The sequence below is a fragment of the Colossoma macropomum genome, unplaced genomic scaffold (genome assembly GCF_904425465.1).
Source record: "Colossoma macropomum unplaced genomic scaffold, Colossoma_macropomum, whole genome shotgun sequence".
Classification (NCBI taxonomy): domain Eukaryota; kingdom Metazoa; phylum Chordata; class Actinopteri; order Characiformes; family Serrasalmidae; genus Colossoma; species Colossoma macropomum.
Window position 1 is genome coordinate 41,502 of NW_023495530.1, and position 72,089 is coordinate 113,590.

The following is a 72,089-nucleotide window of genomic DNA, read 5'->3' on the forward strand; positions in this document are numbered from 1 at the left end:
TATAATCAGATTTCTGCAGTTATCTGATTATTCAAATGGTCATGTAAACAGCATACTCGATTTCTTAGATCAAAGTAAGGTCTAGAATTCTGATGAAGAAATCTGATAAAGAGAGCTGGATTTTAGCTCAGTAATCAGATTTTTTTAGTGCATATAAACACTCACTCTGATTTCTTTCTGATTTCTCAGTCTGCGCATCTGCGAAAAACAGGCGGCGGTACCGGAAATAAGCAAGCAGCGTTACCAGCAAAACACTTTTAGAGTGACCGTGAATCCGACTATATGCTTGACGAAATGACAGATTTAAATATTATTCATTTTCTAGATGATGTTTGTTCATATTTTCAGGTAAATTGACGATGTTTAAAAAAAAGCTGCGGCATGAAGTTTGAGTTTTACGTTACATTTACGTCACATCTTCTTCTGTGAGTTTATTGACCGATTCCAAAGCAGAAATCTGATTACTGCCTGACACATGTAGACCTGGAGTTTCCCATTATCTGATTACTCAAGTGCATGTAAACGTGTTGATCGGATTGCTGACAAAATCTGATTTTCTTCAGTTATCGGATTATTAAGTGCATGTAAACGCACTCATTGACATGGAGAAACATTAAAACTTTGGTAGACTTTACTGCAAATGGCTTGCCTTATTGCTGTTTATTGAAATCAATCTCAATCCTAATTCAGGCCTTAACAAAAGACCGAATCAAGCTGATTTCAATCTAGAAGTTAGTTTGCGATAACCCTATTTTTTGGAAAATTTAAGTTGAGTTGTGTCCAGACCTATTGCAGAAGTCATTGTAAATATCATTTGTGCCTTTATTTTTCGACTTGTGGCTTCTTTCAATACAGTACGAAGCTTTGTGGAGTTTGTCATCCTGCCATTGTACAAATGTAAGATTATAACTTTCAAATGAGATTTTGTGATTGTGGTTTTGCTGCAACATTTGTATTGCCGCTGGTTTATTATGTGTCTGTAAATGTATATTTTATAAATCTTGCCATTGAACAACAACGCTTTTTATCAACGAGCCTCCCAACTCTCCGTGTCTTTATTCAGCTTTTCCTTGTCGGCCTCAGGCTGGACGCTGTGTGTGTTGAATGTGTCCACCAGGGGGCACAAAGTCTTAGTGTTTCCCATGTGGTTCACACCTCCATCATCCTACCTATGGGTTAAGATGAGCCAGACTGTAGTCCATCTGTTTCTCTACATACTATGTTACCCTGTTCTTTAATGGTCAGGACCCCCACAGAGCAGGCATTATTTGGGGGGTGGATCATTCTCAGCACTGCAGTAACACTGACATGGTGGTGGTGTGTTAGTGTGTGTTGTGCTGGTCTGAGTGGATCAGACACAGCAGTGCTGCTGGAGTTTTTAAACACTGTGTCCACTCACTGTCCACTCTATCAGACACTCCTACCTTGTCAGTCCACCTTGTAGATGTAAAGTCAGAGACGACAGCTCATCTGCTGCTGCACAGTTTGTGTTGGTCATCCTCTAGTCCTTCATCAGTGGTCACAGGACGCTGCCCACAGGACGCTGTTGGCTGGATGTTTTTGGTTGGTGGACTATTCTCAGTCCAGCAGTGACACTGAGGTGTTTAAAAACTCCAGCAGCACTGCTGTGTCTGATCCACTCGTACCAGCGCAACACACACTAACACACCACCACCACGTCAGTGTCACTGCAGTGCTGAGAATGAGAAACAGATGGACTACAATCTGAAATTGTAGAACTACAAAGTGCACCTATATGGTCAGTGGAGCTGATGTATAAGTAATTTTGGACTATTTTGATTGGTCGGCCTACATTCACCCAGTAATATTCACAATGCTAATGAAGGCCTCAAGCTTCTGTTACTCGTTAGCTTCATTAGCCTCAGAGATGTAATGCAAAATTACAGTATTAAAAATATGGCTTAGCTTATTCATCACATTTGGAATAAGTAAAAACAAACTGTAAATATTTTTTGCCAAACTACTGCTGTAAGTTTTGTCTTAAATAGCCTTAAATAAGCTATTCTCAGATCAGGATGCTCTGTGAAAGTTTATAAAGAGAACTACATCCCCAAAAACAAAGTCCAGATCAAACAGAACTGAATGAGTATCTGTCAGGATGGTGAGATGTTGGTGTTGCTGAATTGCAGGATTTTTTTTAATGGTAAAATCTATCAAGCATAAGCAGCAAATATTGACAGCTCCAACACAGCCTGCAAAAACTGTGCTGTTGTTTTATTTGTACTTGAGTGCAGCTCTCTCTCTCTCTCTCTCTCTCTCTCTCTCTCTCTCTCTCTCTCTCTCCCTCTCTCACATATCAATTCTGTAAAAAAGAAAAAAGTAAAAAGTGAAAAAAGAGAAGACAAAAGGAAAACAGTTGAGTCCTGCAGTGCTGCATTAACATGAATGAGACTATATTATCAAACAATTAACACTTTACAATTAACATGAGCCTGAATATATAGTAAACAGGAAAATATAAAATATAGAAATAGAGTTTAATTATTTATGAAATATTTTTATGGAAAATATATATATATATATATATATATATTTTTTTTTTTCTCTCCTCTCTCTTTCTCTCACCCCTCTATGTCTCTCTCTCTTACCTCTCTCTTTCTCCTTTGTCTCTCTCTCACTCTCTTACCCCCACCTCTCTCCTTTATGTCTCCCTCTCTCACTCTCTTACCCCTTTTCTCTCTCTCTCTCTCTCTCTCTCTCTCTCTCTCTCCTTTAAGTCTCTCTCTCTCTCTCTCTCCCCGTGTTCGAGTCCTCTCGCGCTCGGAATGCGGACGCTGACGCTGTTTTTTTCCCCCTCTGGCACGCGGCAGAGTGCTGCGCGCGCTACCGGGCGACTCGACCGAGGGGCGACGACACGGCCACGCGCTGAATGAACAAGGGGGCGTGGATTAAGCACGAGCCCGCAGGACGACGGATGGATCCGCTAGGGGACTAGCGTGCGAGGACGGGCAACGGCGCGAACCCCCGTTACCGCAACCCACGTGAGTACACACACACACACACACACACACGGTTCCGTAACGGACCCACAACACACTCACAGCTGACGAACTTTTTGCGTCACGCCGTCGTTATCCCGCCGTCACTGCGCCGGTAGACGCTGCCGCATTCCGGTACCGTACTGTACCGGCCCGGAGCCCGGACGGAGACCGTTCAACCACGCAGAGCACGGAACGAATCAGTAACGGCTTCTATAACGGTCTTCTGAGGCTCGTCTCGAGCGCAGCGCGCGGCTTTGGTAGGGATCAGCGTTTCTGCCCGGTTAAGTCGCGAGAAGCGGATTAGTTAGAGGGGAGGGGGCGCGAGCAGGTGCAGCTCGTCGCCCTCGCGCCGTTGCCAGTGGAGACCCGCAGTAGCCAGGGAGACCGGACGCACGCGCACGCTTGAAACTCAAATTTGAACTTCTGTTTTTCGGGAAAAATAACGGCTTCAACGGCTTTAACGGCTGAGAGATGAACGAGAGGGATTCGGGCTGCGAGGTGAGCCGGTTTAACGTCGATTAACCGACAGTTTCTTCTCTAATGTTCGATTTGTGTGTGAAACTGAGTGAAAACTGTGAGCGAATCGACTCTCCTGTCTGTTAGTTTAGCGCGTGGGGTTTTACTCGGTGAACGACTCTCGGCGCGCAGTCAGAGTTCAGTTTGTATTTCTGTTAGTGTTTCTTTTTTTGACACGCCTTTCTGTAGCCACGTGACACAGCGGGATAAACACACACACACACACACACACACACACACACACACACACGTTTGTCTGCTAGTGAGGACTTCCACTGATTTGTATTGATTTTGTATTACTGTAGCCAAATAATACTAAACCTAGACCTAAACCTAATCTAATCCCAGCCTCCGTAACTTGTGGTGAAACTAGCACGTGCTAAAATTAGGACCAGCAAAATGTCCTCACTTGTGCAAAAGTGTTATGTTGTCCTGTCATTTTGAGGACTTGTGGTCCTCACAAGGATAACAAGACAAACACACACACACACACACACGTTTGTCTGCTACTGAGGACGTCCACTGATTTGTATTGATTTTCATATTACTGTAGCCAAGTAATACTAAACCTAAACCTAAACCTAACCTAATCATGACCTCCGTATTCGAAAGGCAACCTTCCCGCTCTTTAAGTTTTTCCAAAAAGAATGAATTTGCGCTTAAACCAGCACATGCTAAAATGAGGACCAGCAAAATGTCTTCACTTTGTGCGAAACGGTCATGTTGTCCTATCATTGTGAGGACTTGTGGTCCGCACAAGGATAGCAAGACAAACTCACATTTGTCTGCTGGTGAGGACTTCCATGATTTGTATTGATTACTTTACTTTAATTATTACTTTAGCCAAGTAATACTTAACCTAATCCTAACATAATTCAAAAGGCAACCTTCCTGCTCTTTAGGTTTTTCCAAAAAAATGAATGTGGTGAAACCAGTACTTGCTAATATGGGGACCAGCAAAATGTACAAACGTGTGAAATTGTCACATTGTCCTACCATTGTGGGGACTCAGGGTCCTCACAAGGAAAGCAAGACAAACACACATTTGTCTGCTAGTGAGGACTTCCATTGATTTGTATTGATTTTTGTATTACTGTCACCAAGTAATACTAAACTTGAACCTAAACCTGAACCTAACCCAACCCTAACCTCCGTATTCGAAAGGCAACCTTCCTGCTCTTTATGTTTTTCCAAAAAGAATGAATTTGCACTTAAACCAGCACATGCTAAAATGAGGACCAGCAAAATGTCTTCACTTTGTGCAAAACGGTCATGTTGTCCTATCATTTGAGGACTTGTGGTCCTCACAAGGACAGCAAGACAAACTCACATTTGTCTGCTAGTGAGGACTTCCATGATTTGTATTGATTACTTTAATTATTACTTTAGCCAAGTAATACTTAACCTAATCCTAACATAATTCAAAAGGCAACCTTCCTGCTCTTTAGGTTTTTCCAAAAAAAAATGAATGTGGTGAAACCAGTACTTGCTAATATGGGGACCAGCAAAATGGACACACGTGTGTGAAATTGTCACGTTGTCCTATCATTGTGGGGACTTAGAGTCCTCACAAGGATAGCAAGACAAACACACACACATACACACACGTTTGTCTCCTAGTGAGGACCTCCATTGATTTGTATTGAGTTTTGTATTACTCCAGTCAAGTAAAACTAAATTTGAACCTAAACCTAGACCTAAACCTCCGTATTCAAAAGGCAACCTTCCTGCTCTTTAGGTTTTTCCAAAAAAATGAGTTTATGGTGTGTTAAAGATGAGAACTAGCAAAATGTCCTCACTTGTGCTAAACTGTCATGTTATTCTATCATTGTGAGGACTTGTGGTCCTCACAAGGATAGCAAGACAAACTCACACACACACACACACTGGTTAGGCCGTGCTGTGGCGGCATTAGCACGGAGTGAGTGGGGCGCAGTGTGAAGACTGGCCATGTGTGAAAAGGCTCACAGTGGAGAGTTTCTACACACGAGCAGATGGTCACACTCAGCCGAGAGGGGCAGGTTTTAGCTGATGAAGTCAGTCTCTCTTTCTCTCTCTCTCTCTCTCTCTCTCTCTCTCTCTCTCTCTCTCTCTCTCTCTCTCAGTCTCTCTCTCTCTCTCTGACTCTCTCTCGGTTCATTCCTTTCATAAATGCAATGTCAATGCAGTATTTCTTCATTATTTATAGCTGGTAATACACTTAAAAATATGGCTGTTCTATGCGGTTTAGGACCATGAGTTCTATATAGATCCAAAAATGGCTCTTTGCTTGAATGGTTCCTCAGATTGACGGCGAGTGTGAGAACCATATACAACACATTCTCCAGCTGTTTCACCATGCAAAGAGCCACTTAAGCAATGAACATCGCTGTGAGGATTTGATTGCATTCAGCCACAAGTGCGTTAGTGAGGACAGGTACTGATATTGGACCACAAACACTGTGCTAACTCATCCCAAAGGTATTGGATGGAGCTTATGTATATATATATATATATACTGTCCAATGTATTATATATCTTTGTATCTATCTATATGTCTGTCTGTCTGTCTGTCTATCTGTCCGTGGTGTCCTCATGCCGTTCATGTTTTTGTGACCAGCCGTGTGTTCGACAGAGTTTAGACTTTTAAATGCTACTGGTTTTAGACAAGCTGTTGGTTTTGTAGACACCTAGATATTCAGCATCTCATCTGAAATCTGTCTGCCTGTCTGTCTGTCTGTCTGTGTTTTGTCAGAAAACATTAATGTTATTGTGAGCTGCTGTGTGTTAGACTGAGTTCAGGTTTTAAATACTGTTAGATGAGCTGTTGAAAGGAGTGTTTGTTATAGATCCCAGCAGTGTCTGTCTACAGCGATAAGAGCATGACTATCTCTTTATCATCTCTGCTCAGCCCTGTTATTCACATACTGCTGAATATGCCACAGTTTCCATCAGCAGCTTTTCCATTAGATACTTGGCCACGTCACTGTTTGCTTTTCTCTGACTTCAGCCAGGCCCATCCTGTCTCCCACTGTGTCTGTGTGTGTGTGTTGAACATGAATGTCCCTTCACCAAGTTAAACATCATCAAATGAGCCTCTGTGCATGGGCATTGCAAAAGGACTGTGCAGGTATTTATATCAGCACAAGAAACTAGACCTCTTGTGTGGTTTAGTATGATAATATACACTGATCAAGCATAACATTATGACCACCTCCTTGTTTCTACGCTCATTGTCCATTTTATCAGCTCCACTTACTATATACAAGTGGATCAGACACAGCAGTGCTGCTGGAGTTTTTAAACACCTCACTGTCACTGCTGGACTGAGAATAGTCCACCAACCAAAAATATCCAGCCAACAGCGTCCTGTGAGCAGCGTCCTGTGACCACTGATGAAGGACTAGAGGATGACCAACACAAACTGTGCAGCAGCAGATGAGCTATCGTCTCTGACTTTACACCTACAAGGTGGACTGACAAGGTAGGAGTGTCTAATAGAGTGGACAGTGAGTGGACACAGTGTTTAAAAACTCCAGCAGCACTGCTGTGTCTGATCCACTCGTACCAGCACAACATACACTAACACACCACCACCACATCAGTGTTACTGCAGTGCTGAGAATGATCCACCACCCAAATAGTACCTGCTCTGTGAGGTACTATAGATTATATAGATTAAATAGATTTTTGCATTCTTAATGACTGTTAAGGTATAAAGATGCTCCAGTGCTATTGGGAATGAGAATTTAAAAAAAATGGTATTTTTTATTTAACATAGATTTTTGTGGGTTAAATAATGACTTTATGTCTTTACTTCACTGTAACATGTTCAGATTTGACTTAGGAGGGTGGTTCCCTATCCCAGTGTTGGAGATGTCATGGGCCACACATTTTTCCTAACCTACACACACCTAATTCAACTCCTCAGCTGGCTATTAAGATTTAAGATGTGTAAGAGCAAGGCAATAGCAAAAAGTGACAAAATGACAGCACTCAGTCCCTAAAGCTGGGATTCGGAACCCCTCTGCAGTATCAACCCAGTCCTTGGGGCCCACCAGACAATCCACAGTTTTGTTCTATCCCAGATTCTAACACACCCAAACTCAGTCGTTGAGGATACCAAACACAGGTGTACTGAGAGCTAGAGAGCAAAAAATGTGAACCACCTGATATGCCCCAAGGTCTGGTTTAGGAAACACTGTCCCAGATTGCTGTGCTCTTTTTGTTGACACCTCATGGTTCTCTCAGTTCTAGTTCCTTCAACCAGAGCGTCCTGGCACCATGTTCTACGGCTCCTCATCTGCCAGCATGTCACTGCCCTCTAAGAACCGCCTGAAGCGCCAGAGTCGTACCTTCACACAGGTTCTGTACCGGACGCTGAGCTACCGGGACCGCCGCTCCGTCACTGACCTTCCCGAGCAGGTCCGAGACGACCCCGCCGAGCTCTCCACTCAAACTTCTGCACCTGGCGTATTAAAGATCTTCGGAGATGAAATTAGCGCCGGTGCCAATTATAAGAGCGTTTTGGCCACACCCCGTTCCAGCGCTCAAGAACTTATTAAGGAGGCGCTCGAACGCTATTCACTCAACAAAGCTTCTGCCAGCAACTACGTGCTGTGTGACGTCATCGGGCGATTCGAGGGTGCAGATCGCCGATGGCGGACTGAATGTTTGCGAGCGTTGGGCAACAACGAAAAGCCCCTCCTCCTGCAGGATCTGTGGAAGCCGAAGGAGGGGTTTGCCCGGCGCTTTGAACTAAGGCGAAGGGTGGAGGTGGAGGAACTGGCTGCCAAAGAGAAAGACACCGTGACCGCAGGTAACACATATATACACTTAAACACAACAAAGGGAAGCTAGTGGGCACAATTAACATAATTAGCATGGCACAGTTAGTTCATCATGGCATCCTAGTCCTCAGAGCTCATCAATGTCTGAATACAGTTGCTCTAATCTAGCTCCCAGTACACCTGTACCAGTTATTCAGTTGTTGATTGCTTGGTTCAGGTGTGTTGGAAGCTGGGATAGAGGAAAAATGTGGATTGTCTGATGGGCACTAAGGACTGGGCTGAAAAACACTGCACTGTATAACTTACTCTTCCAGACAGAGGCACAGGTACTACAAGTTTTGGCCCCAGATGCTCCACCCAGAAAGGGTTGACAGTCTGGTCCATATTATCAGATGACCACAACTATCAGAATCCTGCTTGTTACACACTGATGGGCTATCTGCACTTAGGATACAATGGGAAACCGCATCTCTTTTTGGGGTTACCAACACAGCATATCTCGGTATGATCCTGTGTTACACACTGGGTCAATTTTGTCGTAGCACCATTTCAACAATCACCGGCCTTACATGTCACACACACAAAGAAAACATAGCCGCATTAGGCAACGAAACCCACCAGATTCATCGGCGACAGCTGGCTTGTGTCACTATGGTACTTCCAACTGTCTGGCCCTCACTTTGTCCATTGGTGTGCTGAGTACAGCACTTGTCTTTTCAGTGGGAAATCCCAAGTGAGCATGAGGTTGAATCTTACCCGTTAGTGCTGTGACCTGAATGTGTCTCTACAAGGTCAGAAAGGGAGGTGGATGTAGTGTGGAGCACTGTATAACCCACTGCCCAGGACAAACAGAGTGTCACCATTCACTGCCCAATCAGCAAATTGCTGCGAGTTCAAGTTCCACCACCAGTTTCAGCACGAGTTAGTATCGGATGAAGGTTTCTTTCACAAACTGTAGTATGGGGCTTGTGTCATTTCTGAGCATAACGGATACATAAAACCAGTTATGAATACATTGATCAACAAATGATGTATAAACATGATATATTGGCTACTGATTTTTTGAAGGATACTTTGTATCATACTCCAAATCCGACGTCAAAGCATTGTGCTTTTGCATATGAATATGTACAACTTTATAAGAGTCACTCATAATAGTCTGTAGCTGAACATTTTTGCTCTCTCCTCTCTTTCTGTTCCCGTCTCCTCTGCTATACTGTCTACCTCAGCATTCGCTAAAGACAGTGTGAATCCCATGAGCCTTGTTTACAGACGAGCAGGAAGGAGGCAGGATAGCAGCACATGAGCCGTTCTTCTACTATCGTAACACTTTTTGCAGCAATCAGATACCTGGATTATTAATGCTTTCGTCTTATAATACAAGTTGAGTAATACTAACAACCTTGTGTGATATTTTCATAATAGACTAGATTTATGTTACTGAACACTCATTGAGTTTTTGGGTGTAACTTAGGCCTAATATGGCTGTTGCTCCTGAAGAAAATCACCTCTTATAATAACTACAACAACTCTCTTTCTGTACACAATCAAGATCCAAAAAGACTTCGTGGCACATTGTAAAACAGATATAGTTCCAGTTCTAATATTTGGATTGGTTGAGCCACATTCTAAGTCTCTTCTAACCATATCTTCATAGAGTTTGCTGGAACAGTAAAGGCCCTCCCCCAAAGTTAGAAGCATAAAACTGTCTAAAATGTCTTCGTATGGTGTAGAAGAAGAAGAAATGGGATTGGGCCTAAGATTAGGCACAGGTTAAAGAAAAATGTGATTTGTTAGACGGCTCATTTGCATACTGCAGCCTTCTGCAATATCTGTATTGCGATAAAAGTTAACAAGCAATATAGTGCGATTCCCTAGATGGAGCTGCTACTGAATAATTCAGAAATAGGAGAGAAAACAGAGCGTAAACTACTCCATCACTCACTATACTGCATACACTCTGACGCTGGGCAGTAATAAGCTGAGAAGCATCTCTCTTTCTTTTTCTATCTCGCTCCCTCTTTGTTTGTTGTAGTGCTAAATTACAAATTTAACAAGGTGGCCGTTCAGCCAAAACACAGAGTGGAGGTTAAATCAATATCAGCAGCAGCATTACTCTGGATAATTTATCCTCGGCCTGATCTGCCTTTCTCTTGGCCCCGCAAAGGCTGTGTGTGTGTGTGTGTGTGTGTGGCTATGTTACGCAACTGACACTGTAGAAGAACGCAGGTGAGAAAGCTACACTGGCTTCGTGTAACTAGACCCTGTTAAACTGAGCTATTGGAAACAATTCCGTCACTCAGCCTGTGCTGAAGTTGGACCTCTTAGTTTAGTGTCCTTTCGATGCTTGGCTTTATACACCGATCAGACATAACATTATGACCACCTCCTTGTTTCTATGCTCATTGTCCATTTTATCAGCTCTATTTACTATATAGGTGCACTTTGTAGTTCTACAGTTACAGACTGTAGTCCATCTGTTTCTCTGCATCGTTTGTTAGCCCCCTTTTACCCTGTTCTTCAGTGGGCAGGACCCCCATGGACCCTCACAGAGCAGGTACTATTTGGGTGGTGGATCATTCTCAGCACTGCAGTAACACTGACGTGGTGGTGGTGTGTTAGTGTGTGTTGTGCTGGTACGAGTGGATCAGACACAGCAGTGCTGCTGGAGTTTTTAAACACTGTGTCCACTCACTGTCCACTCTATTAGACACCCCTACCTTGTCAGTCCACCTTGTAGATGTAAAGTCAGAGACGATAGCTCATCTGCTGCTGCACAGTTTGTGTTGGTCATCCTCTAGTCCTTCATCAGTGGTCACAGGACGCTGCCCACAGGACGCTGTTGGCTGGATATTTTTGGTTGGTGGACTTTTCTCAGTCCAGCAGTGACACTGAGGTGTTTAAAAACTCCAGCAGCACTGCTATGTCTGATCCACTCGTACCAGCGCAACGCACACTAACACACCACCACCACATCAGTGTTACTGCGGTGCTGAGAATGATCCACCACCCAAACAGTACCTGCTCTGTGAGGGTCCATGGGGGTCCTGACCACTGAAGAACAGGGTAAAAGGGGGCTAACAAAGTATGCAGAGAAACAGATGGACTACAGTCTGTAACTGTAGAACTACAAAGTGCACTATACAGTAAGTGGAGCTGATAAAATGGACAATGAGCTTAGAAACAAGGAGGTGGTCATAATGTTACGACTCTTCTAAAATCTTAAAGACTTTACAGGCCATTTTATTTCTAGAAGAATGTCTTTCTCGATCTTTCTTGCTCATTATTATTTGCGTGTTTGGTGAATAGCTCCACTTTGCTGAGTGATTTGTGATCGCTCTCCTTCATCTGAGGGATTTACCCTGAAAACGATTGTGCCTAGCCGTCGGATTTAGACAGATAAACAAAGGTGGATGGATGGGGAGATTACACTTGCTCACCGTTGGTAATCCGCACACCAACACACACACACACACACATACACACACACCTTCTTAATGCGTGACAGATGCCAGGTGGCATGGGGCATGGACTGTGCTGAGATATTTACCAACACACACTGACACCACCCACCACAAAGTAATCAATAATGCATAAATGGAATATTCAATAAGGCAATAGCAAACAAGCCAAACAACCAGCCTTCCCATCCAAGCTCCTTGGTTTGGAGTAGCTGCATTCTTTTAATTTAACAGCGAGTCAATTTAATCTTTAGGTGTAGATGAATCACTGACTAGTTAGTTTTGTCATTTTGTGTTCTAGCTAACAGCAAAGTGGCTATGTTAATACATGTGTTATAATGTTCTGTCTATCTATATGAATGTCAGATACAATCCTTCTGTTTATGTACTTTCCAGTTACAGCAGCAATCAAATAAACTCACCTTAGCTGCATCTAAAATGACTGGAAAAGTAAAGGGAAAGTAAAAGAAAAACATGAAAAATAAGTGGAAAACATTCAAAATTGGAGTTCAAAAATGTATTTAAAAATGCAAAGCAAATGGGACTCCTGACAACCATGCAACCACCAAAACTGTAACCATCAGATAAACAGCACTTAAAACTTTCATCTTTAAGAGATAGACAAGAAGACAACTCAACGCTGTGGGTCTGAAAGGATGTGTAGGTGTCAACAAGCCCTCACTGAAAACGAAAGTAAAAAACGAATAGGTTTTATGGGCTGATAAGTCTAAATTTGTATTTGGGATTTCTTGGATCATGAGAATCAGAAAATGCAACCAACTTCTAAGACTGCGGAGGTGTTGAAAAATATCCCTGAAGATTTCTTTGAAAAACTGAAAGCAAGTATCCTGAACATAATTGAAGCATAGAGGACATACTAAATACAGTAAAAAATGATATAATAGTTGATGGGGCTTCTGTTTAATTTTCTGTTGCTGTTGTGGTAAAATTCCATGATGAATTGACTGTCAGGAATGGTCCAAAATTACATGAAAAATCATTGTTACATTAACATCCGTAACAAGTTAATCATGTTTTTCTTCTCCTGTAACGTTTAGGAGATTTCCTTCCAACAACAATGTTTTCAATTGCTTTCCTGATGCGTAACGTATATTTAGTGGCTAGTTTCATAGGAAATTAAACCCCTTAAATGGCCAGGGCCCACCAGCAGGCCCAAGGTTTTATTATACACTTCAATAACCTACGAGTAGCTCAGCCAGTTTGCACTGAAGTTCCTGTAGTTACTGAATAATAAACCTTAGTATGCAATAAGCCTGGGATTTTAAGGGGTTAAATGAATGAAAGGATGGTCACTGTCTTTTGCACAGTACTGTGTCTGTTGTTGTTTTTTTGTTTTTGTATTAGTTTCACCCTTATCAGCTTCCTCAGGTCAGAAGAAATGATGTATCAAAATCACACTGACAATTGACATTAAATGTACTTGATTTTACTAAAACAAATTACATCAACACAATTATCGCCAAACTGAAATACATAGAAATACACATTTCAATCAAGTAAATATAATGCATTACTGGCTTGTGGCTCATTGTCTGAGACAGTGCGGTTGACTGTGCTTTCACAGGGCTGAAAGAGTGACAGAGTTCACCTCTCCAGTTAATGAAAGTGATGTAATCTGGGTGTCTGCTACAAGCATCCGAAGGTTACGGTGAGAGTCGCGAAAGTTAATTGAGCTGTCGAGTAGTGAGTTGAGCTGCTCAGTAGTGCTGTGTGGCTGATAGGGGTGAAGATTTCTGAGCTCACAACCATTCAGTTTGATTACATTTCTGTAGGAAATGATTCAGTGCATCTCACATTTCACCACAGTTCAATTCGATTCAAATATTTTGGTAGGATTAGAGGGGAATTCCACCGATTTTTGAATCATGCAATTGCTGAGGTGTAAACAAAGTGATGTGAAATGGCTCATTGTAGTGAAACTTAATGACTCGGATTTCTTTACAGTGGTGGTGATAGGAACCAGGAGTCACAGTGTCTACAAGCCTGTCTTCTGGTTTATATGTGATGTTAGTAATTAGCTATTATTGGTAAATGTGAAAAAATATGTTTTCTTTGGGAAGTATTTTACCATAAACCAGTTGCATGTACCACTTTGCCGAGATTAGCTTTTTAAAAACACATTTCTGGCCAAAGTTTCTATCACCATTACTGTGACTCTCAAGTTTTTCCAGATTTTAGCTTTTCACATCAAACCACTCTCAATGACTGGTTGAATTGTACAGAAACTTTGAAAAATCAATGGAAAAATACAGTGAATGTGACCCAAATGTGACAGGAGGAATTATTTACACAGTACTAGAATACAGAGTTTTGGTGCTTATATTATAATCAATTCAAATTTGTTGTAACATTCCCAAACCAGTGCAACTGAATCACCACCTTTGGATCGCATCACGATGCACCAATGCATTTACTCCTCTGGTGGCTGGTTCAAAAATGAATAATTAAATAGTTAAGGTCAGGAATGTATTACTTATATTAACATTTAAGTTATAAATGATCTGGTAAACAGAACTTGATGGTTCCTCCTGTCCTTACTGTTTTATTTCTTGTTATATATCGCTGCGGTCGGAAGAAAACCTCCATTTTTGTCGTTTTTCAGTTTTTGACATAATTTGAAAATGCCTGTTGCCCTTTATATTGTGTGTGTAAATTTCATGATGAATGGACCAAAAGAAATGACCCAAAATGATGTGAAAAAATGTCTGGTTCTATTGACTTACATTAACAGTAAAGTAGGTTTTTTCCTTCTAATGTAAAATGATCATTTTGGAGATACGAGGTTTTCTTCCGACAATAGCGATATGGGTCAATGGACATGCATGTGTGTTATTTCCTTACTTGTGGATGTATTCTACTCTGTTGTGCTGCGATGGTGACCTGCTCCCAGCACCTCACACGCACTCCCCTGTGTTATCGTCTACCCTGAGTAGAGGGGGGCATGGTAGATGCCACCGGAGCTCCCCCCGGGGCTGGCGTATGGTACTACCCAGCACTCCGATTGTTAAAGGTGGGGACTGTCCTCAGGTATGGTGTCAACCACCAGCCCCACTGACCATCACTGTGTCTGACATTCCACTGCATATTCCATCTTTACATTGCATATTGTAGGACTGCACAATCTTGTTTTTTTCTCATGATAGTTGACATACTTCGATTTATCACGCATGATGTTATTTAGGATAACAAACAACCTCAACATTTCTAATGCTTTTATACTATGGTTATGCATAACATAAGAAAAAGTGAATCAAAGAAGCCTGAACATTGTACCAAATGTGTCTTAGTATAGGCAATTCCTCCCACCAAAAAATTAAGTACCCATTTGCATTACAGATAGAGCCGTAACACTGTCACAATATCAGGTTCAGCTCAGTTTATAAATTTTGCCAGATTAACCTGATTGTCATTTTGTTCCAGTAAGTACATAAAGCATTTCACAGCCCATCTTGTTTGGAGAACTGTATTGTTGTATTGTGTTAATTTCTAGATATTTTCTCTTTTAGTTCCTTGTTTTGCCACGACGAGTCCCAAAGTTGAAGTGTAGCTGAAGTGTAAAGTGGGGCTAAGTTATTAATGAGTGTACTCTAGAACACTGCGATTATCATAAACAAAAAGATTTAGACCAAATATAGAAAGCCTGTAAACGAAAATAGCCAGTATATAGTAATTGTATTGTATGATTGTATGTCACTCCTTTATGTAATTATCTTAACTTTTCCTCCTGTTCCTTCTTAGATAAAGAAAAAGAAATTCAGCTAGAACCACAAAACCTGGCCGAATTGTAGAGCCTCCATGAGAGTACTGCGCTTGTGCTTTTGGGACTAATCACATGTACACTTTTCATACAGTGTTTGTTCAAATTTTTTTGTCATTAGTAAATCAATGGGGGAATGTTGAGAAACTTCAAGTCTAATTGTTACAAATGAAGTCACAAAGGACATATCTTACCCTCTCATATACATACATACATACATACATACATACTTGCATGCATACCTTAGCAACTACCTGAGATATTATAGCAATGGCCTAGCAACACCTAAGCAATGACTTGGGATACCATAGGAACAGCCTAGAAACATCTTAGCAACCACCCTGGATTCCATTGCAATGACCTAACCACACCTTAGCAACCACTTGAGATAACATAGCAACAGCCTAGCATCACTTTAGCATTCATTGCAATGACCTAGCAACATCTTAGCAACTACCCTGGATTCCATTGCAATGACCTAGCAACATCTTAGCAACCACTCAGAATAACATAGCAATGACCTAGCAACACCTTAGCATTCATTTCAGTGACCTAACAACATTTTAGCAACCACTCGGGATAACATAGCAATGGCCTAGCAACACCTTAGCAACCACCTGGGTTACCTTAGCATTGGCCTCAACTACCTGGGTTACCATAGCACTGGGTTACCATAACATCTTAGCATTCATTGCAACAGCCTAGCAACATCTTAGCAATCACCTGGAATATCATAGCAATGGCCTAGCAACACTTTAGCGACAACCTGGGATTTCTTAGCAGTGGCTTTGTCAAGCCAACTGAAAGCTTGTCACAAACTTTCTGATTCTTTTTGTTCTAGGGATTTTTCCGACTGTGGATCGTTGTGCAGCCCTAGTATACTGTCCTGCCATTTTTATCCTCATTCAATAGACCATTATTATACATAACCATGGTGATTCATATTAAGTGTATATCTGCGTCCATGGCTGGGTTTTTTAACAGTGTCTTTACACTCTTTACAATTTAATTTCCATTTGTTGTTGAATACTCAATGTCATACCAATGCATGTTTGAACAAACATATACTTTTTGTACATATATTGACTTTAACTACGTTATATACATACAATTTATACAAACCTTTGTGTTATTTTAGCTCCCAAAACTCCAAACCCAGGTAATTAAAAGCCTGGCTGTCCATGTGCCTTTCTTCAAAAATAGGCCAACTTTTACTAACCCTTAGAAGTCTAGAGTAGCTTGCAGTGCATTTTAATTCATTACTTTTTAGCATAATGAATGATATTTACATTAGACTTACATGCTGTATGGTCTGCTCTTCTGAGAAATGATAAAAAAATACTCATTAAAATAAATATCATATACTAAAAAATGACAAAAACAATTACTTCTAAGGGTTAATCACTACCCACCTCTAGAACCCATCTCTAAAGTTAGTACCATAAGCATCTGCTTCTGTTTTATATCACCAGAACATTTGAAATAATGAAAAACCTCCATGCCATCAATGCTGTCATAAGAAAACCTTGTTTTGGGGAAGTAGTTTGTATATATTTGTATGTAATGTGATTTCACCGTTTGTGTTTTAGCTTCCAGAGTGAAGGTTCTTCAAATAGTTCAAGACTGCTGGAGGTTTTCTTACAACAGTAATATAAGCATAGCAATTGTGCCTTATATTCTTACAATGAAGTAAATGTAGTACTTGCCTCATGCTTTTCTGTTTATTTTGAGAACCAGTATTGTGGGTATGTTGATGATATTCTTTCCATGTCTTTTCAGAAATCCATATATGTTATCATTATCACTTTTATGAGCATTATGCTTATTGGCCATTTTGGTATAGCAGTGTATCTTTTTGTTCTGTCTCCCTTTTGCAATGCAGCACTGCAACACTCATTCTTACTCTGTTTATTCACATACGCACGTTGTTTCTCTTGGGTCTCTTCATTCATGCATTTGGGCCTTAGGGTTCACCATTCAGCAGTTTGCATCTGTGTCAACTCCTGGTCTTTCAGGCTTGTGGCTTCTGATAGATGTCTTGTCAAGGTTGAATTAGGTTGTTCAAAGACTCAAAGTACCAAATTAAGTTGAAACTTAAATGATTGTAATTTTCCCTACAGTTGAAATGAACTTCTGTCTTAATTTAAAGATTGAAGAATTCATAAAAAGTAAAAAAAAAATGAGATGATACACAGCAGAGCGTGCCAGTACAGATGTCTTGTCAAGGTTCTCATGAGGTTGCTCAAAGATTTAAAATAAGCTGAAATTTGTTTTGATTGTAATATTCTAACAGTTGAATATTCCTATTCATTTGAAAGTGTATGAAGCTGTAACAGAATGTGGGGGTACAAGTTCACAAGAATACCCGTTTTCAAAGACCTTATAAGCATGAAGGGATTCTGTTGAAGGCCACTGGGAGTTTATTTGACCAAAGTAATGGGTCAATTTAATTGTTGGATATTTCACAGCTTTTAAAAGCCAAATGAGCTCATGTTCAGAGTTCTTTTTGAATTCTTTTTATCATTTTTTTCTTATATCACCATCACCTTAGACCAACATAGTCTTGTATCAGCACAAGCTCATTGCTATGTAATGTTTGCATATGCTCTTTTGGAGCTTTTTTGCGTTTTGGCTGCATCATCCTGAGGTTCATTCGTAACTCAGCTTGCCAATCATGTTGAGCTCTGCTTGAAGAAATTGGGATCAGATACTTTGCTTTTAACCTCTTGAACCCTACTTGTATTATTTAGTTGTTAATCTTAAGATGTTACTCAGGAACTACTATGAATTATTGGTAACATATTACTGAAGGGTGGCATTCGTAAGGATGCATGACAGCCCACAACTGACATAAGCCTACATGAGCAGTTATAAAGACTTATTCCAACAAACATCAGTTGTCGTAAAGGTTTTAGTCACCCCAGAAAGTGTTATGATGTCTAATGCCTGTTGGAACCAATTTCATTAATGCTTAAATAGGTTTATGTCAGTTGTCATGAAAGGCTTATATAGATATTATGTAGCCTTATGAATGCTGTCTTACAGTAAAATTACCTGGTAACTACTATGTTAGTCATGTAGATATGAGTGTGAAGAACTGCATTGCGGTTTAAGAGGTTGAGCACATCCTGGGAAAGCATAGCTGCTTAACTGACTATGCCTCCATGTGTCAGATATAAATGCTCAGGCGAGGAAGCTTCAGAGGAACCGCGCTAAAGGAACAATGACCCTCCAGCATGGCTCGTCCTTCTGCCGCAGCCTCAGCGAGACTAGCCTCAACTTGGTGGGCCTGCCCGGGGAGGAGCCCAAACGCTACTACTCCACTTTGCCCGGGCCGGTCCGAGCACGCTCCGCACGAGACAGTGAAGTGCGCAAGGAGCGGGACGGGGGCGGAGTCAAGCACTCCCTGTACCACTCACCTCATCTTCTGCTTCTGCAAGGCTACAATCGACAGGTGAGTAAAAAGGCTCTGTTCTTTGGTCAGCCATCACCGAATGATAACCACTTGTTTGAGTGGTCATCGGCAACTAAATTTATCACATGAGCAATTCTTATCCACTGCGATGTACCGGTGCCAGTTTGGTCTGTCCATTTGGTATCAGAGAATGTGTTAACCAGTGATTCAGCTCATGAACCTGGGTAATGTGGGGTTTGCCCAAGTTTATCTCTTGTGTTTATGACTTTACAACTTAACACCTTCCTTGTGGTAAGCCTGGAAATTCACACACACACTTTTTCTAAACCGCCTAACCTTCCGAGGCATGGGGGGAGCTGGAGCCTATCCCAGTGGTCATTGGACAGAAGGCAGGAAACACCTTGGACAGGTCACCAGTTCATCGCAGGGCAGACACACAAACACATACATTACCTGGAAATTCAGAAGTTTATAGAAGTTCGCCTGAATGAGCAATGAGTTGCTTTCCACAAATTGTCTGGGCCCAATTTCCGAAAGGCATCTTGGTGTTGAGATCATCTTAACTGGTAGAAAGAGGGTTCAGTGCGATGCCTGCTCTACCATTTAAGAATCATTTTTGTGCTAAGATGTTTTTGGGAAACCCAGCCCTGATAAGTCAAAGTCCAGTTTAACATGTGTACTGATTTGACATGCTTGCATCTGTTCAAATCATGGTGGTGTTTACCATCTGCTGTTGCAGCTGGTTAGTTGTTTCACCTTTTTTGAGCAATTGACCCACAATTTGACAATTTGACCCACAAAATGGAAAAGAACACATAATACACTCTCATAAAAAAGGTACAAAACTCTCACTGGGGTAGTACCCCTTTTGTCACTGGGAAGGTACCCTCAAGGGTACATCTCAGTACCTTTAGTCAGGAAACATAATTATACCATAATCCACTGAAATTATATTTTCTAAGTTATATTGACTCCACACATCCTGTCTCGTCTCCAGGCTTTTTATTTTATTGTTCTATTATAAAACATTAGGCTACAAGAAGGTACAAAGACATACTTTTCCACTGGGAAAAACTTAATTAAGGTACACGATTGGACCAGTGAACAGCCATTATGCCAGCATGTAACTATAGCAAGTAGACCTAGGCAACCTAGACAATGCATGTGTGGTGCTTATTGTTAACAGCTTTGGTTCAAGTGCATGATGGGTTGCGATACGACATCACCGATGAGATTAATAAGGATTAATACTATCTGACTGATGGTGTTTAAGTTAGAGAAAAATGCAAACTGAAAATGCAAACTGGTCATAGAGCCCATACACGTTGGGTTGCTTATCCTTTTTTCGCAACTGCCTGGGATACCATAGCAAGAATTTTGCAACACGTTTGCAACCACCTGGTATATCACAGCAACAGCCTAACAACAATTTAGCAACCACCTAACAACCAATAAGCAATAGCCTAACAACAAGCTGGAATAGCCATAGCAATCATTATGACTAATCTTGATTGTTTGCCTACAGGACTGCCTTGTATACCTGCTAAACAGAGAGCAGCACACAGTCGGTCAAGAGACGGCATCCGCACGACCAAACATCTGCCTGTCCTCTCCAGATATCCTGCCGCTTCACTGCCGCATCCGCCGCGCTCCGCCCAGACGCTCCTCCTCCTCCTCTTCCTCCTCTTCCTCGGACCCACGGTTACTCCTGGAGCCGGTTGCTCATGGCAACGTGTTGGTCAACTTTACTCGTATAGAGCGTCCCACGCCACTCCGGCACGGAGACTTGCTTTCCTTTGGTGCTCATTACATCTTCCTGTACAAGGACCCACTGAGTGCAAAACCACTTCCTGCCCAGACCCTTACCAGACTGCAAGCTCTCGCGAAACTCTATGACAGTGAATCAGGGGGTGAAAAAGGGGAGGCTTGTCGTTTGTGTGGGAATGTCTTGCGGGAGCCCATCGGGTCATCCCGGCGCAACTCCAAGGCTCCGCTGCGGAACACGCAGAAGCGGAAGCTGGCTCTGGAGTTTGAGCGGGCTCACGAGGATGCACTAGTCAACCGTGTGCTCACGCTGATTGAGCCAAGTGGAGATGACCACAAGCTGACTCCCGCTTACCTGCTCTGCCTATGCATCAAACACTCCGCTAATACATTCCCACCGGGCAGCTTTGGGAAGCTGCTGCTGAAAATTGCCAAGAAGATTCAGACCATTGCATGGGTTAGTGCTCTATTATTGTCTCTCTCGTAATACAATGTGCATCTTCATTATTGAACTTTGAAGTATAACAATTTAATTAAATTATTTTGTTAACCAAGCTAACCAAATTTCCCACAATCCCTTAATAATCCCATTAGTGTAGGGCTGTAAGCCTCATTGGATTCCTGTTCTTTAGAAAGAGAAAAAAGAAAAGGTTTTTGAGGTACACTATGGCCAAAAGTATGTGGACACTTCTCCTAATTACTAAATTTAGGTGATTCAGCCACACCTATTGGTAATAAGTGTATAAAATCAAGCACATAGCCATGCAGTCTCCATAGGCAAGCCTTGGCAGTATCAAACACTGGTTGTACCAAACAGCTTAATAACTTGAAATATGGCATTGTCAAAGGATGCCACCTTTGCTACAAGTCAGTTTGTGAAATTAAAATTAAAATTGCCTGTCCTCTGTCGCCTCACTCACCACCGAGTCCCAAACTGCCCCTAAAAGCAACATCAGCACAAGAACTGTACATCAAGAGTCTCATTAAAGGTTTTTGTGGCCAAGCATCCATGCACAAGCCTAAAATCTGTGTGTGCAATGCCAAGTGTTGGCTGGAGTAGTGTAAAGCACACTGCCAATAGACTCCCAACAGAGTTCCATACCTCCTTTGGAAGGAACATCAGCAGTGGAAATGGTGTTCTTTGGAGTTCTCTGCTAGTCTAATGGAAGAATCTGGGTTTGGTGGATGTCTGGAGAACGCTACCTACCAGAATACATCATGCCAATAGTAAAGTTTGCTGAATTTGGTGAGGAGAAACTCCAGTGGTCTACACAGTGCCCAGACCTCAACCCCCTGAACACCTTTGCGATGAGTTGAAACATGGAGTGCCTGACCTCACAAATGCTTTTTTGACAGAATGGACACAGATATTTTAGAATTTTTCAACTCATTCTTGGTTTTATGGTTTGGAGCCTTAAAGGTAAATTTCAGATATTTTCTATTAAGTAGCAACAGAACACAATAAGATAAAATGCGCTAATGCTCAATAAATTGACATATTTCTAGTGTATTATTAGTAATATGTGCAATAAACAGTTTTTCCCCCAAGGCTTGTATTCCAGCATAACCATTATTTCATGAATGGCACAGGGATTTTTAATTAATTGACGCATTCATTACAGAATTCTATTGATGTGTGCAGTCAGGTGTATGCATATCAAGTATTTTACAGCTGTGCTCAGCTGTCTTTTGTATAAAATGAAATTTGTTCAATAGAAAAAATGAACAGAAGGGGGGCTAAAATCTCCTCTGTGAAGGTCAAAAAGGCACCTCACATGGCCTCCTGTCTTTGTTCACCCTCAGCTTAACATTTACCTTTGCAGATAGTCTGCACGAGCAGCAGAGGAGGAGGGGTGCTGTGTAATTTGGGAATCTCCCAGTGAGCGAGCGTATATGACACCATGCTGAAGCGTTTAATGACCGCTTCAGACCTCTCCCTTAACTGATTAATTATTAAAATCCAATTACAGAAGGTCAGCCCTGCTCAGTCTGAATATTAACAGAGGAGACACGAGAACGAGATGGGCACGAAAGCAGAGAGAAGGAATTACAGAAGGGATGAGGGAGGACAGATTGTATTGAGGTATATTGTACCTTCTACATAAGGCTATTCAATTTCTGATGACACTAATTGCAGTGTGTGTGTGTGTGTGTGTGTGTGTTGCAGGAGAAGACAAAGGAATTGGCACAGAAGCAAGCTCAGCAGTGAGTATCGTATTCCACCTTGTAGCAGTACGTGTGTCTTTGTGTGGGTGTGATCACATCACATATTTCTATTTAGTTAAACTGCACTGGACCCTGAACTGTCTTGTATGATATTCTTTATCATTTCCTATGTTTATTATGCAAAAGACACTGCGAAATGTCCTACACTAACCCTGTGTGTGTGTGTGTGTCTGCTCGCATATAATGCAGTCAGGACCCAGCCTCGCTGTCTCTGCTCAGCATCTCTGACCTTGTGCCAGACCTTCAGTTCATTTTCTTCTGGATGTCAAATGCCATTGAGATCCTGTACTTCATCCAGCAGAAATCTCCTTCATACATGCAGAGCATTGAAATGATGGACAACAAAGGTACACACACACACACACGCACACACACACACACACACACAGATTTACAAGGACTATGAATGCCATTCTACACTGAAGTAATGGGCATAGTTTTAAGTTGGCTTGACAAAACCAACTTACTTCTTCTTCTTCTAATAATTATTCTCTGCTTTTATGTGCCCTTTTCACGGGGTGCAGTTTTTGAGCTAGAACCATAACCAGGGTTCTAGAACATATACAGGAATAGTGCACTTTTCCTTTTGCGATGGTGCATACACTTTTGATTCAGTGTTCACTGAAACATATTTTTTTGCTATGTTGAGAAAATTCAAACCTGTCACAAATCATGTCACAAAGGACATCCCTCACTCTGCCCCTCATGGACATTCGGACTTACATGCTTACTAACACACACACACACACTGTATGGACAAAAGTATTGGGACACGCCTCTTAATCATTGATTTCAGGTGTTTCATTCAGTCTCATTGCCACAGGTGTATAAAATTAAGCACCTAGCCATGCAGTCTGGCTTTACACACATTTCTGAAAGAATGGGTCGTTCTAAAGAGCTCACTGAATTCGAGTGTCGTGCTGTAATAGGATGCCACCGTTGCAACAAGTCAGTTTGCAAAATTTCTTCCTTCCTACAAATTCCATGATCACAAGTGAGTTAGGGCTGGGCAATTAATCTAAAAATAATCGAAACCAATATTCAGAACCTCTAACCGACATAATCTTGCCCCTGTCAATTATTTAGATTTTTTTTTTTAATTCTGTTAATCCTTTCCCCACTCTGTGTGTTCATGTACTGCCCTCTTAAAAACGTCCTACCGCGCCTGTAGTCACATGTCCAGTCTGCGACATGGAAGCTAAGGCTACATTCACACAGCAGGTAAAAGTGGCCCAAATCTGATTTTCTCACCAAATCTGATTTTTTTGTTTGGCTGTTCACAATATCTTTTAAATGTGATCTGTATGCGACAGTCTGAACAGATCAGCTCCTAAACTGCCCCGCATGCGCAAAAGAACGATGCGTCACGTTGTTTCACGTGGTTCATCCAGAGGTAAACAATCATGACTATGAATGAACACCAGTCGCTCCCGGAGGATCAGCTTCATCTTCACCAGCATCACAGGAGCCATGACGAAGCTTCACTGACTGACAGCTGGGCTCATCACCAGAATGTGTTGGAGCTCGCCATAAAAAGTGCATGTTATTTGGCCACAGTCACTTTTTTGGTTCATGTCCTCAGATTCTTTAAACTTTACTTTCAGACTTTTAACTGTTCTTTTAACCGTTCTCCTGGCTGTTTAGACGATTTACATTAAGATTTTTACAGTACAAACATTGTCAGTGAACTATGAGGGCAAAAAAAAAATAAATAATCGTTCATTAATCGTAGTCAAGGTAAAATATTCAATTTAATTCTGATACTGATTTGAGGTCATATCGTCCAGCGCAACTGTGAGTGGTGTTATTGAAAAATGGAAAAAGTGTTTAGGAACCACAGCAACTCGCCAACGCTCTAGTTACTCAATAACTGCAGAGTTCCAAACCTCCTCTGGATTGACATCAGCACAAAAACTGTGCACCTGGAGCTTCATGGCATGGGTTTCCATGGCTGAGCAGCTCCATGCAAGCCTAACATCACAAAGCACAATGTCAGGTGTTGGATGGAGTGATGTAAAGCACGCCGCTAGTGGAAACATATTCTGTGGAGTAACAAATCACGCTTCTGTATCTGTCAGTCTGATGGACGAGTCTGGGTTTGGCGAATGCCAGGAGAACGTTGCCTGCCTGGCTGCACTGTGCCAGCTGTAAAGTTTGGTTGAGGAGGGATGATGCTATGGGGTTTTTTTTTCAGGGGTTGGCCTAGAACCCTTAGTTCCAGTGAAGGGAAATCTTAATGCTTCAGCAGACAAAGACATTTTGGACAATTGTATGTTTCTAACTTTGTGGGAACAGTTTGGGGAAGAACCTTTTCTGTTCCAGCATGACTGAGACCCAGTGCACGAAGCAAGGCCCATAAAGGCCTGGCTGGGTGAGTCTGGTGTGGAAGAACTTGACTGGCCCTCACAGAGCCCTGACCTCAACCCCATCAAACACCTTCAGGATAAACTAGAACAGAGATTGCGAGCCAGGCTCTCTCGTCCAACATCAGTGTCTGACCGCACAAATGCTCTTCTGGATGAACGGACAAAAATTCCCACAGACACACTCCAAAATCTTGTAGAAAGCTTCCCAGAAGAGTGGAAGCTTTTAACTTAAGTTAACTACTAGTAACGAAGAGGAACTTGACGACCCCCAAGCTTTTGTTCTGTGGACTGATGAGTGAAGAGTGGAACTTTTTGGAAGACAAGGCTCCTGTTACATCTGTCATAAAGCTAACATGGCATTCCACAATAAGAACGTCATACCAACAGTGAAACATGGTGGTGGTAGTGTGATGCTGTGGGGATGCTTTGCTGCTTCGGGGGCTGGGCGAATTTCCAAAATTAACAAAACTATGAATTCTGCTCTCTACCAGAAAGTCCTGCGGGGAATGTCCAGTCATCAGTATACAGTCTGAAGCTTAAGCTCAATTGGATTATGCAGCAAGAAAATGATCCGAAGCACAGTCCACATCAGGATGGCTTGAAAGAAACAATGAAGGTTTTGGAGTGGCCGAGTCAAAGTCCTGACTAGAGCCTCTTGTAGTAGAATCTTAAACAGGCAGTTTATGCTGGAAAGCCCTCCAGTCAGCTGAATTAAAGCAATTCTACAAAGAAGAATGGTCCAAAATCCCTCCACAGTGACGTTAAAGACTGATCTCCAGTCATAGGAGGTGTTTATTTGCAGCTGTTGCTGCTGAAGGTGGCACAACCATTTATTAAGGTTAAGGGGCAATTCATTTTTTTTAATTCAGGTGATATAAGTGTTGTAAAAGAAATCAGGATCCACACAAACTGAATATTAGCCAATTTGCCAACTTAGTCCATAATTTGCTACTGAGTTTGTTCAGGCATTTATTCTGCTTTTCTTTTTCAGCTGGATCGAAAGAATCTCTTCTCTCTGCAACAATATCAGCCAATGAGGAAGCCATGACTATTCTGGAGGAGGTGATCATGTACACTTTTCAACAGTGTGTCTATTACATCACTAAGGTAAGGCAATGTATGTGTTGTAATCATGAAATTAAAACTAGTCATTTTAATTCTGAATGCATCTTCGCCAAACATCTGCATTTTTCCAGCCGTTTGCTGAAACACAATGCTTTCAATGCAGTTGCTGTCAATATAACAATACATAGTTACTGGCCTTCATTTTAAACTTCTACAACAGTTTAAAAGCTTTGAGCTCTGTTGATGGGCTTTCCGGAAGAATCTGCAGCTACCTTGGCTATTTACATATTTGCAAGGCTGAAGTTTCTGTGAAATCTGTATAGGTTGCATTTCTCTCTTTCATCTATATAGAAGTTGCCTGCTGTGAGTATTCTGGGAGCTAATTAGCTGAGCTAGAAGGCAGGATATGCCAGCTTACTTGCAAGAACGACAGTATTGTATGAACCAAGCTGATACAAATTCAGAGTATATCTACAGTATGTGGACACCCCTTCTAATTATTGAGTTCAGGTGTTTCAGACACACCCATTGCTAACAAGTGTATGAAATCAAGCACATAGCCATTAACACTGGCAGTATAATGGGTCATATTGAAGAGCTCAGTGACTTTAAACTAGGAACGGTCACAGGATTCCACCTTTATCACAAGTCAGTTTGTGAAATATCTGCCCTGCTAGATCCGCCCCAGACAACTGTAAGTGGTATGATTGTGAAATGGAAGCATCTAGGAGCAACAACAGCTCAGCTATGAAGTGATAGGCCACACATTCCAGAAGAGTGGAGACCACAGAGAGGGGGGCAGCTCTATATTAATGTCCATGGTTTTGGAATTGAATGTCTAATAACTGTCCACATACATTTGTTTTATGTGTTAACTTACTTTCACAAAATCAAGGAACTTCTTTTTATCCTTCTATCCATTTTTTTATGTTGTCCTCTTCCTTTACTGTCTACATAAGATGTCCAAAAGTTTGTAGACACTTGTTCATGATAGGGACTTTGTCCCCCTTAGCTGCAGTAACAGCCTCTACACTTGTAGGAAGGCTTTACACTAGATATTGGAACACTGCTGTGAGGTTTCGACTGCATTCAGTCACAAGAGCTTTAGTGAGGTCAGGTACTGATTTTGGATGGGTTCTGGATCACAGCTCATCCCAAAGGGAGTGGATGGAGCTCCAGCACTCCAGAGAACGCAGTTTCACAGCTGCTCCACAGCCCAATGCTGGGGGGCTTTATACCCCTCTAGCTGATGCCTTAGGCTCATGTGTAGCTGCTTGAGACATAGCTGCTTCATTCTATTTTATTGGCAATGCTTTTCTATGGATATCATACAAGCCACGTGTATGCAGTTGAATGTCGGTGTCAACAGCGGGTGCTGAATTTTCTGATTAGAAGTATACAGTGTATGTATACGTTTGTGTGGTTGGTTTGATGTTTATATGTGATTGTGCACTCTTTTTCTCCAGTCCTTATATGTGGTTTTGCCAGCCCTGCTGGACTGCAACCCATTCGGAGGCGACTCGTCCTCGGAGCCATGCCGGCGGGCTGCGGGGGTCTGTGTCTGCACCGTGTGTGTGATGCCAGAGGCGGTGAGGAGGGTGGTGAGCGTCTTCCAGACCACCGCTGACCTCCTGCAGCAGTACCAGGTTCACGCAGAGATCCAGAGCCAGATGTTCGCTTACCTCTTCTTCTTCACCAACGCCTCCCTCTTCAACCTGTTAATCGATAAAGGTGCAAGAATCACACACTTCATATCACAAGCTTAAATTTTGTTTGCATGCACATGACACACAAGGTCCTTTTGCATGCATGCAGCTATGGTTTTTGTATTCATACTGCCTTAATTTGTTCCAGAACACGGAACAGTACTGGCACACTGTGTTGTATAGATGCCACTGTTGTGCTCTCTGCACGACTTCACGCTTTGTATTTTCCACAGTTTTACGTATAATAGGCATGCTTGAAAACAGCAAGTATCAATGCAACCGTGGCGCATTGAAGGTGGTTTTGAGATGGATCTATACCGAACGCATTTTCTGAAGAAAATGCAGAATGATTGAGAAGTAAGTCTCAGCTGATTGCTAAGGTGTTGCTAGCTGGTTGCTATGGTATTCCAGGTGGTTGCTTTGCTATCCCAGGTGGTTACTAGGTGGGTGCAAAGATATCCCAGGTGGTTTCTTGTTGATAGGTGGTCACTATGGTATTCCAGGTGCTTCCTAGAGTATTGCTAGGTGGTTGCAAGACTGTTGCTATGTGGTCGTTATGGTATACTTTGTGGTTGCTGTGGTATTCCAGGTGGCTGGTTTGCTATCCCAGGTGGTTACTAGGTAGGTGCAATGATATCCTAGGTGGTTTCGTGTTGATAAGTGGTCACTATGGTATTCCAGGTGCTTCCTAGAGTATTGCTAGGTGGTTGCTAGAGTGTTGCTAGGTGGTCGTTATGGTATACTTTGTGGTTGCTGTGGTATTCCAGGTGGCTGCTTTGCTATCCCAGGTGGTTACTAGGTGGGTGCAAAGATATCCCAGGTGGTTTCTTGTTGACAGGTGGTCGCTGCCGCCGAATTATCTGGACATGAGACACATTAAATGAGAAATGTCAAATTGTTCCAGTCTATATTTCATCTACTTTCCTTGGCTTTTCACTTTTTGCCATTTAAAACCATGTCCTTCGTCGACACTCACGCAGTTCCTCACATACACTGGTGCTTGCCAGGCCATGCCTGCACTGTCATACGTCTTCATTAAGCATGTGGACAGCAGCTGCTTCCATGGCAACAGTCAGAGAGAGAGTGGGACGGTGAGGGAGTGAGAGGGCAGGTAGAACAACCAGGGAGAAAGAGACAGACGGGAGCGGAATGAGAAAGTAAAAGATTCCGGGCAGGAGAGAGAGTGATGATCTGCAGGATGTTTTAGTCTGCCCTCTAGTGTCTCTTGCCACACTGCATACACTAGACTGAACTCATGAGTCTCTGCAGATGCCTGGAATTAAATTGAAGATGGCCAGTAACATAGACAGACAGTGGACAGTTAGTTCTATAGCTGCCTATGTTATGTATGCGCATCATTGCTGTCGTATTGAAACCACACAACTACTTTTTCTGTTTTATTTGAAAATGACCACTGCATCACCACTTCATGATGAGTGTACCAATAGAAATGGTCCAAAATTACTTAGAATAAATTTAGTTTCATGAACATGTATTAATGGGAATTCCTCTGATTTGCCAAAACTTCTGCGTTATCATTGAGAGGTAAACAAATTGATTTAAGGTAGTTTGATATGAAATAGTTCACTGTAGATTGACTTATTGCATTTTTGTTTACAGTGATGGTGATGAATGACTACAATAAAAGTACAGCCATTTTATTTACTGTCCAAAGCCACCAATGATAGTACAAGTTTCTGTTTGCATGCATGTTATTAACCATTTCATGTAATAACTTTCTTTGATGTAGCTTTCAGGGACTTGAATGGGACAAGTTTCCCAAAAGCATCTTAGTGTTAAGACAATCTTAACTGGTAGAGAGAGTGTTCATGGTGGTGCTTACTCTGCCATTTAAGATCTGTTATCATCTGTTATAGCCACGTAGGGGAAGGCAACTCCATATTGATGCTCATGGTTTTGGAAATGGGTTTTCCAACAAGCTTGTATAGGCGGGATACTTTTGATGATTTACACCTGTTCTGTGGCCAAAAGTATGTGGACACCTGACCATCCCACCTATACAAGCTTGTTGGAAAATCCATTTCCAAAACCATGGGTATCAATATGGAATTACCTCCCACTACGTGGCTATAACAGCCTCCACTATTTTCGGAAGGCTTTGTCCATGGGATTTTGGACAAGAATTCCAGGCTCACAATCGATTTTGTCCCAAAGCTCTTCAGTGGGGTTTAGGTCAGGGCTCTGTACAGGACACTGGAGTTCCTCCACACCAAACTTGTCAAACTCGCACATGCTGGAACAGCAAAGGCTCTTCCCTGAACTATTGCCAGAAAGTTGGAAGCAAATAATTGTCTAAAATGACCATTATCCCTCCTTTACTATTGGCACTATGCATTCCGGTACATAGTGTTGTCCTGGCACAGATTTGTCCATCAGACTGCCAGATAGTGAAGCATGATACAACACTCCAGAGATCATGTTTCCACTGACAATGTGCTTTACACAACTCCAGTCGACGCTTGGCATTGCTCATAGTGCAGCGCCAAGCGTCGGCTGGAGGCTTGAAAAGCCCAAATAATCATCTTCTAGTCCTTTGTTAACACCAAAGAAACCTTATTTTGATGTTTTTTTGGAAAGAGCCCTACTAGCCCATTTATACTATCCCTCACTAGTTACATGGTTAAAATCATCTCATAATATACAACACAGAATTTGTTACTGTATATCACAATATGGAAAATGGAAAACCCCAACTTCAATACAATTAATTATACAATTAATTCTGTCAGATCTGATTACATTTCCAAGTAGAAATATTATGACTGGTGCAAGAAAAGACTGTATAGTCATAAAACCAGACCGTGCATTTAGAAGGTCAGTTAATTTTAAGGAAACTTGAATTTACTAAAACTGCTAGTTATTTAACTGCTTAAGCCGGCCTCGTCTGTCACGCTGAAGAGCTACATCACTAATTTCCTTTTTTAAAGGGCAGCCGGTGGCATATGTTTTGCGTGTACGTGTGCACGCGTGAGTGTGTCTGTGGAGAGAGGGCACTGTGAGGCGGTGATTATTTCTCCAGACGTCCATAATCCTCTTTGTGTCATAACAGACAGAGAGGATCAGAGCAGTGCTTACACACACACACACATGTACACACAGATATACACACACTAGCACCAGTTCATTTCGCTGGGGTAACACAATGTGTGCTCAGGCCAAGCATACTAAACATCAGGTGGCAGTCTTTGTACTAGGCAAGGGTAGGCAGCTGCTTAAGGCACCCATGAGCGAAAATACAAATTAGAAATACTGTACATGCTAATATTAAACAACCTATTTTAAAACGTATATACATTTATATACATTTTAAGAATGGCTTATAATTGCAATTGTTGCAATTATTTTCAGGAATTTCAATGCCGGAAAACCCCCGGTTATGGTTATAATGGACTCTTCTGTTTTTTTATGTGATTTTCTGAGTGTTGAGAGAAAAAAAAAATAAATGTCATCAAAAGTCATCCAAGATGCAAAAATAGCCAAAAAAAAGCTTAAACTTTGTCACAAAACTTTAAAAAAATGAATTTCTAAATACTTCTATGTTACTCTATACTAAATTATATTACTACATATTCTAGGTTGATTCTATGGTGTTCCAGGTGGTTGCTAGGCTATTGCTTGGTGGTTGCTATGGTGTCCCAGATGGTTGCTCGGGTGTTGCTAGGTGATTGCTGTGCTATCCCAGGTTTGTTGCTCAGGTGTTGCTAGGTGATTGCCATGGTATCCCAGGTGGTTGCTAGAGTGTTGCTAGGTGGTGCTATTGTATTCCATGTGGCTGCTAGAGTGTTGCTAGGTGGTTGTTATGCTATCCCAGGCGGTTGCTCAGGTGTTGCTAGGTGATTGCTGTGGTATCCCAGGTGGTTGCTAGAATGTTGCAAGGTGGTTGCTATTGTATTCCATGTGGCTTCTAGGGTGTTGCTAGGTGGTTGCTATGCTATCCCAGGTGGTTGTTCAGGTGTTGCTAGGTGATTGCTGTGGCATCCCAGGTGGTTGCTATTGTGTTCCAGGTGGTTGCTAGAGTGTTGCAAGGTGGTTGCTAGTGTATTCCATGTGGCTGCTAGGGTGTTGCTAGGTGGTTGCTAGATGGTTGCTATGCTATCCCAGGTGGTTCCTAGGGTGTTGCTAGGTTGCTAGATTGCTGTGGTGTTCCAGGTAGTTGCTAGAGTGTTGCAAGGTGGTTGCTATTGCATGGTCACTGCTAAGTGAAAGACAATTGTCATTTAATGATGATCATTCTAAAAACTCAATAGAAGCACAGCATTCCTGATCAGAAGAACATTCCAGAGTCGGAACAGTGTTAATCTTTCTAAAACTGCGGAACAAAAGTCTCTAAAAAAAAATATATGATGAATAACAATCACTAACAAGCAAAATGATCTTTGAAGATAGTGGGATAATTTCACATAGCATGTCTAAAATAGATTTAAAGTGATTTCACTTGCCATGATTGCACTGTAGATGATTGCACCACTCAGGAGCCCACTAATATAAAAATGCACATCCAGGGGCCCCCATTCCTGTCCTTTGTTTAGAGCCACAGACTCAGCCCTGATAAACATACTGTCCACCTTGGTGCTGTATTTCGTGCAAAACTGAAATTAAAAGAGAAAAATTCTGAATGTGTCTTTACTCTATGTTTGTAGGTCCTGCGAGGGGCTGGTTCCAGCGTTCCCGAGTGCTGCAGATCCAGGCGTGTGTGCGTATGGTTCTGGACTGGGCTAAAGGCGCTGGTAGGGCTCAGCTCGCCCAGAAGTTTTTCGCCAAGCTGTGCAGCGCCGTCACCATCCTTGCCACACCCGTACAACAGCTCTCACAGGTGATTATTTATTTGTGCATTTGTAAAATCTGCTTTGTAGATTTTTTTTTTTTTGTTAAAATTAAAAGATGAATGTAAAAACACTAAAATACGGAGCTGCGAGTCACCCTGTAAAGCCTAAAATAGGATTTTAAAAGTCAGAGATGTCAGGTCAAGAGCTTTTTAGACCATGTAATACATCTTTACCTGTTAACGTCACATGCATACAAAAAAATAAGGCCCTGCTCAATGTTTACGTCTCAAATGCTGCAAAATCAACATTATATTGTTGAAGATATAATAACTATAGCAGATCATTCACTCACGTCCATGGAAGACACATTCTTCACCAAGTTCTCTTTGAATTCTGTTTCAATCGTTAGATTCATCCGCTCAGGGAAGGGGTCCAAAGCACAATCCATGTTACAGCGTTCTTCCACACATTGCATGCAATTACATATTTTCACCAGCGAGGTCCCCAAATTCCCAACAGTGTTAGCTTTAACAAATAAAACTGTTTTTAATATGCATTTTTAACGTGCTTTTAAGTGCAAAGACATTTTCAGCCAAAAGATGCATGTAAGTTTGAAGCTATTGTATTGTATAGATCCAGATTTCTCAACCTGTGGGCCGTGGACCACCAGTGGGCCATGAAGCACTCTTTAGTGGTCCACGGGCCTGAATTTGGAGGCAGTAGTTCGTAGTGGGCTGGTAGAGACGTATAAACAAAAACCTTGCTGTTGCAGGCTAATTAGACGCCATCAGTTTGAAACAATGCAGTTTGGAACAATTGTTCAGTGCGGAACTTTTTTCTTTAGTTCGCTCTGTTCTGACGTGTGTGACCTCCACCCGTATTCGGGTCTGAAACAAACAGCTGAACCCTGCGGTCTCGGTCTGCTTCCAAAAGAACCCTGTGCAGTTCACTGCCGGTGTGAACGCATTCTATGATGAAACGAGGAGACGGCTCTCCTCTTCTTCTAGCAGGACGTCAGCGCTGTACCGTCAGTATAATCTGCCTGTTTTAACGTCTGACTTTTTGCTCTAATGTCGTTCCTGCAGCTCGAGCTGCAGCTGATAAAAAGACCAGCCATAAAATAATAGCTGTGATCTGTGTTTGATTTCTGGCCGAGCATCAGGGACCTGAATAGTTAAACTCAATTTTTTAAACTGATGACAAAGAAGCAGATATCAAGCTTTATTATTATTGTTGATTGTAGCGACGCTGATCCAAAAGCGTGAGTGGAGTGAGGTTTATTTCAAATGAGGCGCTAAAACGCTCAAAACTACAGAGACATCTTCAGACCAAACCGTGACTCCTGTGGGAGCCACGAGAGTATTTTCAATGAAATCATGATGGACTGCAGCTCCAAATCACAGTCCACATGTACATCTACCTTTTTTCTCTTTCCCCTGTTTTGACATCTCTGCAAACATGTTTCTTTTTACCATGTTATGTTTTTTACTATAACTGCAAATTTTGTTTTTTGGTGATTGAAGTAAAATGGACGATCTGATCGTTTTCAGGCGCTAATTCACAGGTTTTTAGTTTTTCTGTGGGCCGCTATGCTTTATAGTTATAAACAGGTGGGGCTTGGAGTGAAAAAGGTTGAAAACCCCTGGTGTAGATCTTATCTTAAATCTTATCTTATCTTATCTTTTCGTGTGTGTGTATGTGTAGATGAGTTGGAAGGTGTTGTGTGCGGAGCACCCCACTCTGAAACCAGTCCAGCTGCACAGAATTCTTACGCAGTACCAGCTCATTGCTGAGGTGGGACATCTCCCAATGTGGCAACCAAGCAGCGAAGATGAAGCCTACATCTACAGAACAGGTATGTGTGTACGAGTGCAGTGTGCATTTGAGCTTGATTATTCATACACTACTGTTCAATAGTTTGAAATCAATGTTTTAAATAAAATAAATGTACAAAATTATTCTAAAATGCAACTTCACATGTTTTAGATACACCGATCAGTCATAACATTATGACCACCTCCTTGTTTCTAAGCTAATTGTCCATTTTATCAGCTCCACTTACTATATAGGTGCACTTTGTAGTTCTACAGTTACAGACTGTAGTCCATCTGTTTCCCTGCATACTCTGTCAGCCCCCTTTTACCCTGTTCCCCCTGGACCCTCACAGAGCAGGTACTATTTGGGTGGTGGATCATTCTCAGCACTGCAGTAACACTGACGTGGTGGTGGCGTGTTAGTGTGTGTTGTGCTGGTCTGAGTGGATCAGACGCAGCAGTGCTACTGGAGTTTTTAAACACTGTGTCCACTCACTGTCCACTCTATTAGACACTCCTACCTTGTCAGTCCACCTTGTAGATGTAAAGTCAGAGACGATAGCTCATCTGCTGCTGCACAGTTTGTGTTGGTCATCCTCTAGTCCTTCATCAGTGGTCACAGGACGCTGCCCACAGGACGCTGTTGGCTGGAAGTTTTTGGTTGGTGGACTGTTCTCAGTGGAGCTGATAAAATGGACAATGAGCATAGAAACAAGGAGGTGGTCATTTATGTTATGACTGATCGGTGTAAGTATTAGAAATCTAGCAACCTTAAAAAGGAAAAGAAAAATGAAATTTTGGAAATTGATTAATGGAGCCATATGTTTTAAAATAACTGAGAAAGCTGTATAACATCGACAGTTAAGTTTCAGTAAAATTAAAAAAACGTAATTTGTTGTATTTCAAATCTCAAGGCAGATGAAACAATAATGTAAATAAATAATTACAATGTATTTTTCACTATTTAATATATTTGTTTTTTGAAAATGTATTAAAATTTATTTTGAAAACTGCTTAAAATACCTAAAATGCATTTTGATGAATGTTGGTCAATTTTTAATGAAATCATTGTATAGTAAGCTGATAGAAAAACAAGCAATGCAAGTGATTCCAAATATTTGAATGGTAGATTATGTTTCTGTGACCCAATAACAAAGTTGAAAATTCCATTTTGCCACTAACAAAGCAATCATAACACTGCCGAAACATTACCAAATGTTTCAGTAGTGACAACTTTGACCATTTTAAAGTTCTTTGACTTTGGGACACAATTACTTTAAAACAATGGGATCTAACTGCTCACCATGTGGCCTTGAGGAACAGGGATGCCGTCTCACTTCCTGCTTTACAATGCAGGGGTTGTGGCTAAAATAAGGCTTCACCTATAGACTTAAACTCTTTGTGTTACAGTAGTGACATGAAAGCATAAATCAGCCTCTACTGAATAAAGTTCATTTGAAAATTAAATTTCACTTCAAAAGAATCAAAAAGATCCCCTATAATTATATAATAGGTAATAATACCCTATAATTGATGATTTTGTATATAGTTAGCTTCTTACTGTCTTAATGTATGACTAATTCAATATAAAGCTCCATATAATGTACACTTCTTAGATTGTTCAGAGAAACTATAACAGTTAATGACTATAAATTGAGTTTATAGTGCATCTTTCTGAGTGTTTCTGTAAACATAAAGTCTTTTCTGTAAAAATGGTAAAGGTGTTTCTTATGGAAGCCCTAAAGGCCCATGGATTTGCATGTTGAACGAGTTATTTTTATTTATTTTCTAAAGATCTCATTACATTTCTGTCCTTATCACGGCAAAACAAATGTTGTTTTCTCAAGATCTTGGATTATTTACCTCATTATCACAGTGTAACGGACATCGTTTTATTAAGATAACATTTATTTTGCCATGATGATGAAAAAAGATGAGATATCAAGAAAGTAATAGTTTGAAATCATTATGTAGGCAAAACCTGCTGTTCCTACCAGGAAGACATTTTGATGAACATGAAGCTGAATGTTGAAGCTAAATCCACTTAAAGGATTAGCACATAGTTTTTTTAAGCTAAACAAACTGTTGTATTTTTCCTCTTTAATTGAAAAGTACCAGTGAGAAAATTCAAATTTCAGTGGAAAGGCAAGGTGCCCATCTTTTGATGGCCCGTGTCTGTAAGCGTTTGTAAGAACATGAGTATTTATGCATGTGTACGTTACAGTGGATCTGCTGGAAAGCTTCGAGAACCACCCTCCCATTGTGTTACCCAGCGCTGGCTTTAAGGTGGACCTGGAGAGTGACAGTGTGGAGGACAGTATCTACAGGCAGCTACTCTACATCAGGCACTTCCTGTGGGGTCTTCGCTCCAAGACACATCCAGCCAATGGCAGCGCAGACAGACAGGAGATCCAGGTGTGTTTTCCTCACAAATGTAAATATACCAGAGGTTTAATTACCTTTTACAGCCACAGTCTGGAAATTTTATTGACGCATAAAAGCAACTAGAGCTCCGAATGTTTGCAGACATAAGCAATCTACAGCAGAAGTACAAACCTGAAGTCCAAAAAAGTTGGGACAGAATTTGAAATGCTAACAAAACAGAAAGTAGTGATTAGTACATTCACTTTGACCTGTTTTATATCGAAAAAAAAGTACAAAAACATGGTATTTGATGTTTTATCTCATGAACTTTATTATTATTTTTTCCCATTCCAAGTATGATGCCTGCAATATGTCCCAAACGGGACAGAAGCATGTTTACTACTGTGTTATGTCATCTTTCCTTTTAACAACACTTAAAAGTCATTTGGGGACTGAAGATGCCAGCTGATTCTGTTATACAGGAAGAATTGTTTGCCATTCTACAGTTCTACAAGTCTTTAGCTATGCAACTGTTTGGGGCCTGCATTCTTGCATTTTGTGCTTCATAATGCACCACGTTTCCAATGGGAGGTCTGGATCACGGGTAGGCCAGTAGAGCACCCGCAGTCTCTGATTATGCACAATGTGGGTTGGCATTTTCATGTTGAAATAAGCATGAACATCCCTGAAAAAGACGGCGTCTAAAGGGCAGACTTTGTTGTTCTAAAATGTTTAAATATCTTACAGCATTAGTGGTGCTTTTACAGATATTCAAGTTAACCATTAATACACCCTACATACTATGAGAGACCCTGGCTTTTCAACTTTACACCAGTAACAATCTGGATGAGTCTTTTTTTCTTTGACCTGGAGAACACAATGTCCATTGTTTCATTAAACAACCTAAAAGCTTGACTCGTCAGACCTCAGTACACGTTTCCACTGTGCATCAGTCCATTTCAGATGAGCTTGTGCAGCGTTGTTTCAGAGAAGTCAGCGTTGTTTCTGGTCGTTGTTGACATGTTTTCATTTAAGTACAGGTCAAAGTGGATTTACAAAGTATTGCTTATTGTCCCAACTTTTGTTGGAATTGAGGTTTGTATTAAGCCTTGATCATCTTAACAGTGTTTAGTGTTAGTTTAAGGAACTACTAACATTGTTTTTATACATTTCTTTAGAAATATTTGCTAATTATTCTTTGAGCCAGTATGAAATTAGTCACACCTCAATTCTCCTTAAAGAAATAAGCTAACTGTGAACTTCCTCATAATTGTAGTTTAAAAATAAAAGAGCAGGGAATGTGTAACTTCTAACTTTTAACTAAAAGTATATTCACATATGCAATGTTTACACTGTGTATAGTGTATACACAGTGTAAACGTTGCATATAGTATTTTTGTTACTACTCTGGACCTGCACATGTTTGATGACGCACATGCACACCAACATTGTTCAAATCTAGGCGAAATTCTGTATTAGTGCCTTGGCTAATCACTGGATCATGCCAAACATCTCAACCAAACATCTGCTCTCGTTCTGTTTTTAATGTTAGCCTTTGCAAGTCAGGTTCATAAGGTCTGAAGTTGACAACCAAGATGAGTTCTGAGGTTCAATCCAAACCAAATTGGTAGACACGAGAGTCACACTTAATCTGATTATGGGATTAGCTTTGTAATTAAGCACCTCTCAGCTGGACGGATTATGGCCACTGTGTGCGTATTCTAATCCCTCAGAGAAGAACACTCCAAATTTCTGCAGTACAGAGGCATTGTTTAAAGATGAATCCAAAACATGTCCATTTTTATTTGGCTGGTTATTTTTTTAGCCAATGTTCGTATCAGTGTAATTAATGCATGCTTAAGCCTGTTTAGGGAGATTATAGCAGCATTTTGAGCCCATGTGTGAAACGTATGGCACTGAGCAGTATTACAGAAGATACAGTATCATTTTGGCAGCAGAACACTGGTTGGTATAGTGTAGTGGGTGCCTTCTATGCTGTAGACTGGGGTTCAATCAGCTGCGTGGGTAAGTAGCCTACACTATACCAATGAATCCTTGGGCAAGACTCCTAACACTACCTTCGCCTATCCGTGTAAAATGATTAAAATTGTAATTGCGTCTGCCAAATGCCATACATGTAAACACCATTGACAAGATTCTCATAATACTTATTTCAAGACAAACTGGCCTGACTAACAGGCTAAAAAGCACCAATACATTGTAGCTACAATAGAATTACAATTTATTGCATTAAAAAAAAGTATTTTTTTGTAATAATTGGAATTTCCACTGTATGCAAATGTATGGGAAGCAAATATATGGCTAATGTACTCAAACCATCAGTTCTTCAATGGAATATGTATGTGTGCACTTGCTGGATGTCCAGCATGGGGCACTTCTCACAGTATTTTGTAGTTTTGTTTCTGTTGTCTGTCTTCTAGTCTTTCCTATTGTGTTACCCTGGTTCACTTGTCTATGCACTATTCAGAGTGTGCTTTATGTTTGAGAAATCATGGGAGATTTTTCTGGACAAAAACTGAAAAAAATGCTAGAAGGGAATTCAGAAGGCATTATAATATGTTTATTAAAGGCAATGTGCCACTGTATGACAGAATATAATGATTAAATTGGAATAGAAAAATGCAGAGAAAAATATATGATTTGAAAAGATCAGATTTATGTGTCCACACAGCTTTGAAAACATCAAAAAGTGGATTTTAGCCTGACAATGTGAACGTAGCCTTACTCCCAGCTGCTGCATGATGTTTTCCAGCGCGACCATCTTCAGGCCCACAGCAGCCCCCGGCCTGGTGCACCCCAGCGAGGGGAGGGAGAGGGCGAGGTGCGAGACTGCTCCGGGACCCTCGGGGGACGAGGAGAGGGGGCAGGAGCAGAAGACAGACCTCTAGACAGACCACCACACAGCACTCACTACAGAAATGGGACCGCCATCCGCCACAGCAGCCAGAGCCACGGTCCAGAGTCATCCTGTCTGCTAACTCCCCCAAACACACCCCTCTACCCAGAGCTCGCACACTCACACACTGGCACACAGTCTGCCATACCTCTTTACCCCGAACACACACACTCACGCATTCACACACAGGCCAACGGGTGTGTGCGCTCCACCCCCGAGCACAAGAAGATCAATGGATTCATCAGTAATGGCATTGAAGGTTAGTTGGAAACTCACATTGCACCTTTTCTCCTTCTTTTAGTTTTGTTTCTGTATGTATGTTTGTGTATGGGTGTCTCTTCAATTAGGGATACATTGTAAATCACAGCAATGTTCTGTTATGCTATATTTCTATATAATGCTATATACAGTACTGTCAAAATGGCCAGTGAAGTACATGTTTTCAGGAATAAAAGCCAGAAAACATACAGTTAAAAGCCAATTGCACAGATATATATATATATATATATATATATATATATATATATATATATATATATATTTGTTTTTTTTTCAGTATTTTGCCTTTATTACAGCTTCCATTCTCTGCAGGAGACTCACTTTCAGTTTTTCAAAGACACGCGCAGGGATATTTTTCTACACCTCCAAAGCTCAGTCTTAGAAGTTGTGATGTTGTGAAGTTGTGATGTTGAGGTCTGGACTCTGGGGTGGTCAGTCCATTGCTCAGCTTCTTTATTTGATGTGTCTCCTTTTCTCAGTGAGGTTCTTCTTGACAGCTACTCGTCTTCTCACAGTGGAAGGATGGACAGAAACACCTGTGGATGTTTTCAGATCTGAAGCAGCTTGATTTTCTCCTCTCTCTTAAAGATGAAAGCTTTAAGTGTTGTTTATCTGACGGGGGCAGTTTTGGTGGTCTACCAGGTCTTGTAGGTGGTTGCTAGGAGTCACATCTTCTTAGAAATATCTTCTGGGGCTCCCGAGTGGTACAACCGTTGGCTCTGGTCTAAGCATTGGCCCTATCATCAGGAGATCGCTGGTGATGCTACAGCCATCCGTGGCCGGGAGTCCAAGAGAGCATAATTGGCCTCACTCTCGGGGTGGATAGGATGACCACCCCTTCCCCACCCCCCATCACTCAGCATGATACTAGTCTGCGCAGAAGTCAGCTGACGTAACAGATCTGGCGGTTGCCGCTTTCCTCTGAGTGCGTTTGGCTGTCCAGTGACGTTGCATGAGCAACAGTTTGAAAAGATGTGGTGGCGCTTCACAGGACAGGGGGAAGCCTGTGCTAGCCTTCGCCCTCCTAGTGCTGGTGGTATTATGTGACTGGGGGAGTTCTAACAAGTGGGTGCAGTTGGATACGACTAAATTGGAGAGAAAACTGGGGGAAAAATAAAATAAGAGATATCTTTTGAAAAACTGATAACTGTGACTTAATGGTTGTTTTGACCTCTGGAAATGACCTCTATGAAGGGTGGTCTCTCATTTTTGCACAGTACTGTATGCAAAGAAAACACTTGTTCTGATCAGTTGAGCCAATGTTGTGAACAGTTCATGAAACCAAGTGCAATTGCTAACTTTTGACTAGGCAAAAATTAGCTATATGCTGATAGTGTTAGTTTAGCTACCTGCATAGCTAACAAAGTGCTAATCCTAAAAACAGCAAAAGAGCAAACGGGAAACCACGTCAACTACGTTCTGATGCACTTGGTGGTCATAGTAGCTTTACCCAGTCTTGTCGGAGCCAGTTAGCTTTAACTACAAGCATAACAAAAGACAGAGGTAACTTTAAATTAAAGATAGACACAACTTGATCAATCGTTACTCCATACTGTCTCCTAAAGGAGTTATTGCACTCATTTGAAGCTTCGTAAGTTCCATGACATGTCTCAAGGAATGTGCTTTCTGCTTTTTTTTTCTTTATTTCTCTATATTTGAGCTTTATGTTGAGGAGAAAATGAACTATTGAATGAACTACGGAACTATTCAATGCTAGCCGAAAGCTTTATTCTGTGGTCCAAAGCTCATTTGGTTTAAACAACATAGACTGCATTGAATTGTGCCTGCAAAATTTTACCACACATGTCTAAAGAATTTTCTTACCACTTCTGGCTAAACTGTTCATAGACTGTAAGGGCTGGATAAAAGCTTTACATTTTCATTTTTAGATAAGGTTGAAAGGTCCCTGAATTGAGGAATCACCCATATGTTCATGTTTGTTTAAGGAAATGTGTATTGTTGTATGGTTTCGTGTGCACATCCATGTTTGCTCAATCTGTCCTACACCAATAAGAGTTTGGGTGTGCGTAACGTAAAGGTGTCTGCAACTTGCCTCACTAGTTTTGCCTGTGACCTGGATATTGCATGTTATTGTGAGTGTGTATATGTGTAATACAAACCCTTTAGTCTTGTGCGCGTGTGTGTCCACTCCACCAGGCCCTCTGAGTGGTTGTGGCTTACCTTTCCCCGTCCCTCTGCCCCATACCCTGGGCCCCAACTCTGATGCTATCTGTTCCGTCTTTGTAGTGGACCTGGACAAAGGACCTTATGGCCTTGGCATGGGACTTATCGATGGACTTGTGAGTTTCGGCTCTACCCTAAAATAAACACCCTGGTAGTTGGAAGCAATTGGCACCATATAGTACGGCTAGCCTGAATTATTTAAATACTTGAGTATTCATTCGTTATGTTAGTATCCTTTTTTTAAAGCCACAAACTACAACATATTTCATAAACCAATGTCTTTAGATAGAAAAAAAATGTTGTTAATAATGGAAAGTGTTACAAACCAAAGCTAGTTTAGTTGAATGCAGTATATACACTGATCAGGCGTAACATTATGACCACCTCCTTGTTTCTACGCTCATTGTCCATTTTATCAGCTCTACTTACTATATAGGTGCACTTTGTAGTTCTACAGTTACAGACTGTAGTCCATCTGTTTCTCTGCATACTTTGTCAGCCCCCTTTTACCCTGTTCTTCAGTGGTCAGGACCCCCATGGACCTTCACAGAGCAGGTACTATTTGGGTGGTTGATCATTCTCAGCACTGCAGTAACACTGATGTGGTGGTGGTGTGTTAGTGTGTGTTGCACTGGTCTGAGTGGATCAGTGCTGCTAGAGTTTTTAAACACTGTGTCCACTCACTGTCCACTCTATTAGACACTCCTACCTTGTCAGTCCACCTTGTAGATGTAAAGTCAGAGACGATAGCTCATCTGCTGCTGCACAGTTTGTGTTGGTCATCCTCTAGTCCTTCATCAGTGGTCACAGGACGCTGCCCACAGGATGCTGTTGGCTGGATATTTTTGGTTGGTGGACTATTCTCAGTCCAGCAGTGACACTGAGATGTTTAAAAACTCCAGCAGCACTGCTGTGTCTGATCCACTCACACCAGCACAACACACACCAACACACCACCACCACATCAGTGTTACTGCGGTGCTGAAAATGATCCACCACCCAAATAGTACCTGCTCTGTGAGGGTCCATGGGGGTCCTGACCACTGAAGAACAGGGTAAAAGGGGGCTAACAAAGTATGCAGAGAAACAGATGGACTACAGTCTGTAACTGTAGAACTACAAAGTGCACCTATATAGTAAGTGGAGCATAGAAACAAGGAGGTGGTCATAATGATATGCCTGATAGGTGTATTCATGACGGGCATCCACGTCACCTAGCCAACAAACTGCAATGCTTTCCAACTGGCTATTGATGCTACAATGCTAAAAAGTCACATGGAAGTACTTAAAATGATCTAAACGTATAGTGGTTCTTATTGTACTGTGTGGTAGGCGGCGATCCTCACACCACGGCCAATATACACTACGAATACTGTACGTCATTGCCAGCAACTCATAATCATAAGTCCTACAACCATCCATATGACTCTGAATCCATATTGATTAACCACTGTTTGTTCATGCATGTGGTGTGATATCAGCAATGCTTTGTGGACTTGTGTGGACTTGCAAGTCTTCCATAAACCTTTAAGGCACTGCAGCATGTTTTTTTTGATGTTTATTATTTTGTACATATTTATGAACACATGAAGAAAACATAACAACAAACATATTTTTCCAACAGATGATGTAAAAAACACTAAAGGTCGGAAACAAATGGTGTACAAAATGTACCTCAAAACCAATAGCCTCTTACTTTTAGCTTTTGTCTTTAAATCCAATATCAAGCCACATGAATTGGCCTATTAATATATTTATACGGTCCTTATACCCAGTGTATGTATACATGTTCCTTATACTCAAAGGATTAAGATATTTAATACTGAAAATCTCATTCTAAAGCCTTGAGGGTTACTCTGTATCTCTGATGATAACATTGTCCATCTACGTTACCTACTCTGTATGTGCAGCACACCCCTCTGAACTCACCCGGAATCTACATCCGCACACTGATCCCTGATGGGCCAGCAGCTTCAGATGGCCGATTGCATATTGGAGACAGAATCCTGGCTGTAAATGGAACCAGTCTCATTGGAGCCGATTACCAGAGGTCAGCACCATTCACGCATGCATATGCTCAGCTTCCATCTGTCCTCATTTTCTCTCTCTTATTCACAGTCACAGTGTACAAATCTTGGCACAAGCTTTGGCACAGTATGCATAGTTATACACATAATCCAGTGTTTTTCCTTACAGCTTCAGAGTCTTTTTAAAATGATATTATCAGGTTTTTATGTGAAATGTGTGGCTATAAAGTAAGGTACGTTTACAATAATGACCTCTAATGGGCATGGAACTGCATCCAGATTCTGTTCTTGTACAGCCACCAGCACCAAAACTAAGACAAGAACAATCCAAGATGTTCTTGGAACATTTTATGAATTTTCCAAAAATTTAACAGATTCGCTGAAACGCTTTACTATATAACTGCTCAGCACTTATTAGCTTGGTTGCAAAAAATTGTGGCCATACCAGTTTTATCCACTTGCCAAATACAGAAGATCTACCTGCAGAGGAAACCATACACATACAGTTGTATGCAAAAGTTTGAGCGCCCCTGTTAAATTACATGTTGTGAAATTTTTAAGTGAAAATATACACACATATACACACACCTCTGCATGTTGTAATGCACAATTATTGTTTATTTGCTGAATGTGTCAAATTGGGGAAAAAGACAAAGATAAAATGTGGTTGTTGCCAAAGTTATGGTATGTTTTATATTTTATGTTTTGTTTTTTGTTTTTTTTTTCCACTCCAGTAAATAAACAGAAAATAAATGGCATATTTCAGTGTGATCTCTGGAGAGGATGTGTTAACCTTTTTCACATAACATTTACCAAATATGCCATTTGGCCAAGGGTGTTCTACGACTGTATACTGAAATGTATACTGGAAACAACCCCGAACATTTAAAAATGCATAGAAAAATAACAGTCTAAGGTAAAAAAAAAATTTGAAAAAAAATTGAAAAAAGAAGAAAAACTACAACCCTATTATAATATAGTCCACAATAGTACAAAGACAACATATGAAATGTTGAAACTGAGAAATTTTACTGTTTCTTGATAAATGTGTGCCTATTTTGAATTTATTGGCAGGAACACGTTCCAAAAAAGTTGGGACAGGGGCAACAAAAGACTAGAAAAGTTGTATAATGCTAAAAAAAAAACACTCTGTGAAAGACTGTGTGAGCTCATTTGAGATGGACTGAGACAAAGGGGAAAAGTGTTCTGTGGTCCGAAGAAATTTGTAATGTTTTTTTCAAATCATGGTCACTGTGTTCTCCAGGCTAAAGACTGTCAGGCTTGTTATCAGTGCAAAGTTAAAAAGCCAGCATCCGTGATGGTATGGAGTTGCATTAGTGCACATGGCATGGGTGACTGGCACCATTAATGCTGAATGATATTTAAAGGTTTTGGCAACATATGCTGCCATCCAGACAACGTCTTTTTCAGGAAAGCAACAACAGAGATTTATATATATAATCAGCTACAACGTACGCCCTCTGTTTTTTAAAGTCAATGCTACTGCAGAGGCAACGATGGCACGGTCCTGACAATTTCTAATGGGAACTTTGATAGAAAAAAAAAAAGCTGTGAAATCAGAATATAACAAACTCAATTCCAAAATCTCAGTTCCAGCCTTGATTATTTCAGCAAGACAATGTCAAGCCACATTTTGCATGTATTATAACAAAAGTGCTCCGTATTAAAAGAGTGCGGGTGCTAAACTGACCTGCCTGCTGTCCAGTCCTGTCACCCACTAATAACATTGGGTGCATTATGAAATGAAAAATGCGACAAAGTAGCCCCCGAACTGTTGAGCGGCTGAAAACCTATATCAAAGAAGATATTTTTCAAAACTACAGCAGTGTCCCCTCAGTTCCCAAACGCTTACCGAGTGTTGTTAAAAGAAGAGGTGATGAAACACAGTAGTAAACATGCCCCCGTCCCAACCTTTTTGGAACATGTTGTTGGCATCAAATTCAAAAAGGGCATATATTTTTCAAAAAACAATAAAAGTTGATATGTTGTCTTTGTAGTATTTTGTAGTTTTCATGATTTGCATATTATTGCATCCTATTTTTATTTACATTCTGCACAGCATCCTAACTTTTTTGGAAATGGGGTTGTAATTTTTTTTTTTTCCATGCCAGCAAATAAATAGAAATTGTGCACTAGAGTAAAAAATAAAAGGCGTTCCGTGTGTTCTCTGTAGAAAAAATGTTAGCCTTTTTTACTTAGAACATTAGCAGAACATGCCAATTTTCCAGAGGGGGGAATGACTCTATGACTCTATACTGAAATCCATGCTGGAAACTACCCAGAACATTCAAAAATGAATAGAAATACAACAGTCCAAGATTTAAAATAATAATAATAATAAAGAAAACACCAAGTCAAATGTAATTTGAATAAAAGAATAACAACATAAATAGTTTTTAAATGTTTATTTTTGAAAAAAAATAAGGAAAACTTTGGAAACTATGGAAAAAATAAACATTTTTGGAGAAAAAACACTTAAAAGCCACCACAATAGAAGGTGTTCAGCATTTGACACATTCAAGGTGTTGTCCTTGCCATAGGAAGTAATCAATACAATATCTATTAAAACATATCGACTATCCCTGTGGGCCAGAGAAGTGCAGAACTGACTGTATCCCCCTATGTCTCTCTCTCTCTCTCTCTCTCTCTCTCTCTCTCTCTTTCTCTCTGTCTCTCTCTCTCTCTCTCTCTCTCAGTGCTGTAGATTTGATCAGACTGGGTGGAGGACGGCTCCGGTTTCTCGTTGCTAAGTCAGATCCTGAAGTGTCAGAGAAGATCAGTGCCTCTTCCTGCTGAGACTGGGGGGGAGGAGGGAGGGGGGCTGCAGGTTTGGTTCTCCACCTTGACAACATGAGAAACTAGAAGCCCTCTCTGTGTTTGGGGGAAAGTGTATAAGCACATCATAAGACACTCAGCGACTACTCTCCTTAACCTCCTATTGCACTCAGAGGAGAGCCTTAGCACAGCAAGACTCTTCAACATGCTCAGAAACTCAGACAGCCCTTTTCTCCCTCTGCCTCATTTGCATTTTGGGTCAGTCTCCCAGAAAAGAGAAGATTTTGAAAAAGAAGAATTTGATGTCATCGCTGCCATATCAAAACTTTCTAAGTCTATTTATTTATTTATTTTTTGCTTCTTTCAGTATTATTATTATTATTATTATTATTATTATTATTTTAGACTATTCAAAAACACCAGCTGCACTTTGTATTGTGTGAACATATCATGATGAACGGATCAATAGAAATGGTCCAAATACAATCTTGTTACATTCAGGTCTGGAACATATTTCCACCACATATAAAGTAACCAAGGGAGATGCGAAGTTTTGTTATGGCAGCGATGATTTGCTACATCAGGCTATGTGAGTTGGAAGTAAAATGCAAATAAAAATGAAGAGATTTCATAACAAATTTCAGTGATTTGGAGAAGAATGTTTCGTTCAGCTTTTTTGCTATAAGCTTGAAATTAAATGTAAAAAAAAAAAGAAAACATGTAAATTTAGTCTAAATTAAAATGTGCCGTTAAAAGAGAATTCTACCGATTTTTCAAATTGTCCATTCAGTCTTTGAGATGTAAATAAAGTCACTCAGAGTGGTTTGATGTGCTCCATTTCAGAAAAACATAGAATTTTTCACAGTGGTGGTTATAGGAACCAGACATCCACCTCTAAAAGCTCCCTCACAGAAAGTTATTACATATAATGGTTGTGAATTCACTGACCGATGCCTGAGACACTGTTTTACAGCAAGATTTTTGGCAGAAACCTTTTTAGATTTTATTTTTAACATCTATTCATGGTGGAAAGGTCATGTACCTTTCCACCATGAATAGATGTTAAAAATAAAATGTTGTAAGGCAAAATAGTCTTTTTCCAGATTTATCACAATTTTACCATCATTAGTATTACATATAAAAATTTAGGCAAAGGTTCACTAGTGGTTTTGGATCGTAAATAAAATGCCTGTATTTGCATCGTAAACATTGCAACGTCTTGTTCCTATCACCACTAATGAGTTGCTAAGTTTCTCTAGAGTGAACCATTTCACATCAAACCACTCTGAACTTTGTTTACATCTCAACCATTGAAATATGTGAATTTTTTTGAAAAACCGGTGAAATTCCAGTTTAATAACAAGTCTTTTTGACAGCCTTGCTAAAAAGACACAATGTATCCTGTTTACAGTTATCTATCATACATCTCTGGAAAAAGAGCTTTTGCTTGGTAAAATTGTTGAATGTTCCTGATCAATGAAGTTACCTCTACATGAACTCCACAGCTAAATGAATGGTAAACCGCTAAATGAATAGTAAAATAATGTAGACCAAATGGGCTACAATGTTCAGTTTCATTTTTGTATTTATTATGTCTCTTCTTATTTGGCCATCAGTTGCACTGGTTGATGTCAAAATCTTATCTCTGAATCTACTATCTGTTTTTTCTTTTTAATTCTTTCATCTCAACTATCATCTCTTTCTCTGTCACTTCCATTTTTCTTGCTGTCTTATAATAGTAAATTTTCTATGTTAGTAATGCAAACACAATTCCAAAAAAGTAGACAGTAGATAAAATGCAAATAAAAAACAATTTGTAAACTGTCTTTTAATTTAGGTATTTAAGTGAAAACAACACAAATAAGTGACATTTATTTTACCTTGTCACCTTTATTGGTTTTTGTTAATATACTTTCATTCCAAACTTTATGTCTACAACACATTCCAAAAATGTTGGAACAGGCAATGTACAACTGGGAACTTTGTGGAATGATCAAAAAACCTGCTTTGGAACTTTCCACAGGCAATATGTGAATAGGTAACAGATGATGCCAGTATGTTTGGGTATAAAAGGAGCATTCATGAAAGGCTCAGTTGCCGCTTTGCAAAAAATTGTCCAACGGTTTAAGAAGAAATGTTTTGCAAAGCAGTTACAGTTCATAACATTTATTAAAGGTTCAGATGTCAACAACCTCCAGAAACGCCGCCAACTTCTCTGGGCTAAAGCTCATCTGATATGGACTGAAAAGAGAAACGTGTTGTGCTCTGATGACTCCACCTTTCAGACTGTTTTTGGAAATAGTCAGTGTCATGTTCTTCAGGCCAGAGGGGAAAGGGACCATCTTGATTGTTACCAGCGTAAGGTTTAAAAGCCAATGTCTATCATAGTATGAAGGGGGGTTTTAGTGGGTAACCTGCACATTTGTGAAGGCAGCATTAATGTTGAGGGGTGTATATGCAATTTGGATATACATATGCTGCCATCTAGACAACGTCTTTTTCAGGGACATTCCTGCTTGTTTCAGCAGAACAGTGTGGCTTCATAGTAAGAGAGTGCAGGTGCTAGACTGGCCTGCTTGCATACCAGACCTGTCTCCCGTTGAAAATGTATGGCATATTAAGAAGTGCCAGATGTATTATGAAGACCCTGGAATATTGAGCACCTGTAGTGTTAAACAAGAATGGAGAAAAAATGTCCACTTTTCCTAACTACAACAATTGGTGCCCTCATTTCCCAAAGGTTTTGTAACACAGTGGTAAACATGCCCTGCCCCAACTTTTTTGTAACATGTTGCAGGTATCAAATTTAGAATAAGCATATGGATACAAACAACAATAACATTAATTAATAGACACATGAAATATCTTGTCTTCATACTGTTTTGAATTGAACACAGGTCATAAAGAATTAGCGCTAATTAATAATTCCTTTTTTATTTAGATTTTTTACTACTGTCCTAACTTTTTTGGAATTAAGTTTGTTATATTCTGATTTCACAGCTTATTTTTTTTCTATCAAAGTCCCCATTAGAAATTGTCAGAACCGTGCCATCGCTGCCTCTGCAGTAGCATTGACTTTAAAAAACAGAGGGCGTACGTTGTAGCTGATTATATATATAAACCTCTGTTGTTGCAGTAGTCAAATGTGGTTTGCTATGGTAACAATTCCTGATCGGGGCTTTAAACTCATCATATCCACTTATACTTGACATGAAGAGTGTTACGAAGATACACAACTATCAAGATGAAAATGTAAAGCTAACATTTTTATTTGTAATTGAACAATAACTCTGCACAAGGTTAACAATATGCAAAAATGACATTTATTTTTTCCCATAATTTCATGTTTGTATATTATCTGTGTTGGTATATTTCATAACTGCATTTTGTTTTCTCAATTAAACTTGTATTTGGAAGATTTATATGTCAAGATACATTAAAATTAAACTGAACACTGGGGAAAAAACAATGTTTTGGTTATTGTAAGATGTAAACTGATCAAAATTGAATTGGTCCCACTTTACATTAAGGGCTAATAAATGTGTAGCTGCACATTAATAATACACGCAACAACAGTGTAACTACTAGTGATGCATTCACTGTTACAGATTTGTTACAGTAGAACAGTTTATGTAAATACACATGTATATCAAGTATCTTGATAGTTTCTCTTATGTAATTACACGTGTAACAGTGTTTTTTCCAACAACACTTTTGTAACAGATGTGTAATTACCTGCACTTTAAGAGTACTTACATTGCATCTGCACAGGAAATGCCAATTTTCCGAGCATTTAGGTAGCTGTAGTGGTATGCTTGTGTTGTGACATGATAAACAAAAGTTCTGGCTTTAAACTGTTCCATAATGGGCAATATTTACTGTGAAATTACAGATTAGTATTAATCCATGCGACTTGATCAGTAACTACATAAAACTTACTCTTTAAAATAAGCGGAGAGTGCCTATGTAGTTCCTATTTAAGTACAGTAAAATTACAGATCCAGATTGTTTTGGGGCCATATAATACAACACATATTTCAATTAATTACATTACTTATACTTTTCGAGATATGTGAACATCTGTTGTTTCTGTGAAAAAAAAATTTCATTGTGTTACACATGAGTAAAAACTGAAATTTTTGTATTGTATTTACAAATAAACTCCACTACTGTAATCCATTTGTAACAGAGAATGCATAGCAGTAGTTACATAGCAGTTGCAGGCATTGTTAATGTGTAACTACATGGTTATTAGAGATGGTATGAAGTCCGACCATTAAATCTGAAGGAGGTGATCTTAGAGCCCTCCACCAGAAGAGGGCACTAAAATTCTACCAGTAAAGCACAACAAAGATACAACCATGAATGCCAAGCCACAGAAAGATAAGGGCAACATTAATTTGCAATTTTCAAATATTGTAACACAGTGACTGTGCAGTCACAGCATTAAGGCAGGAACTATTATGAAACACAATGCATCAATGCATAAGGTGGCCACTCAAAGAATGCAGTCATATAATGCAGTTTTAGATTAGTAGATGTCTTCAAAATGTCCATCACAAGTTTCCAGGTTAAAATCTTAAATATAACAGATGGATATAATTGATTTCCTGAAACATACAAGCTTTAATATCACACTTGAATATGCACAATGCAAACATTTAGGGCAGTGGTGGCTTAGTGGACATCTTGGCAATTGATCACAGGGTTGTGGGTTCAATACCTCGGTCCGCAAAATTGCCACTGTTGGGTCCTTGAGCAAGGCACTTAACCCTCTGTGTTCCAGGGACGCCGTATCCTGGCTGACCCTGCGCTCTGACCCCAGCTTTCTAAGTTGGGATATGCAAAGAATTTCATTGTACTGTGCAAGTATAATGAGAATAAAGGTACTTAATGAAAGAAGAAAATTTGGGACACTATAGGTGCCTGTATAAACCTCTCTACAGCCCTATGCTTTCCGATGTTTCAAAAAATTTGTACAAATCTGTAAAAAAAAATAAGGAAATGTAGGTGCATCCAGAATGATGGATAAAACTGTAGATTAGGGAAGGTCTGGTCATTTGCTGATTAGTCAGATCAGGAGTGCTGGGACCATACAAACAGCCACTACTGTAGACTGAAAAAGCTGTATAACTCAAATGTTTGAGTTACAATAAAAATGCCACCCAGAATTCCTCATATTTCAAAAGTGGTGATAAAATTTTAAGTCAAATAACCTGATTTCCAAAAAACATATTCTATTTATATAATTACTGTATACATATATAATTACAACTTCATTAAACTTCATGCAACTACATTAAAAAACATAACATTTCTGTTTACTTTATGCACACTGTATAAGTTATTGTTAAACAAAATAACAACTGATAAGAGATTACCATTTTTTTATGCTAGTGTATATTAAAAAAATGACTTTTTTCGTGGAGAGGGACCAAATCAAAAGTGCACATTCTGGTGAAAACAACCAAGAGTGTCCAGCAGGGGGCACAGTTGCCATAGAAATTCAAGGGTCTCTAACAGAATCAAGATTGTTTTAAATTCATGTTCTTAGCTGTTCAGTGTAGCACACTGAGCATTTTACAACAATCAGGCATTCTCTTACTCTATTTTTTACATTAGTCACTATATACTGTACTGCTTTGATATTCTTGGTTCTGCATTAGGGAATATAACCATTGAGAGGCTGGAGAACTCTCAGCCTCTTACAGTATTTATTTCCTTGCATTTTCTATACATTCCCACATAGATTTAATAACTTTACTGAAATACTAGGGGTTAAAATAGCTATGCAATATTTAGTAGTCTTCTGTGATATCATATTCCCAAATGGATACACCAAACATTGTCAGTGTTCCTAGTATCTAGATGCAGCCCATGCAAGTACACCACCTCATAATATTGTGCAAAGATATTTTCAGATACTTTCTCATTGGTGTTGGCAAAGTGTCCATTTGAGATTCTAAACCAATCAACAGACAGGTTTGGGATGAACCTGTGGTCTTGGCAGCACGTCTGAATTCCAATTGAATTTCCCCAGTTGCAAAGGCTACCTCGGCCTCCTCGCTGACAGGTGTAAGATTAACTTTGTTAGGCGCGGACTCGTCCGTGCGCGACAAATTAAATTAATGGAACAAATTTCCCCCGTAATTAAGATAAAAATTCATGTCAGCTATAACCTTGCCGAGCGCTAATTATGTACAAATGATTTATCATCTGTTTCGGCCGGAATATTAATCTTCACCTCTTCTCCAGCCGCCGCTGGTGTTAAGAGATGAGGCTTGATTAACACTGACAGTTCCGGTAACGGAAGAAAGCCATGTAGAGCCAGGCAACGAGGATCGCCTCCTTAGTTCGAGCCTGCTCGCTCCCTCACTCAATTAGCAGCTAGCGGATGTGCAGGCAAGCAGAACCTTTCTACAGTGACTAAATACCCAAGCTTTCACACACAGAGCCACAATACAGAATCGTTGCTATTGTCGGCACTGGGGCTTTCTCACACAGCCGTGAAAAAAACAAAAACAAAAACCTCACTGTTTTGATTCGCTTGCTTGAAATGTCAGTAGCTACAAATGAGGCTAGTTGTATTCCAAACGGTAAAAGTAATAAGATGCCGCATGTCTCCTAGCATTCCTAAGGTGTCTGAGCTTGAATGTGTTGGAACAGGCTCTTCTGTAGGACCATCTATGGGCCCCACTGTCGCAATAAATTACAAATCGCACCATGAGGCAGGATTTCTACCCTGTTATTGCTTGTACCAGCACAAATACATCCTCCAAACTCTTTTTGCTGTGGAGAAAACCCAGTTGTAAGGCTACCCTGACAAAACCAGGCACAGCATTTCAGTTTGCCGGCATCCTCTATCATCATGTAAGGGTACCGATACGGGCTGACAGGACGTTAAGCTACTTTATAGCAATGAATGGACTTGCTAACTGGACTTCCACTGCAGGAAATTAGGGTTAGAATAGAAAGAAAGCTGTAAGTGTAACACCAATGTTGGCACTTTTATGCTGATTTAGAACAAGCTTCCATGCTCTAATCTGCTTTCAAAGAACAATCTACCAAGTGGTTATGATGATACCCAAATTAACCGAAAGGACTTCGATGTAATCATCAGCAATAGCGCTGACTCTCTTTGCCGTGCGATGTTAGTAAAGAAATCAATAAACCGTAAGAACAGGTTCAGCGCCTTTGTTTCGGCTCACTTTGAATTACCTTGGTTTCTGTGCACAACGCTTTCATGAAGGAGGATCTTCAAATATTGGCTTACATGAGGTTTAAAGCTTGTTCCCCAAACAGGAGGGGTTGACGTGATGATCAGGCAAGACCAAGGTCTAGTAATGGTGGATCAGTTTGAGGCAGGCGCTCAGAAGCAGATTTATTCACGGGCACTGACACTCGGTCTATATACTGCTGATAACAGTGAAGACCCTGGATACTGCGCTCAGCAGCGGATGATGAATGGAGTGCCTGGCCGTAATTACTTATCGTTTCAGCCTCTCCTTCTCTTTCCCCCTCTCTCCTCCCCCTCTTCTCTGCGACAGAAGCACCGTCTCTGCCCTCCCTCTTTCTCACCAGCTCCCCTTCCTTCCCCCCCCCCTATCTTGGCAGCAGGACTATCACAATAAGCAATTACAACACATTGTCTTGCAGCACAAATTAATTTATGGAGGTCCGATTAAAATGGTAGAGTATTATACATGCTGTATTCACGGACTGTCATGAGGCTTCTGAATGGGTATTTGTAAGGGAATGAAGGATAATATAAGGAACGTAACTTGTCCTGCAGTACCCTCAATTTGGGCTTGCTTCTTGATGGCTGCTGCAAGAAGAGGTATGTTCAGCCATAGATTTGTCTAAGTCACTGGAATTGCAAACACTTCTTGTGAAATGTTAGCAGGTGCTCCTCCGGGCTAGTTATGGGCTATTCAGTGTTTTGGCATGACCTTTCCTTTGGGAATCTTCTTCAGCGGAAATCTATTGGCATATACTGCTTGCTAGTAGAGTCCAATAAATGGTGGAACAACTCTCAGCATTTATGAACCCCCGTGGCTTGTTTGATTTGGCATATTTCCTTATGGGCTACACCAGGTGCCAGCAAAATTTCACTTGGTGACCATGTACAGCCTGGTCGCTAGAACTTTCCTAACTGTACATTAGTACCGTTAACAACTAGACAACATCTAGGCATTGAGGGTCTTACAATCGATAGTGTCATGTTGACAGGGGCATTGATAGAAGTGTTGAAATGCCCTCAACAAAGGTTTGCTGAATCCAGAAGAGTTTGAGAAAAGGTCATCCTGTTTTCGATTGTGTCCAATCACAAGTTAGTCAGTAAGGACTTCACACCACCAGGTGGGTTGGTATTTCAAGCCATGTTGCTCTGACACAGGCATGTCAAACTGGGGAAGTGCTGCGGAGATTAGCATTTACCTTCATCTAAAGCTCTGAATTCAGTTCATCAAGACCCTGTTAATTAGCTAAAGAGCTGAATAAGGTGTGTTTAATGAGGTAGCATAAAGTCTGCAGTGATTTGGCCTGCCAGGACTGGATCCTGACACATGGGCTCGAATATGAGTGCAAGATGGACAGTACCTTACTTGTTAAACAATATAAGCAATGAGCAAAAATCTCTTGATTGGAGTATTCCACTCTGTAAAATAAAAGTTCTTGGCTTGGGTATATAGCTAAAGATCTAGAAATTGGTAGGGAACTTTTACATCATGTGGAGGTTCTTTAAAAAACGTTCTTCACGCTCACCCAAAATTGTTCATCAGGCAATCAAAAATGGTATTCTATGCATCTGGTGCTCCAAAGAACTCTTTGTAGTTCCATTTGGCTCCTTTATTTTTAAGAATGTACCTCAATGTGTATAGTTTCACCAGTTCATCTTGAACTGGAAATGTGCAAAGGTTTAGCAGTTGGGAGAATCCAATGAAGAATGTGACAATTCCCAGCATTCAAGAACCTTGAATGTACCTTGACGGAATGGTTAAAGATGATAATGCAAAGTCCAGTGAGCCAGCTTAACGTTACATCCTACCACTTTCTTTTCCCAAACATCAGAGATGCATTCCATACTAATTCCTTACTAGCTTGTCCAGCCTAAATGTGAATGTTAGGTAAATGTCTCCAGATTGTCTTCACTTAATATATGTAATCACACTGAATTAGGGATTTTGAGTGGAACACTCGTTTAATAAAGAATGATGTTTACATAAACATTTATTATACCTTGTATACAAATACATTATTCTTCATGAGCATCACAACTCTTTGTATAGTGATGTACGTATGCTAATGGAAACTGTGCTTGTGCGTGAGGGAGCGTGTGCATGTACACGTGTCATAGGGTGAGGGCACACACATGATCAGGAGGGCGACTTACCCCCTGTCGAGGGTGAATAAATCCATTTTTAATGACAGTTGCTTGTCCTAATAATCCTCCCTGCAGCAGGTAGGCTACAGCATATGGGGCGACTGTGATGAGGACCATCGCTGCAGTCAATGTGTGTTTGTTGTGTGTGTGAGTGTGAGTCGGTGCAGGTACCGAGGCCGACACGACACTATGTGTGAGTGTGTGTGTGTGTGTGTTTGTGTGTGGGCCAAGGTCCAGCACCTGCCATGCAGGCAGCAGGCTGTCCTTGAAGCTGAATAGCAGTGGAAAAAAAAAACAAAAAAAGTGCCCCTCTCTTTTATACACACACAGCCACCAGCGGCATTGTGTTGCATTTCCACTATGGCACTATTGCGAAACATGAAAGGTACCACTAGTTCATTTCCCTGTGATTTATTGCATATCAAAATGAGATCTGCTAGAGAGGAAATGATGCTGGGACCATTTAAATATGATTAAAGACACCATATCTCGAACGTAACAGCAATAACTCTTTTTAAAAATGAAATAGACATAGCAATACTTCTAAGTCTGTAAGTATAATTTTACAGTGAGCCCTGTTTTTATACTTGGGTTAAGTCAAGATTTAAAAGGTTTAAAAAAAATTAGTAATATATCAGATATACTAAAACGAATTTCAAAACTGTTTTGTCTGAAGACACAATGCTCTGCAAAAGTATTATAAATGGCACCAATATTTTTATCACGAACCAATGTGCTCTGAAAGTACATTTCAAATTTCAAGTCAAAATTCATTATTTGTCAGCATATCTTATGTATTCAACCCTTTCATACTAGTAATTGGTGCCACATTTTTTTAGGTTGGATTGATCAGGCTGGTTGGATTAAGATCTGGACTTTGCAGAACGTTCACCTTTTTGTTGTTCAACGACTCCTGTGGTGCTTTGGTCTTTGGCTTGGGATCATTGTCCTGCTGAAAAGTTAAGTTCCTCGAAAAAGCTTTCATTTTTTGTGAAGTTATCTTATACCTTTAGGTATCTCTCTGTATTTTGCTCCTTCAAATTTAACAAGATTCCCAGTCCTTGCTGAGGAAAAGCATCCCCCCCGCATGAAGCTCCCACCACCATGCTTCACAGTTGGGATGGTGTTTGTTGAGGAATGGGCAGTATTAGGTTTGTGCCACACATAGCGTTTTAAATTGAATAAACTTTTATCTTACTTGACCATCTCAGATGAATGCTCTTTGGTCTTCATTTTCACAGCTCTCCTTCAGATTCACAGTCCAGTGACCAGTGGTTATTGAATCTTTTATCCAGAGGAGGTGAGCTTTTTTTAAAGATTCCCAGGTCAATTGTGAGCCAATTGTTTCTTCGGTATTTCAATTTATTACATCTGTGTAAATTCAGAGCTTCCACAGCACAGGGGTTGGGTACTTCTGCAAGCAGCATTTTTTTCAGTTTGTAATTTTTGTGACTATAACTAATTAATTTTAAGGGGTCAGTCTTTCATAATAAAATATGACACTACAAAAAATATCAGTATCATTTGGAATTAAGATGAATTGGTACCATACGGAAATAAAAATGAATCTGATTTTAAAGTAAATTTTAAATACTTTTGCAATATAATTCAAAATGTAATTTCACAGATTACTGCTATTATGTGGTGACTGAATAATGCTGGCATAGCTAGTCTTTGCTGAGCTTGTAGTCATGTTTTTAAATAGGCACTTTAGAAACATAGAACATGCACTATTCATACAAACCATTATTGCTTTTGAAACTGATCTGTGTAGGTTAGATGTACGTTGTAATGGTAGGTAAATGTATTATCGTGGGTTCTACTTGTCAGGCATGTGGCTTGGTCTCAAAGCATGTTTGTCCTACCTGAAAGGGATTTTCACACTCCACTAGACACCAAATCTCTATAGATACTCTTATTGAAATGGGTAACTACAGGCTGCTGTTCTTTGTTTGGCCTCTCTCTCTCTCTCTCTCTCTCTCTCTCTCTCTCTCTCTCTCTCTCCATGAAGAATGGGACCGGGCCCTCCAGATGAAATGAAAGAAGAACTTGACACAGTCCGGTTTAATGGGGTGACAAAATGAATCACGACTCCTCCAGGTATCCATCACGAGCAAAAAGGTGACCACAAATGATCTGTGAACCACTATATATTGATTACCCGTGTACTACAAGTGTCGGATTTAATGTTCACCCCGCGCCAACAGGCCGGCTTGGACAGCTGCAGCCTTAACTCTTCTTTGATAGATTTTAATGGTGAAATATTGATTTCTGTCTGGCCAAGGTCTACTGGCAGGGGCCAAAGCCATTTGTTGGGTAAAACTGGACACCCAGTTTGCAGGTCACAATCAATCATTTTGGCACTGCGCGCTGGAAAAAAAGGCAGAAAAAGTGAAGAAAAGAAGAAGAAGAGGGAAAAGAAAGGATAAAAAAAAAAAATCGGAGCACACCAAAAATACGATTCCTCTTCCGGGAGTCGCCCCTTTATCGGCGGAAAAATAAAAGGAAGTATGAGAGCCATGGCAGTTTATTGAGTGGAGAGGCTCGAGCAAATTGCACGTGACGTTCAGATAGTTGGAGTGGCTGGAGTGAGTGGAAATGAAGGTGTGTGGAGAGAGAGAGAGAGAGAGCAAGAGAGGGAGAGAGAGAAAGAAAGAAAGAGAGACTATGTTTTATTTAAACATCCTTCGGGAGACCAGAGACTCAGGTAATCTGTTGTGTTACAACTCAGTGCCCCGTTCCCCTCCATCCACCGCGATAACAGGCTAATAGCAACCCATCAATCACAATAAAGCTTCCAATTTCGCCCGGTGTCTCTCCTCTCTGGGCTCTCTAATAACGGTGATAACATACTCCTATAACTGCAGCTACATCCGAGAGGTCGTTTTAACTCTCCCGGATTAAACAGCGGCGATGTCGGCGTCTCTTTTAAAAAGCGCGGAAATGAATATGGCGGAAACGTGACAAGCTTCCGGGGAAAGGAGTGAGTGACTGAGAGGGAGAAACAGAAAGGGAAAATGCAAGCCTGTCCCTGAGAAAGAGCCGACCTGTCAGAGCTGGGTACACAGATGGAACAGGGAGATAGCCTCGGGACGGATTTGGTTTTGATTATCTTGCTTACCTAATGATTTTTGCTCCGCTGGCCGCCGAGCGGAAGTGAGGCAGTCCATTAGCGTGTCAAGGTCTTTCTGGAATCTTCCGCTTGCTGCTCTTGTTCACCTGAACGGCCGTAAACGGCGAGCTGCCGCCCTGACAGAGACCTATAAGGGGAGATAAATTCAAAGTGGCTTCGTTTGTGGCGCAGTAATGAACATGCCACCTTTAGCAGGCCCTGCACTGCACGCTCAGAGCACCCTAATTAGAAACTTTATCGATGGGAAGGTGACGGCACCAGCTGCAAGTAAGCTAGGCCCAAAGTGCTAGGCTAAGGGTATTATTGTCCATGTACAGTTTAACCATAAACTGGGATAAACATACTTGAAGCCTATATAGCAACCATGGAAAAGAAATACAAGGGCATGTATTTTTTAAAATGTGAGATACATTTTAAATACATGGTTTCATTTCAAATGTGTTCCAAAACTAAAATACGTGAAGAAAACTAGGCCTTTAAATGCACTTCACCAGTAACTAATCCACTTAAAATCACTGTAATGAGCTCTGAGTTGTTTATTGATTTATTAATGGCACAAAAAAAATTTATTGAACAAAAAACTTTTTTTTTTTCAGAAATTTTAAAATGTATTTGAGAAATACATTTTGTATGTATTTCTTTCCTGGATAGTAATTGATACATCTTATTAATCTTAATAATCTTAGTATATGCAGTAGACAATTAATCCTCAAAAATGAAGTGCTAAGCAACTGTATATTGCAGTCAAATGTTCATCAACTTTTTTTTTTTTTGGGTCACATAATTATGAAAATATCATGCTATAACAAACTTTATGAGTACTTATTGTATTGTTTTGTGAGGCTGTCATAAGTGCAAAAATATGGAGTATTTGATACAGGGTTTAAATGCTGCTCAGCCAATCAGATTCCAGGCCCAGTTTAAAAAAAAAAAATACACCTTACGACACTACATCCTGAGTGGGGAACAACATGAACAGTCTTCAGCAGTAATTGTGCTGGTCTCCAGTGTGCTGTCAGAATTGGGATGTATTGGAATACAAGCATTGGGAATATTTATTCAGAACACAGAAATTAAGTATCTGTATTTTGTTACATTTGTTACATGAGTTACATTTTTTGTAGGCCATATTCAGAACAAAGTTACTTTTAATTTTTAGGAGAATACTTTTAGAACCCACTATCTTAAAAAGAAACCATCAGGGCTTATAAAATCAGTGCACATCTTGTGGAGTTCCAGCTTAAACCTGAGTAGACTGATAAATCAATGTGATGATCAGTTATTAATCTCAGTGTTACTGAGCTCTGCTAAAGCCTGAGTAGACTGATAAATCAACATGATCAGTTATTAATCTCAGCGTTACTGAGCTCTGCTAAAGCCTGAGTAGACTGATAAATCACTGTGATCAGTTATTAATCTCAGCGTTACTGAGCTCTGCTAAAGCCTGAGTAGACTGATAAATCAATGTGATCAGTTATTAATCTCAGTGTTACTGAGCTCTGCTAAAGCCTGAGTAGACTGATAAATCAATGTGATCATTTATTAATCTCAGTGTTACTGAGCTCTGCTAAAGCCTGAGTAGACTGATAAATCAATGTGATCAGTAATTAATCTCAGCGTTACTGAGCTCTGCTAAAGCCTGAGTAGACTGATAAATCAATGTGATGATCAGTTATTAATCTCAGTGTTACTGAGCTCTGCTAAAGCCTGAGTAGACTGATAAATCAATGTGATCAGTAATTAATCTCAGCGTTACTGAGCTCTGCTAAAGCCTGAGTAGACTGATAATCAATGTGATGAGTCAGTTATTAATCTCTAAAGCTCTCTAAAGCTTTGCTAAACTTTTTTTGAGAGATGATAGAACTTCACAAGTATTAAGCCTAGCATTGGTGTTGTACTGGGTGTTTTATAGATTTTGTTATTTTTCATTAGTTCATGACAGCAGTCGGATTATGGGAGCAGCAGGCAGTGAGAGACAAAATATTGTTGAGAACTTTAAATGAGATTTTTTTTTTTTATTACCAATGTTCCTTATTAATATGCATTCTAAATGTGTTCTAAATTTGTATTGAATATGATACTTTTCATAATGGAATATGTTACTGAACACATTTAGGACAGTGTATTCAGTATTCAGCCATCACTACACTCTTAAAAAAGATGGTTCTTCAAGCATTTTCAGTAAAGACAATGATTCCATATAGTGGTTCTATATCTGTATGAACACTCAAAGAACAATTTACATTCTCAAAAGGTTCTTTGCATGGTGAAGTGGTTCTTCAGATTGATGGAGAGTGTGTTGTATATTGTTCTATATAGAACCTTTGTGAAAGTGGTTCTGTTTAGCACCTAAATGGTCTTCTATTGTCACAAGCTTGACATCATAACAATAGCCAAACCTTTTTGGTGCTATACATAACTATATATAACACATTCTCCATCAATCTGAAGAGCCATTTCACCATGCAAAGAACTATTGGTTCTCTTAGTGTTCATGGTTCTATGTTGTCTTTACTAAAGAATCCTTGAAGAACCATGTTTTAAGATTTTTTCAAAGTATTCTGCCCAATCCTGTGTGCTGGAGATGCTCAAACTGTTCCACTGTCACGGATTCTCTGTTATCTCCTCCAAATGAAGCCTCTGATTCAGACCTGAAGGACTCTCCAGAGTTGATCCGTCCCCTGAATCTCCAGCAGGTGGCGTAGAGCGCCTGGTTTACCAAGATCCACAGAGATTAGCGAGACAGGGAAATATGTTCATATCACTCTGAACCGTGCTGCTCCATTTTGTTGAAGTTGAAGTGGAAGAAATAAGCAGCATGGTCCTACATTAGGCAGGCATGCAGGGTTGCTGGATAAACTGTTGTTTTCCCTCACTGGGCTCCAGACTCCGCAATCTAGCCCAACCGCAGAGCTGAGTTCTTCGTATGTGAACTTCAGTGTGCACATATGATGCTAAACATCTGCACTGTTCATTATAGTTTGCAAAAAACTGAACATGGGTTTTAACATAGCCATTTGTACAACCGCTGTCCAATAAAACACATGGATCTTCATTTATTTTTTTCTTTGATGTCATTTGAACACAGACTGTGTTTACATTGTGTTAAAACTGACCAACAGAAATGCTCCAAAATGACATGGCGTAAAACCACTTTACATTCACTTACATTGAAAGATAAGAATGTTTTGCTCTCTCCTGTAAAGATCCTATTTTGGAGATGACTGTTTTTTCTTTAGAAAGCTATAATATTTGAGTTTTATTATTATTGTAAACGTTGCACACTTAAGAAAGCTGTAATATTTATCCCATATTTAGTCGATAAATGGTAGTCTATAACAACTCAGTAGCTTACAGCTGTGAATTGAGATATTTCTAACTAACAATCTTATCCTAAAAGGGTAAAATGAAAGATATACTACATTTTTAGAACCACAAAGTGGTGGCAAGTTATTTGATTTGCTCACTACAAAACATTATTTTTGGTAAAATGAAAAAGCTTTTTAAAAAAAGAAAATATCAGATTAATAGATTTTATGAAATGTCATCAGAATCATGTCATGTTTGAAATTTTCTTTGCATATATATATATATATATATATATATGCAAAGAAAATTTCAAGCATGTGTTTTGTTAATTATTGATCCAATTTTTTATATGTTTTGATCATATTTTGGATAGTGTCCATAAAAAGAGGACAATGTTAGTACATGCCTGATTCTACTGTAGTTTCTACTGTAATTTAACGGATAACATGTATTGTTAGTTCAATTATGTGCTTAGAAACCCATCTTCAAATTTTTCTTTTGGTATCTTAAGGGACTCTTTTAAAATTCAGGTTACAAAATGGGTCAGTTGGTCTTCTGAATACAAATCAAACATTATTTACTGTTAAATATCCAAATACTACGATAACACTGGAGTCTTCTATAAGAGGTCATAAAATAAATTGATTAAAAATGTAGAAATATATTTCAAATCTTGTCATTTCTATCCTTCCTTAAGGATCTAGACTTGAAAAGACAACCGTCCCAAAAAAACCGACACTGTCGTGCATCTTCACTGTACTTCCTCTGAAACTGGATAGCCAGGATCACGGCGGCTTAAGGAATCACTGCTGGAATCGCTATTTCCTCTGTAATCCCCCTGTTTCATTGCATGAAGTGGCAAGATAGACTTGTGTTCTTGTTTTATCTTTCAGGAAACGTTCTTGTGGCTTGGCATTTCCAACGGAATGAATTATCGAGACTGGTAGCAGGATATGTGACAGTGCTTGTGTAATTTATTTGGACTATTCTTCATGTGTCACAATAGCTCCGTTTTCGAAGATGGTCTCGGTTTTGTTTTGGTACTGAGACCATCTTGAATAGACTGTAGCTACACAGTAAGTGTTGCAAAACTGTAAATGATAATTTATATCAAAGGTGTCACTAAGAAATGGTAGGTTCTTCAACTTCTGACAAACTATAGAGCTCTGCATTCCAAATAAGTGAGCTCCCTTACATGGAATTTGGATATGCTACTGAGAAATAAGTGATTACCACAGGTATTCAGTAAAAGGACTGACAGGCAGACTTCCTAAAGCCTCCCTGTTGCCTTTGTGGCACCGTGCTAATGCCGTTGACCTGTCAGTCAAAGCCCTGAACATGACTCATGTTGTCAGAGCAACAGAACAATAAGAAGGTCATGTCGGAAGCCTGACCCTACAGCGGATTTCCACATGAAAATCTTGCCACCCCTGATCGCAGTACAGCAAGAGCTTTGGCCCCTTATGCGGTTCCTAAATGGAGACCGTTACTTCAGCAGTCACGGTCATGCTTATAGTCGTTTTTGTCCTACAGCCAGCTCTTCAGTAGAATGGCCGAACCTTTTGGCCGAATAGCGAAAACAAACTTTTGTTTTGGCTATATGCATCCCGCTTTTAGCAACCTCAACTGTTTCCTACTACACAATTGTTGTGTTGAAAGGAAGTAAATACTGTAGTCCCAGGATGAATCATACTGGGTCTCGGGCCTTTTAACAAACATATCATATGGCATAAAACAACACAGTCATGATATCTGTGTCTTTGCAGCTTAAGAGTGGGAAATAAGAAAGTTCTGTCTGCAAAGCGGGTCCGCGCACATCAATGTGAGGACTTTGTTTGGCAGAACAATGCTCGCGGTCACACCCGAGAAAGCTGATCAGTGTAGCATGGGCGCTCCCGGAGGCCGTGCAGCCCCAGAAATCACTGAGATATCACGCAAACAGATGCCACATAAATACAAAAACATACCCGAGATGGAAAAAAAAATTACAGCTTTTTTTTTCCTCCTGGTCCTTGTTTTGGGTCTAAACCATAACATTTCCAAAAAAAAAAAGTTAAATGGGTGAATCAGATCTCCTAAAAATGAAGGTGGTTTTTTAGGTTTTCTAAAGAATTAAAGAATAGTTCTTAAGAGCGAGAATGAAGCCCCTAGATTCTATACTACTTATAGATTTTTCCTAGAACTGTGCATCCAAGCCAGGAACCATTGTAGAACTTTTTTTTTTTTTTAAAGCATAAAACAAAAAAATCATTTGGTAGCCAAAATAACTGACTGCGTACTTTTCATGACATTACCGATTTTTTTTTATAATGATATTGGAAGCAGTTGGGATTCCAGACGTTCGTATTTAGTCATGAGAAGCTTCCGAAAATTACATAATTCTAAAGAAAAATGGAAAAACTTCCAAGCAACATCATCACTTCTTAGCACATATAAGCTACATTTTCTTTTCATTTCTATTACTTAAATTTTTGTCGCCGTGCAAAATTAGACATCAAAATTTTATGCCGACCATAATCAAAAACTAGCTTGCATAAAAGTGTCTATAGATGCACGACAACACATGCAAACTGTATTTCTTGTCATATTAATGCTATTGACTAACCTTTTATTTGAAAAACAACTTGAAATCTTTTCTTCAAATTGCGTTGTCGGACTCCATGTGCACGCATTGTATATTTTGGGCTTGGATTGCAAAGTAGAACAGCTGTGACCAAAGTTTATCAGATGTGGAGCACATCCCACCGTAAAAGGGATGAGGCAAGTTGGAAACGGACAGCTACGAGACAATGACTGGATTCAGCCGTGAGTGTGAGAGAAGCATATGGGTTTGTCATTAGATCATGATTTGCAGTGTTGACATCCATATAACCTCCATGATGCTGCAGTCATGGAGGTCCAGTGGAGTAGTCGTCTCTGAGGCAGATCAAAAAGTGAAGTCCAGGAGGGGGATAATGTGAACCACTCCGAGCTCCAGACCTCCTCGACGCTCATCAAAGCCTTCACGCCTCAAGCCAAAATCCAATCGTGGGCCCATAGAACCTCTCAGCGGTTTATATTCAATAAACACCTGAGAAAGGTCGTTATGGGGAAAGACATTGTCAGGTAAGAACGGCCAAATTTGGTGACCATGTTTAGTATTAAGTAGGCCAGAACGATATATTGTTTGTTTATCTTTATTGTGAGATTGGCCTACTGATGCTACTATGCAAATGAGCCCTCTAACTCATCATGGTTCCAGAGTTCTAGAGTCTTTCTGCTGGCATTTTGGTAAACACATAGTTCAACAAAGGTAAATTAATTTGGTCAAAACAACTTACAGCAATTTTTAACCAAGACATATTGCAATATTTAGCTATTTTTTATTTGTACCATTTGTAACAGCTTGAAATAGATCATCCTTTGGCTGCTCTTCTACCAGATCTACACCCTGGATGTGGTAATGCTACATCACTTGTCAAGATATAGGATCTTAGCAAGGCTTTCTGCACATTTGTGAGGTCCCGGCAAGTACCACAGTGCCTTTGAGGCTCCAGGTTGACTGCATGTCATGTGAAGTGGGAATCACTGTACAGCAGACAGCGCTAGGCCCCATACGCAAGAGTGGATGTTATACCCAAACGCTAGATGTAAGCTCAGTCCTCACTCGCCTTGAGCTTTGTTAACAGACAAGATACAAGACTGCCTAGTTTACAATGTGACCATCAAATTGGATGCCTTGTTCTGAAGGAAAGAACCAAAAAACATGATAAATTCAACACTCACTAGGCATCTATACAGCTTATCATTGCTTATCCAAAATGGTATCTTCACAAGAGAAGGAGAAAAATGTCTTTATTTGAATGTACATTAATGTACATTACAGACTATTACAAATGAATTTGCGAGAACAAAACTAAAGTAGAATGTATTCCAAATTATGAAGACCTTACTATTAGTAGATGCTTACAAATAGCTTGGAAGAAGCATCCCAAGAACTAGTTATGTTTAAAACATCTTTGTTAATGAACTTTCAAGGCCTTATAAAATGAAAATGATTCATTCTTAATAATCACTGCCCTACTAAGTGCAAACAAATGGTATCTCCATGTTATAAACTATAAAGAATGGACAATAGGTCTCAGACTTTTTAGCAAAATATGAAGAAATACCGTAATTAAGATAACATTGCTATTTGGATATTGTATTGAAAGTTACCGTAAAATTACAGCATCTAAAGAAGATCCATCAAATTTTTGAAACATGACCATTTACTACCATATTTGGTCATTGTGGAATTCAGATCATTATTTCTTGTTAATTCAACATTTCAATTATCCTCGCAATTGAAATATTACAAGTTATTAACAAATGGTTGATGAATAATTTAGAGAATGCATTTATACCACATTTCTAAGCTTGTTTACAAATGATATGTTTTGTTTATGATGGCATTTATAAATTATAAATCACAATCACTATTGTAACACGGCAATTCACCTACATTTTTCAGAGTAACATTTTTTGGGAATGCTTCAAATATGGAATAAATAGACTGACTATGATTTTCCAGGGACCTTTTTCTGAACCTTTTACATCGTTAAGCTATTCTACTATGATATTTACTGAGAACATGTCATCACTGTCCAAAGAAAAACAGGTACTGCCAAAATTGCCATTTTTACAGGAAAGGCCAAAAACGTTCTTTACTTTTAATGTGAGTTAAGTTTTTATTTTAAGCAGTTTCAGAGCATTTTTGTTGCTCTGTTCATCATGAAATTTATACAAGTGTAAAGGGCAGCTGCTGCGCTCAAATGATGTAGAAAAGTGAAAAAAATGGAGAAACTTGACACATTTTGGTCAGCGACAAATTATAAAACAAAAACAAAACCAAAAAAATAAATAAATAAATAATTACTTACGCTTGATATGCAGGGCTTAGTTTGAGGGGGAATACAAAGGGATGCCAAAAAATCAATCATGTTTTAAAAAAAACGTCCCCCATTTCTATCCATTTTTGTGAATTTTTGATCTTTACGCCATCAAAAACCTTACATTTTCTTGAAAAAAATTTCTTTGCTAAAAAAGTCAAAAAGTAAGTGTTCACCTTTAAGTGTACCCCCCACACAAAAAACAATGTTGCCTACATCTACCATCTCCCTTATTTATTTATTTATTTATTTTTACCAATTCATCCACTATACCACTATGATTCAACAGTACAAAATTATGAAATGAGACACTGCCGCATTCAAGATGTCAACAAAAAATGTTATGTGGTTATATATCATTAATATAAGTGTTTTCCAACATATTGAGACCTTAGCTGTTATGGCAGCCTACAGTAGCTGGTAAAGGTATCTGAACAGCAGAGGAAGGTCGCAGATTAGACTCCTTAATGAGGTATTTTGTGTCAGCCTAACGGTGGACTGCTTTATACAAGCGTGGGTGGCTTCACATTAGGGTTAATGTGAGTGAGTGTGCATCTCAGAGGGTTATCTCTCTAATACCGCCACCCACGGCTACAGACATCAACACTCAGAGCCGTTTAACCCTTAACCTGCTGTCCAGGATCAGCCGACAGCTCCTGCAGGGGCTTCTGAGCTTCCATACTGGTGAAGCTCTGGTCCTGTTTATGTCTGAAAATGGTGAAATTATAAGAATATGAAGAATATGATAAAATTCACAAAGACTTCTTGCACTTTTATTTACTGTGACTCCAAAAGGGAACCATATCTACTGGAGTTCCCTTTCATTTTAGTGTATGTTGTATCTATGACATGGTAATTTTACAGGATGAAGAATTTTTTGGGGTCTAATTTTAGACCATTCATGTTAGTCTGTTTATCATGGAGTTTTTATATAATGAAAAGGGCATGTGTTTTCCAATAAATAAATAAATAAAATTGCTAACACTAAATTACAAGATCTTGAATTGAAAGTGAGGATATACATCTATAATTGTTTATAGAGTTTTTAAATATCATACATACAAATGTGCTTGAAAATGGTTATTTTCAAACATTCTATTAGTTAAAAGAAGAAATTAGACTACCACAAAAAAATGCACTCTCTTCTATGCTAATACGCTACACTATGCTTTTTGGCAATGACATGATGACAAGTTGTTCTGATTTGGTTAAACAGAAAAAGTTAAAAAGTGAACAACGTCAAAGGAAACTACCTCAACAACCAAACTAACTATGTTTTATTTATATTGTATACTTTACTTAGTGTCTTTTATTGATATATATAGATAGATTTTACTGCATTTTTATTATGGAATATTCCATGTCAAAGTGCTTATGGACACTCATGTTCCAAAATTGAAAATTGAAAAAAGTCAAAATTTAAGATTATTGAAAATTTTTATTTGACCATGAACATATGTGACTAGAATTACTTTTAGATACTTTTTTTAGTTTACATTTGCAGTTTAAGATGTTCTGTTAGCAGAGATAAGATAGTTAGACTTCCATAAACATCTACTCTATGCTACGCTAATCTTCTACACCATGCTAATTGGCACAATGACAAGCTATATGAACAATGGTTAAGTCAAAACAGCTAAAAAAAAGTGAACAATGTCTTAAAAGGACATCAACAACCAGGCTAAGTACATTTTATATTTCTTTATTAAGTATCTTTTATAGATTCAAAAGTAGACTTTATTGCACATCTCTTATGGAAAATTTCACATCAAAGCACTTGAAGAATGAAGGTGGTGTTTCCACAGAAACGTATCAAACAACTCCAAGGTAAGATTGGTGCATTTGTGAAAATGTCCACCAAATTTAAAGGAGAATATAAATCAGTGAAAGGCTAAAAGATGTACTTTATGCATGTGTTTTTTTTTTTGGCACCTGTTTTTCTTCTGTACTCTAGACTGTACACTATGACATCACAAATATATGTGTCAACAGTGAAAACATATAGCGATGTGACCTACCCCCTGCTGACACAAGCACTTCGCCGGGACATTTTTAGGGAGTTAAACCCCTCCACGGTGCCATGGAGACACAGCATGTGCTCTCTCTGCTCACAGAAGGTACCGGAGATTAAAGCAGGACGCCATGTCAGAACATAATATATGGGATGGACTGGGATTCTCCCCCAGCTGTAATGTACAACTGACCACTGAAGCCTGAATGCTGGACTGAGAGGGGCGACTACCAGAGGTCCACGGCGCTAGCATGCCATGGCGCAGTGTGTACAGGCCTGACCTTAGGAAACTATGCGTCAATGGTGCAACTTTGTGTACACCAAGAATGGAAATTAATAGCACTGTCTTGTTTTTGTTTGGCTTTTTCCTAGTTAGCTTTATCTGTTGTCCAGCAAATATGTCCAGTTGTCATATCAAAACATTATAACTTATTTTCTAACACTATATGATAACGACACCTGTCTTTTGTGTGAAAATGTCATATTTGAACAAAAGAAATGGTCAAAATTTCACAATTTCATTACATTGACAAACATGTAAAATTAAGAATTTCACATTTCTGTGTCATAAAGGTTCTGTTTTGGGAGATACCAGATTTGGTATGTGGTGTATCTGCTAGTGTAGTGACTAAAAGTGTATATTTAACACAACACAATATAATTGCCAGTTGGTGGAATATAAAAGCCAATTTATTTTCAATCTCTTGACGATCAGCATTTAACCCACTTGTTTTTCACAGTTGTAGACGGTTGAGCTACAGTTTTTACAACTATTTATACACTGTGTCCCCTTAATTTGCTGTTTATTTGCCTTTCAATCATTCAATGTTGAAAGTGAGATGCTGTTTACATGTCAGGGCAAAACCTTGTATCTCCAAAATGGTAACATTTCAGGAAAAAGCATCCTTACCTCTCAGTGGAAGTTAATGGAACACTTTTTTTCCAAAGAATTTTGGACTATTTCTATTGAGCCATGAAGTTATAATGGAATGTAAACACCAACTGAGATTTTTCCAAATCCATTTTGTTTTTAACTTCAAAAGATTGAGATAGTTTTGACAGTGACAATATACAATGGACAACAAGGTATTTGTTAACTTTGGAATTAAATTTTAGGACCATTTTTGGAAACGTTTCAATTTGGAAAAGTTTGAATTTGTTCAGTTTGAAAAGTATTTATTTGTTTTCAAGCTGCTCATTGTTAAGTAGTTCACTGTTGTCAAGCAGTTAATTAAAGAATCCTTAATGTTGTCAAGTAGTTAATTACAATATTCAGTGTTCACTCACAGTCAAACTGTATTTGCAACCTTGTCCGCGGTTCAAAAAACTAATCTATTAAAGCTTATAGCTCATTATTATGGTCTTATTTTAGTATTAAAGCTTATGTATCTGAGTCTTTGCAGCATAAGCTTGTTCAGATAGCGTAAATAAGCACGGCTTGGGAATCCGGCAATACAGATAATTCAGATGCCTTTTTTTTTCCTGGAAAAAAAAGGAAGAGAAAGGAATGAGTGGGATGAGCCTGGGGAATCTTATCTGGCTGTCTGTCTGCTTCTGTAGACCCCAGCGGGGACCCCCAATTTCCCTTACACAGGGGTCCTGATACAAAGGTAAAGGGTTGGGGGGGGGGAGTCAATGGGGGGGCTGAGAGAATGGGATAACCGATATTAGGTGAAAAGGGATCCAAATGCTTGCGCTAACAACAGAATGTGCACACACACACACACACACACACACACACACACCTACACACACACACACACACTCCTGAGCCCGGCCCTCTAAGAAGAAACCTGCCACATAATTAGAGAGATAAACTCTGTGATCACTAGCTTGGAGATAAGAGCTCTGTGAGAGGGAGCAGAAGGGGTAAGGAAAACACTCGCGCACTCACACAATGAGCATCAGTCCATTTATTTATGCACTCGCAATAGTAGATGAAATTAATTTGTCGCCTGCATGTAATTAGCGTGCGATTATTTCTACCAGAGATATTATTTTCATGAAACATTCATGTGGGTTGGAATTACTATTCATTGTTGCCCGTTGCCATTAGTTACAATGCATTTAATGATATTCGTTTAATAAAATCCATCAGATCATTAACA

At 39.8% G+C, this 72,089-nt stretch overlaps 1 protein-coding gene across 1 annotated transcript; it reads left to right on the top strand.

Annotated features, from left to right (window-relative positions):
* Positions 1 to 2,914: 2,914 nt before the first annotated feature.
* On the top strand, positions 2,915 to 47,585 carry radil (Ras association and DIL domains). Its single transcript, XM_036562849.1, has 15 exons — positions 2,915 to 3,002; positions 7,749 to 8,316; positions 18,700 to 18,980; positions 20,467 to 21,162; positions 22,873 to 22,910; positions 23,121 to 23,278; positions 26,289 to 26,404; positions 27,829 to 28,093; positions 32,730 to 32,902; positions 34,560 to 34,710; positions 36,894 to 37,084; positions 39,807 to 40,209; positions 42,387 to 42,529; positions 44,324 to 44,463; positions 47,158 to 47,585. Exons 2-15 carry the CDS (start codon positions 7,782 to 7,784, stop codon positions 47,255 to 47,257), a joined length of 3,390 nt encoding a protein of 1,129 aa, XP_036418742.1. The 5' UTR covers positions 2,915 to 3,002; positions 7,749 to 7,781; the 3' UTR covers positions 47,258 to 47,585.
* The last annotated feature ends 24,504 nt before the right edge of the window (positions 47,586 to 72,089 follow it).

Coding starts and splice junctions, on each gene's coding strand:
- radil (XM_036562849.1), top strand. CDS start 7,782: ATGTTCTACGGCTCCTCATCTGCCAGCATGTCACTGCCCTCTAAGAAC. Junction 8,317..18,699: donor GAAAGACACCGTGACCGCAG/GTAACACATATA, acceptor TCCATGTGTCAG/ATATAAATGCTCAGGCGAGG. Junction 23,279..26,288: donor TGAAATGATGGACAACAAAG/GTACACACACAC, acceptor TTTCTTTTTCAG/CTGGATCGAAAGAATCTCTT.